This window comes from Diabrotica undecimpunctata, chromosome 6, assembly GCF_040954645.1.
Source record: "Diabrotica undecimpunctata isolate CICGRU chromosome 6, icDiaUnde3, whole genome shotgun sequence".
Classification (NCBI taxonomy): domain Eukaryota; kingdom Metazoa; phylum Arthropoda; class Insecta; order Coleoptera; family Chrysomelidae; genus Diabrotica; species Diabrotica undecimpunctata.
Window position 1 is genome coordinate 74944757 of NC_092808.1, and position 72089 is coordinate 75016845.

The 72089-nt window shown below is 33.2% G+C and overlaps 1 protein-coding gene and 1 long non-coding RNA gene across 2 annotated transcripts; one reads left to right on the plus strand and one right to left on the minus strand.

Annotated features, from left to right (window-relative positions):
• Positions 1–29535: 29535 nt before the first annotated feature.
• On the minus strand, positions 29536–33408 carry LOC140444445 (uncharacterized). The gene has a single exon (XM_072536201.1). It carries the CDS (start codon positions 33406–33408, stop codon positions 29536–29538), a length of 3873 nt encoding a protein of 1290 aa, XP_072392302.1.
• A 6273-nt stretch (positions 33409–39681) lies between these two features.
• Positions 39682–58389, plus strand: LOC140442688 (uncharacterized). Its single transcript, XR_011951111.1, has 3 exons — positions 39682–39767; positions 46659–46709; positions 57954–58389. It is a non-coding gene; the product is annotated as an uncharacterized lncRNA (long non-coding RNA).
• Positions 58390–72089: the final 13700 nt, after the last annotated feature.

Genomic DNA, 72089 nt, shown 5'->3' on the forward strand with positions numbered 1-72089 from the left:
ATCTCGTTTTGTTTCATTTCTATAGCGGTAATATGAGTTTTTAGAAGGTCTAGATCTGAGTCATCTGGGTTTCCTGTAATGTATTTTATAGCTGTACCTAGAAAGTTAAAAAGTCCTCTTTTTTGCGTTCTTTTACGTGTAATTTTGTGTAGGTCATCTTGTGCTTGTTGTTGTAAATGTTTGTATTGAGTGTATAATGTCGAAAGCGGTCCTCTTTTTAGGTTGTCTTTAAAATAGCCTAATGGGCTAATGTTTAGGATTTCTTCTAGTTTTTCTAAGTCAATGTGAAGAAAGTATCTGTGGTAGTGAGAAATTTCGTGAGATTTGCCAATATCTTCGGCGAAGTATCCATTATTGGGAACTTCCAGTATTTTGAGTGGATGTCCCAGGGACAGGGTTATCCTGAAAGGAGATTTTGTTTGAAATATTTTTGTCTACATGTTTCCTGGTTCGTTTTACAAATTTAAGGTGGGTGCTAGTTTTATTTTGTTTATCTGTCTTTCCGGTTATTTTAGTCTTTTCTTGTTTGTCGGGATGCATTGTGGAGTAAGGGGCTTGTAATTTGGGTTTGTGTTTTTTCTTAGATACATACAGAGGTTGTGAAAGATCGACTTCGGGTATTTCTTCGGCGTTTTCATTATGTTTGTCTAAAGCGTGTTGTCTTTTTTCTTTTTGTTTATTATAAAGTTCTTGGATGAATGGTTGTAATTCGTCTTTGTGGTTTTGGTTGTATGTTTCGTACACTGGAAGGTCGAAATCGAAATGTATTTCTTCGGCGTATGGACCGTAAAGGATTGAGAAAGGAGAATAGTTGGTAGCACTGTGAATAGATTGGTTGTAGATTAAAACGGCATGTGTGAATACGTCGTCTAGAGAATAGTTAGGGTTTTGTGCACGCAAGGTGCGAAGTTTTTCAATAAGTGTGGGTGGAAGCGTTCTACGGGTGAATTAGAAGATGAGTTGTTGGCAGTAGTAAAATGTATTTCTATTTTATGAAGGTTTAAGAATTCTTTAATGACTGCAGAATTGAATTCTGTGCCTGGGTCGCAAACAATTTTTTGGGGATAGTTATGATGAGAGAAGTCTTAGTTTACTCAGAATAGAGATCGAGGTTTTGTCAGGTAGTTTATAACATTGAGCGTACTTGAAGAATGAATCTACAATGGTCAGATAAAGATTTTTGTTACAATGAAATACGTCTACGTGTAATATGTGGAACGGTTTTTGTCCCAAAAGTGGTCCTAATTGTGGCGGTTTGTAAGGGTGTCTTTCGTACTTGTTTTGTAAGCATATTTCACACGAGTTGATAAAGTTTGAGATTGTAGTCTGCATAGAAGGCCAGTAAAATTTATGTCTCAGATGCTTGTAAGTTTCTACTATTCCATTATGGTTATGTGTGGTATTTTCTGATACATTCTAACTGTTGTATTTCGTCTTCGATGTCTTGTAATAGTTTGTTGCAAAATATTGTTTTGACTGTAGAATTTATGTTTTCTTTAAAATAGTTACATATGAATGGTCGGAATTCGTGTGGTATTTTTATAGCAAATTTTTGGTTGGGCCTAAGTAAATGTTGGAAGGTTTCTGGTAATTCGTTTTTCCAATCATCAGTGATAGTTACTGTATGACGGTGTTTGTTAAAAATTTTCTTATAAGTCATTTTGTATTCGTCAGAGTGAGGTTCAAATATAATTTGGTTGGATGACAAGTTGATTGGTTCTTCTGATATTTCTATTCCTGTTATGGGATTTTCGACAGAGGTGTGTTGCGTGTTTTCGTCCGCTAGGTTTTGGTTTTTGTCAAAGTCGTTTAAGAATTCATCGACGTCAAATTGGTCATTAATATCCGGTGGTTCAGCAGAGTTTGAACTAGTGCTTAAGGCGTTTATTTGAACTCGGCTGAGAGCGTCGGCTACTTGATTTTCTTTTCCTTTTTTATATCGGACTTCAAATTGAAATTCCTCAAGTTTAATCCTTTGGCGAGATAATCTTGAGCAAGGGTCTTTGATTTTATTAATCCAAACGAGTGGGTTATGATCGGTTTCAATGATAAAATGTTGGCCATAAAGATATGGGCGGAAGTGTTTACAAGAATCTACCATGGCAAGTAATTCTTTTTCGACTGTGGAGTAGTTCTGCTCTGCAGTATTTAGTGTGCGAGAGTAGTAGGCGATTGGCTGATTATTCTGAGATAACACTGATCCAATAGCGACATTAGATGCATCAGTGGTCAATACAAATGGTTTAGAAAAGTCGGGATATTGGAGAATCGGGGCGTTGGTTGGTAACTGTTTACATTTTTCAAAACATTCTAAAAATTCTGGATTAGTGGGGTCAATGATTGCATCTTTTCGTGAGCATCTTGTGAATGGAGAGGTGATCTTTGCAAAGTTTTTACAGAAACGCCTGTAGAAGCCAATGAGACCTAAAAAGGATTTTATTTCTTTGACAGTCTTGGGTAGAGGGTATTTTTGGATAGCTTCGATCTTACTGGGGTTTGGTTTTATACCTTCGGGAGTAACTATGTGACCTAGGAAGGCAACTTCTTTAGTCAGAAATTCAGATTTATCTAGTTGGACCTTGAGATTGTTTTTTCGAAATGTGTCAAAGATTGTGGAGATGTGGACCAAGTGATCTTGTAAAGATTTTGAGAAGACTATAACGTCATCCATATAAACAAAGCAAAATTTGTGTAGGAAGGGTCTTAAGATGTTGTCCATTAATCTTTCGAAAGTGGCAGGACTATTCTTTAGTCCAAAAGGCATTCGTAAAAATTCGAAGTGGCCGTGGGGTACTGAAAATGCTGTTTTGTGAATGGAGTTTGGGTGAACTTCTATTTGGTGGAAGCCTTAAGCGAGATCTAGGGTAGTGAAGTATGTAGCTTTTCCGAGATTGTCAAGGATTTCATCAATTTTTGGTAAAGGATACTTATCTCCAATAGTATTCTCATTGAGTTTTCTATAATCAATCACCATACGGAATTTCCGTTTTCCTGAGGCGTCAGGTTTCTTGGGAACAATCCATACAGGTGCTGAGTATGGCGAAATTGAATTTCGGATTATCTTGTTGTCCAAAAGTTTGTTTACTTGTCGAGTGATCTCTTCTTGCATAGATTTTGGATGTCTGTAGCCTCTAACATAAATGGGTGATTCGTCCTTGGTTTTTATTTCGTGTTTCACAGCAGATGTGAAAGTTAAATTCTTTGAATCATCGTAAAAAATATCTTTGTATTTTTTACAAAGTTTTATGATTTTACTTCTTTCTTCTTCGTTTAGGTGTTCTGTTCTTATTGCTGGTTCGTGAAATTCGGTCGGAGGAGGTGAAATTTCATAATTGTCTAGAGTTTCGACGTGTAAAGTGTCTAATTGCATAGGTTTTTGGAGTATAATGTTTTCTAAAAATCCGTCACTTACATTGTGGATTGAGTTAGGTATTTGTAAATTTGCAATTTCTGTGGCGTGAATAAACACTTGTCCTCGTTGTATGTCAACGGGTATTTTATTGTATAAAGTATAGAAATTAATTTCGACATTGTGAGTGGTTAAGTTTAGTATTTTAGTTTTATAATTAATTACGGCTTTAAAACGTTCAAGCTCAGAGTTTCCTAAAAGAATATCGAAATCTTCGCTCCAATCAGCGATTCGAGCATTTATGGGTTCGTAAATATTATAGACTTGTAGTAGAGGTGTTTTTATGTTTAGTAAATAATTTTGGGTTGTTTTCATGGATGTCAGTGTGAAGGGTTTTTCGTAAATATGTGAGGGATCAAAATATTTTAAAACTTTTGGTGAGACAACTGTGTGGGTGCCACCAGTGTCGATTAATACTTTAATATTTGAATCAGGTAAGAAGAAGAAGGGTAGTCGGGGGTTAGCTTGGAGATTACTTAGATCGATATTGGTGGAGGATCTTCGTCTGTTGGATCCTCGAGAAAATCCTGAGAAGTTTCTTCAATTAATTCTTGGGGATAGTCATTGTCATTAACTTCGAAATATTCAGGGGCGTATTCGAAATTTTCAGGGGTGTATTCGAAATTTTCATCTAAGTTGGCATTAATGTTAAAATGATGCGTACGTCTAATAGTGGACGCATCCAAATCCATGGGTTCATTTCTTGTGGCGATAGTCTGTACCTGACTCATTGGGGTAGCATGATATCTTTCAGGTTGGGGATTTCGGATTTGTCTATTGAAATTGTTATTATTTTGTGGATTATTTCTAAAAGAATTAAAATTAGAGTAAGGAGTTGCATTGGCGTTTGGCCTAGTAGCAAAATTTGTATTCTGATGGGCATTGTTTCTTGATGTTAAGTTAGAATTCGCTTGAGAAAAGTTTTGTCTCGGATTAGAGTTGAAGTTTGGTTGCCTCTGATAAGAGTTGGAGTTTGGTTGTCTCTGATAAGAGTTGAAGTTTGGTTGTCTCGGATAAAAGTTAGAGTTTGGTTGAAAAACATTTCTTGTGGGATTTGGGTTATTGTTAAAAAATGTCTGGTTTGTATTAGCAGGTTTTTGTTTTGGTAAAAATGGTTTGTTATTTTGTTGCGTCTTTAAATAATTCATATATTTCTGTTGAGATTTGTGATTGTCATAAACTATACATTTTTGGAGCGCTTGTTCAAGCGAAGTTATTGTAAAATGCGACAAATATTCGGCATATGGTTCATTAATACCTGTGCAAAATGTTTTTAAAGCTATATCTTTGAAATAGGGAGTCTTAAAATTAACAGTTTCAACGTTATCATTTAGAGTTGTATGCTGTAATAAATCGTTTAAATTTCTTGTAATTCTCTGGTGGTATTGATCATAAGATTCGTGATTTCTCTGGACAGTCGTAGAAAGTTGAGTAACTAGAATATCTTCGGAGCGTCTGTCTCCGTACTTAGCTAAAAGCGCTGGCCTTACTTCAGCCCAAGCTGTTTTGTTTGAATAATTAAGAAAATCCCGCGGTTCGCCTTTGATACGAGCAATAATGTTAGAGTTTAAGATAAATTCTTGCGAAGCTGTAAGCTGTTGGCCTACCAGGAATGTAATCAAGTTATCGACCGATTTTAAAAAGGTAGATAAATTATCTCCGGTGGAAAATTCCGGCAATGTAGCACATAGGCTAGTAATATCGGCATTTAGAAACGGCATTTCAACTTCTGTGATAATAATAGTAGGGATTTGTTGAGTAAAATCGGGATCGGCGTTAATACGGGTGTTAGAATCAATTTCAGTATTCAATGTGAGATTTTCAAGCAAAGTATTTAAATTATTAACAGAGTCTTGCGAAATATCAATGAAAGTGCTCATAAATCAAAAATAGGAATGAAAAGGAAAATGTACTTACAGTAGGATGATCTGTTGGGATGTCCTGCACATAATCTTTTCTTTTCCGGTTCGGATTTCTCGTCTAACAACTTCGTTGACCAAGGAAACTGCTTATGTTTCTTGTACGAGCTGTATCCTGTTCGCAGCGCCAGATAAATTTACGCACTTTCAAAATATCTTTTAAAAAAGATTTTATTTTTAAAATAGTACAACTAAGTTTTTACTTCAAAAATTAAACAATAAAAATTCTTAATTACAAAATGAAACGCATTGATCAGAGAATGATAATGGAATAATTAAAATATAAAATTGAAAAATCAAGTTTATTGTCCCTTGGTTTGCAATTGCTGAGCTTGCTATTTCTTGGAGTTCAACAAACAATAATGTTAATAGTCTGGGAGCTAATGGTTACATTTCTATATATATATATATATATATATATATATATATATATATATATATATATATATATATATATATATATATATATATATATATATATATATATAGATATATATTGAGATGATTGGTGTTTAAAGAAAATAATTTATAAATTATATACTAGATAATATTAGATATAAAAAGTATTTGGTTATTTTAAGAAGTTATATACTAGAGAATTTAATAAAAATTATTTATGTGAGGGCATTTTTAAGAAATTAGCATGTAATAAGTGTAAAAAAAGTTTTATTTTAGTAATTATAATGTTGTAGATATATTTAAGTGAGCCATGTGACTGGGCAACCAAAAATACTCTTTAAAGTGACGTTTAAGTAATGATTACGAATATAAAGTGGGGTTATAACAATATGTTGTTTAAAATGTGTAGTTTATTAAATTAGAGTGTTAGTTACTGATTTAAGTGTATATTCTGATCTGAAAAGCCTAAATGTCAACAAAATTATCAATAGAAAATTAAAGAATTCTCCAGAATACAGAATTTGACCTTTGTTTACGGTAGAACATTCTCGAATAATGGTTATGTCTGTGGATCGAACATATACTTTTTCCAGAACATCCATATAGAAGAAATAGAACAAAATCGAATAGGATTTCTTACCAGATGGTTCTGGAAGATTGAAAAGGTATAAATACTCGGTGATTTGGATTCAAGATGGCCAGTTTAGTATGAAAGTTAGTTAGAGTTCATTCAGTTAGTAAGAAGAATTCAGATCAGTTACAGTTTAGTCAGAATTAGGAAGAAAGTATAAAGTATGTAATAATCGGTGATTTAGTATTAAAATTTGATAATATCGGAAAGTATATTAGAAGAATATTGGTTGGATATTGGAAGAAATTAAAAATTATATTATGATTGGAGATTAGTATAAATCAACTTATGATAATTATATGGTGATTGGATATTGGTATATTAAAAAAAAGAATAAATATAAATGCTGTTTGCTGGTTTGCTTGGTGGTTTATAAATGCTTAAGAAGAAATATATTTTAAATTGGTGGAAGCTGATAATTGGAAAAAGTAATTTCACAAAAACAAGGATAACCGAAGCACGAAGACATTGAGTGGTGATTAGAATCTATATAGTGGAAAACAGTTCATTTAGGCATTCAGTGACAGAAAGGTACAAAATTTTGTTAATATAATTTAGTTAGTGTCATAACAATTTCAATTTTGAAGATAGTTTGTTTAAATTTTACATTGTCTATAGAATTTAATTAGTTTCATAAGAATTTCAATTTAAAGATAGTTTATTTTAAATTTAAATTGGCTATATATATATATATATATATATATATATATATATATATATATATATATATATATATTGTTATGATGTGTTTTTTGTTTTGAATGATGAGCAATGAGTATTTTTAATAATATAGGGTTTTTATCGCGGTTCTCAAAGAATTAGCTTGTAAGTACTTTTTTAAATTATCTTTATTATAACTATTATGAAACACACATATATATCTAACCTAGCCAATGTAAATTTAAAATAAACTATCTTTAAATTGATGTTCTTATAAAACTAATTAAATTCTATAGACAATGTTAAATTTAAACAAACTATCTTCAAAATTGAAATTGTTATGACATTAACTAAATTATATTAACAAAATTTTGTACCTTTCTTTCACTGAATGCCTAAATGAACTGTTTTCCACTATATATATTCTAATCACCACTGAAAGTCTTCGTACTTCGGTTATCCTTGTTTTTGTGAAATTTCTTTTTTCAATTATCAGCTTCTACCAATTTAAGATATAGTTTTCTTCACCAGCATTTATACACCACCAACCAAACCAGCAAACAGCATTTATATTTATTCTTCTTTTCAATATACCAATATCCAATTATTATAAGTTAATTTATACTAATCTCCAACCATAATATAATTTAATTTCTTCCAATATACTTTTATAATCTTCAATAATTATTTGTGTATAATTATAAATGTGCATTAAATTATATGCATAATTTTTAATCTTCATTTAACTCACTATATTAAACAATTGGACTATCTGTACTTGATTCACTGACTCCAACTAACTTTCATAATAAACTGGCCTGACTTCTGAGTAAAAACTTAAAAACTTCCAAAAACTCTTCTGACTGCACTATCTAAAACTTTTCTGACTAAAAACTTTCAAAAACTTCTGAACAATTGACTTCACTAAGTAAATGTATCTATCTTCTAACTAACTTTCATGATAAAACTGCTAAAAACTGCCATCTTGAATCCAAATCACGGGTATTTATATCTTTTGGACATTCTAGAACCATCTCGTAAGAGATCATGTTCCAATTTGTTCTATTTCATACTTGTATGAATTTTCTGGAACAAACCACCTCGCAAACATGGCCATCTCCGGAGATCCAGAGAATTCCATTCTTTTCTATTAATAATTTTGTTTACATTTAGGCTTTTCAGATCAGAATATATAATTAAATTAGTAACTTAACATTCTAATTTAATAAAATACACATTTCAAACAATATATTATTATAACCCACTTATATTCGTAAATATTCTTAAACGTCACTTCAGAGTATAAATATCTGTCAATCTCCGAGAGTATTTTTGGTTGCCTAAGCACATGGCTCACTTATATATATTTACAATATTAAAATACAACTTTTTACAATTATTATATGCTAATTTATTAAAAATGCCCTCACATAAATATATTTTATTAAATTCTCTAGTATATAACTTATTTAAAACAACCAAATATCTAATATTATGTAGTATATAACTTATAAATTATTTTCTATAAACCCCAATCGTTACAATACCCCAAAAATAATATTTAAAATAAATAATTTACTTATTATTTTTTTAAATATTAATTTTCTCATACCTTATTAAATTTAATAAATCAAAATTTTTTTTATTTAAAATGTGTTAAATACATCCCTGTTCGCTGTCTATGTCAAAACAGAGAACAACGCTGCACAGTTCGGCTATTCTATGGTCAAACTGTCATGTCAAATAGAGAGAATAAAATATAACCTTAATTAAAATATAATGGATATTGTGTTCTGTTTATTTATAAACAAAATCTAGGAATTATTTCCATTCAACAGGCTTTTATCCATATGAATTGGTAAGTTTTACACTTTTTATAAAGACATTTACACAATCAATTCTGTATCTAACCCCAAATTATGATTTTTAGGGTACCAAACAATTTCCATATGTACAAAATTCAACAAGTATGATGTCAAATTGATTCAAAATAATGAAATCTACCATCTATTTAACAAATCAAGTCTATTGAATAAAATGGATATATCAGTAAGTTATTAGTGTTAAGTTTATAACCTAAATATATCACTACTTTTTGAAAAATTGTACATTTTTCTTGATTTATTTTTAGTCCAACTTTGTCTAATCTATTTATTATAATTTTTAGGTGTTTCTCATGATCTTCAGCAGTTTTAGAAAAATTAATATATCATCAATGTAGTGAATTACAAAATGTTCATATTGATCCAAAATATCATGAAGACATCTACATAGAACACTGCAAGATGATTGAAGTCCAAATGGTACTAGTTTGAATTGATATACTACTCCATCTATCTGAAATCCTGTATACTGTCTACTTTTTCTTTCTAGAGGTATTAACCAGAAACTATGCTGTAAATCGATTTTAGTGAAAAATGACATTCCTGTAATTCTTCCTAATATTCCATCTATACTCATTGGTGCTTCAAATTGCTTTTCAGTAATCTTGTTAATATTCCTTGCATCCAAACATAACCTGATTTCACCTGATCTTTTTCGTACTACTACTATGGGGTTAATAAAACGTGTGTCTGCCTTCTCAATGATCCCATCTTCTAACATATTATTAATTGTTTTGTTTACTTCTTCTCTGTATTTATATGGTATTGGGTATGATTTTGTTTTAAAATCTTTTTCTTCTTTAACTTTTATACTATGGATATAATTTTGTGCAATTCTATTTTCTTTATTGACAAGTCCCTTGTGTTGCTGCAATATGGAAATGACTATTGATTTATATTCTTCAGGGCAATTTAAAACTTTCATCATATCTTCTTCTTTACAAATAAAATTATTCTTCATTATGTACTCATTATTCCTTGCTTCCAATTTTACGCACTCCGCCTCGTAGGCATCCATCTGCTTAAAATTTCCATTCCTTAAATATTCACTACAATAATTATTCTTTACATTCTTTTGGGACATTTCCCTATCATCAAAATACATTTCTTCTTCATAAACATCATTATTTTCTTTTAATAATATCCTATCAACTCTTATTCCTTCTTCTACCTCATCTTTCTGCATAAATTTAATTATTTGCCCTTCCAAAGTTACCATTTTCTCTTCAAAATCTATCTTTACTTTCTTCTTTTCCAATTCATCATTTCCCATTAATATATCAACACATAAATCCTTGACAATAAATCCTTGCATATTAATTTCTTTATTAAGAATATTAATTTTAAAATTGGCTAGTTTATCAATTTCACCCAACTTCTTATTATTTGCACCAATAATTTTAATTTTTGGAATCTTTATTATATCTGATAGTTTTAATGTATTAAAAATAAAATTCTCCGAGACTAAAGTACTTTCTGAACCAGTATCTATCATAATTTTAATCATTTTATTTTTGGCCAAAGCATTTATATAAATTAAATTAATAGAGTCAATAATTTTATCCTCATCTAAAGAAATAAATTCAGAAGGTTTTTCATAATAGCAATGGCCTAACTTGTAATTCAGAAAGTTTACTGCACAAAATTTTGATTATTAGAATTGTCAGATTGTATCTGACCACTTGGATCTGATGTCCTATGTCTTTCCCTACTATGACTTCTACTCACATTTTCTTGCCTTGTACTATTTCGTTCTCTGTCTTCGCAGCTTCTATTCCTTCGAACACAATTTACCTGTCTGTTATAGTTAGGTCGCTCTGTATTTCTTCTATTGTTAAAATCTTGTTTATTATTATTAGTACTGTTATTAAAATGTTGTCTATTATAACTAGTATTGTTATTAAAATTCTGTCTATTTTGATTACTATTATTATTATTAAAATTTTGTAAACTATCAACATATCTATAATTATTATATGATTGTCTATATTGTTGATTATCATTTCTATTATATTGAAAGTTACTATTGTTTTTTCTGTTATTATTATTACTTGTCATATTGCCTCTTTGTATTCTTTGAATAAAATTAATAAAACTATCTATTGTTTGAATATTTTGTACAGTTACGGTTTGCACAACATCAGCATCAAAATGTCTAGATACATTTAAGACTGTTTCATCCTCTCTAAGTGGTGGTTCTAAATATTTTGCAACTGTTATCAATTTCAATGCATAATCTACCATATTTGATTTTAAATTTTGATTATACTTTCCAAAATATAGAATTTCTCTAAACTTGGCTTGCTCTAATTCACCCCAATAATAATTTAAAAATTTATTTTCAAATGTTTGAAAATTATCTAAATCATTCTCAATACTAGCAAACCAAGTTGCTGCATTGTCATTTAATGTCATTCTAATATAATCTTTAATATCATTAATATTATTCACAAATCTTAATTTATGTTTTAAACTATTTATGTATACTCTAGGATGCAAATTTTTTATATTACCAGAGAATTTAATCCCAGTCTCATTTGTTAAATTTAAGTAAGGTCTCCCTATGTCTCTCATTTGTGAAATATCATCTATTCTCTGTTCCACATTTCTTATTTGATTACTATTTATTTGGATATTTTGTTGTATATCGTCTAATTTTTCTTCTGTGTTTCTCCTGTCTTCGTTAATTTTTACTTCTAAGTTACATTTCTGTAACTCTATTTTCTGTTCTATATCTATTTTATTATCTTGAATAATCCTCTTTACTTCTGTCCTCTCATTGTCTATCCTTTTCTTGTAGTCATTCCGTATACTTTTTATTTCATTTGCTACTTTTTTCTCTGCAGCTTCAAGTTTTTTATCCATTTGTTTTTCCATTTGTTTTACAATTTTATTATTATTATCTTCTATTTTCTTTTCTAATTTTCTATAATTCTCTTCCAATTTCTGTTCCATTTTTTTCATGTCTTCTTTGACTTCTTGTGAATTCTGTTCCATTTTTTGTTCTATTTTTTTCATGTCTTCTTTGACTTCTTTTGAATTCTCTTCCAATTTTTTTATGTCTTCTTTGACTTCTTTTGAATTCTCTTCCAATTTTTTTATGTCTTCTTTGATTTCTTTTGAATTCTCTTCTATTGTCTTGTTCATCTGCATCATTAATGACATCAAAGCTGCCATATTGACATTTTCCTCTCTTTCTGGATTCATTTCTGCAGTATCTTGTGGAACTTGAACTAAACTCTCCTCTTGTATAGGTTGTGTTTCTACTTCCACATCTTCTTCATTCTTTTTGCTTCTTGTACCTTTCTTTCCTTGAGACATTTTGAGACTTTACTTGTTCAAATATAATTAATAATAAAATCTATTATTTTTTTCTTTCTACTGATAATTAATTTAATTATATGAGAGCACTTATCTTCCCAAACTAATTCTTTTAAATAGAGAGCCACCGCGTTGGGCGCCAAATTGTTATGATGTGTTTTTTTGTTTTGAATGATGAGCAATGAGTATTTTTAATAATATAGGGTTTTTATCGCGGTTCTCAAAGAATTAGCTTGTAAGTACTTTTTTAAATTATCTTTATTATAACTATTATGAAACACACATATATATCTAACCTAGCCAATGTAAATTTAAAATAAACTATCTTTAAATTGATGTTCTTATAAAACTAATTAAATTCTATAGACAATGTTAAATTTAAACAAACTATCTTCAAAATTGAAATTGTTATGACATTAACTAAATTATATTAACAAAATTTTGTACCTTTCTTTCACTGAATGCCTAAATGAACTGTTTTCCACTATATATATTCTAATCACCACTGAAAGTCTTCGTACTTCGGTTATCCTTGTTTTTGTGAAATTTCTTTTTTCAATTATCAGCTTCTACCAATTTAAGATATAGTTTTCTTCACCAGCATTTATACACCACCAACCAAACCAGCAAACAGCATTTATATTTATTCTTCTTTTCAATATACCAATATCCAATTATTATAAGTTAATTTATACTAATCTCCAACCATAATATAATTTAATTTCTTCCAATATACTTTTATAATCTTCAATAATTATTTGTGTATAATTATAAATGTGCATTAAATTATATGCATAATTTTTAATCTTCATTTAACTCACTATATTAAACAATTGGACTATCTGTACTTGATTCACTGACTCCAACTAACTTTCATAATAAACTGGCCTGACTTCTGAGTAAAAACTTAAAAACTTCCAAAAACTCTTCTGACTGCACTATCTAAAACTTTTCTGACTAAAAACTTTCAAAAACTTCTGAACAATTGACTTCACTAAGTAAATGTATCTATCTTCTAACTAACTTTCATGATAAAACTGCTAAAAACTGCCATCTTGAATCCAAATCACGGGTATTTATATCTTTTGGACATTCTAGAACCATCTCGTAAGAGATCATGTTCCAATTTGTTCTATTTCATACTTGTATGAATTTTCTGGAACAAACCACCTCGCAAACATGGCCATCTCCGGAGATCCAGAGAATTCCATTCTTTTCTATTAATAATTTTGTTTACATTTAGGCTTTTCAGATCAGAATATATAATTAAATTAGTAACTTAACATTCTAATTTAATAAAATACACATTTCAAACAATATATTATTATAACCCACTTATATTCGTAAATATTCTTAAACGTCACTTCAGAGTATAAATATCTGTCAATCTCCGAGAGTATTTTTGGTTGCCTAAGCACATGGCTCACTTATATATATTTACAATATTAAAATACAACTTTTTACAATTATTATATGCTAATTTATTAAAAATGCCCTCACATAAATATATTTTATTAAATTCTCTAGTATATAACTTATTTAAAACAACCAAATATCTAATATTATGTAGTATATAACTTATAAATTATTTTCTATAAACCCCAATCGTTACAATATATATATATATATATATATATATATATATATATATATATATATATATATATATATATATGTGTTTCATAATAGATATAATAAAGATAATTTAAAAAAGTACTTACAAACTAATTCTTTGAGAACCGCGATAAAAACCCTATATTATTAAAAATACTCATTGCTCATCATTCACAAATAATACATCATAATAATACTACTGTTTGCAGACAGTGTAATGTCATACGCATTACACTGTGTAACAGAGGATATCGTATTACCTGGTATAACTACGTACTAAAAGGTAACTGGTTCTTTAAAAAACAGGTATATAGATACAAAAGGATTTGGGCTTATTATTTAATGGAATGTTCGCTTGCATAGAAAATTTTATTTTTTCTGCATTTTTAAAAATAATGTTGTTTTTTTATTTAATATAATTTTATTAGTTCAATGCTGAACTCGATGTTTTTTTTAATTACAGAAATTTCGTAATATATTTTGTTTACGTGAGTATGTCTTTGTACGTTTTATGTAAGCATCCGATTAATAGAAACTACTTTTATTTTATCCAATCTTCTGCATTATCTTGTATAAAGCTTTTTTATTATTTTAGTTCTGCTCTTATTTGTGTACTAAATATGATATCTCGATAGAAGGTTATCTCAAAATAAATATGTTATACAGTGTAGGTGCCTTTATGCTACCCCAAGCGAGACTGTTCTTCAACTGCTATTCTTACCATTATGTGATACAAAAAATTTTCTCTTGTGTAGGTATAAGGAGACAATATAAGTGAATTTGTTATGTAAGGGGATATTATATAGTTTTTGGAGAAATATTCTGTAATTTAAGGTGTCATAAGCGGCATTTAGAGTGAAAAATACCACCCCTGATACCCGATATTTTTCGTACTGGTCTTTGATTTAGTATTTGTGATGTACATAATCTTCCCTATCTATAGCCACTTTTGCCTTTTAGTTTAAGTTTTTCTTCTAATATCGGTGATATCATATTAACGATCTTGTGCAAAAGTATTTTGAATAGCTGACAAAATAAAGATATTGGCCGATAGTTTTTGTACTCGTTGGAGTTTTTGCCAGGTTTAAGCAACTTAACAACTTTGGCTTGTCTCTAGACTTTGGGTATCTGCATAATTTGAATACAGTTGTTCATCATCCGGACCAGCCATTGTAGTGTTTTTGGTCAGCCAATGTAGTGTAGATTTCGTAATAAGCTTTGTGCTCAGATCCTCAATGTCGGTAGTTGTATTATTTTTCATTAAATATGTAGATGGTGGATTCAAGCTCAACATTGTTAAAAGGTTCTATCAGCTGACTGGTTTTGTCCTTTCTTACTCTACAATATAAGAATAACTCTCTTCTTAGAGTTATTCTTTGCTTCTATTTTGACAGAAATAGCATGTCCATATCTATAATGTGGTTTTAACGATCAGCTGTATACCAAATACCCTAGGTTAGGCCCTATATGTGTTTCCTGCACTAGAAATAAGTCAGATTCGTGTTTAGCTCATATGTCTGATAAGTTTAAGTAAAGTAAAGTTTCTTGATTTTTAGAAATACCCTTAACAGTTATAGACATATGTTATTAGAATAGTTGGTCCTAAAAAGGACCAATTTGATTAAATCATATTAAAGAGGTGACTGAAGAATTAGCCGATTAATTAATTAATATTGTTCTGAAGCTATTTTCTTGTGGCATTTTAAATTAATTACTATTTAACTGGGAATAAGCCACAATTAAAGGTTAAAATACGTTTATTGACGTTTCAATTTCCACTTCGGAAATCGTTCTCAAAATACAAACATTAGTATACAAACTAATGTTTGTATTTTGAGAACGATTTCCGAAGTGGAAATTGAAACATCAATAAACGTATTTTAACCTTTAATTGTGGCTTATTCCCAGTTAAATAGTAATTAATTAATTAATTAATCATTACCCGGGGTATGCCCGATTGCGGTGGCCTTATTAGTACTTCAATCTTCGTAAAGGCTCGTTCTTTGAACCACAGAAGTAATGCCTAATCTTTTACTTTTTATTAAAAATTTTAATTTTACATGCCGTGTATTACTTTTTGACGATATTTCGAATCAGATTTGTATAGTAATAATTTTAGGTCTTAAAGTACCTCTTTGTGGAAAATAAATAAGTTTGTGATATCGGTCGCAACTCATATATAGATAATAAAAAAATAAACAGTTAAAATAAGTGTAAACAATTTCAACTACATACATCGGCGCCACTGTTTAGGTCATAGGTTTATCATAGATATCAAAGGTATTATTTTAATTCAATGTTCTATTTACGTATTTTCAATATTAAAAAAGTAGGAAAAGACATGTTTATGCTTTTATTTTTTTTAAATCTATTCTATTTTCTTTCTAGAGTTCCGTCTTTTTTTAACGACCTGTGTTATTTTTTCAATTGGGCACTTGTCCAAAGCTATGGCAAATCCTCTGTCCTCTGCTATTCTATATTAATATGACTGATTCATTATTTTCTCTAAACACTCTGTCCTCTGCTATTCTACATTCATATGATTGATTTATTTTATCTTTCTTGCAGCTATTTTAATGATTATCCTGTGTATCTTCTTCTTCTTCTTTTTATATAGACATGACTCTGTCTGTTTTTCAATGTGCCTCCAGTAAGTTGCCGTTCCATCGTTTTCGTGGTCTTCCTACTGATCATTTTCCTATGGGTTAACCGTCTCTTGCCGCCTTTACTACTCTATTTGTTGTCATTCGGCTTATATGATTATTCCATTCTACTCTTCTATTTCTTAACCAGTTCTTGATGTTCTTTACCTTGCATCTACGTCGTATATCTGTACTTCTAGCTCTCTAGCACTCTCCCATAGTGTCTTACCATCAATTTTTCTAAGTGTTTTCATCTCTGCTGTTTCTAACACCCTTTTTGTCCTCTCTGTGTCAGGTCTTGTTTCTGCCGCGTATGTCATTATTGGTCTGATGACTGTTTTGTAAATTCTGCCTTTCGTTTCTTTCCCGATATTTTTATTTCTTCGTATTGTTTCATTTAGGCAGCCTGGGGCTCTGTTTGCTCTATTCACTGGATCTTCTACTTCAGTTTCGAGCTTTCCGTAGCTAGATAATGTGATGCCTAGATATTTAAATTCCATCACTTGTTCTATTATCTGACCTTCCAGCTCCAATTAACATCTTAGTAAATTTGCTGTTGTAACCATGCATTTTGTCTCTTTTGGGGAAATTAACATGTTACATTTTATATGAAATTGGTGCAGGATACGTTGTAAATCATCTTCACTTTGAAAGAGTAGTATTGCAGATTATTTTAATTTGTTTTTCTTCCATTTCTTATCCTTTTTAAGTTCTTACTTTTTTATTATTTCATCTATAATCAGGTTGAACAATAAAGGACTCAGGGAATGTCCCTGCCTTATCCCGTTGTCAGTTTCAATAGGGTCGGTTAGTTCTTCGTCTACTTTTACTTTTATTGTGTTGTTTTGGTATATATTTTCGATCGTTTTGAGTTTTTCTAGAGGTATCTCTCTTGCGTACAATAAGTGGATAACGTTTTTTAATTTATATATCTTCTGTATATCATTATTTCTTCTGTGTATTAAAAGTTAAATTTTGGTTATTATTAAGATTCTCTTAACGTGTTTATTGTCTTGTTTCTGCGGTACGAATATATGTGTATCATAATAGATTGTAATGCATATTTCATTTAATATAATTAAAGTGCTCTTTGCGTTTGCCAATTACTTTCTCACTTCCTCAGCGATAGGTCTTTTTTTTTCTCATCAATAACCTTATCCTCGCTCGATACAGCTATTCTAAGATATTTATATTTCACTATATGCTCTATAATTTGGTTTTTATCTCAAATTTGTACCTATGAAATTTATAATATCTAATATCTGGTGCTTTCATATGAAACTGGAATAAAACACTTGGTAGATAATGTTTATTCATTTTGAGTACACTTTTTTTAGAACCTAGTACATTAAAGAATAAATATTTTTCTGTTCAGTGTTTTCCAAGTCTGTAAAACTTAAACAGGCTTAAATATTAGATTATACATTTATTAAGAATGTTCAATATCTAAATTGAAGATCTTATATCTCAAAATATAAATAGGTTTTTACATTTTGTTTGACGTGTTAATCTTCGAATCGGAGTTCATTTTTCGAAAAACTATAAAATTGTGAGAACAAATTGCTATATAAAAGTACGAGCCAATATTCTCATGCTGTGAGCTTTGCTGCTCTGGTACTTTTATAACGCTTAAGATGTTTTTAATTTATTGTCAACATTTTTGAGGTGTGTTTCCTTAAATGACCATGTCTAAGGTTTGTACGTTTGATTAAATGAAATTGACATTAATTTGATAGTTTCTATTTTATTAGTACTGATGGTATAATATGACTAGCATCTGTTGGTACTATATATCAATTTCAACATGTGGAAGTGAGAGCACTCTCTTGTTAGTAATTTCAGTGTAAATTATGACGAAACCAGAAATAACCCATAATATTCTCCCCGAGTGATCTTAGTATTTTCGTTGATTGAATAGTATAGGCTAGGGTATCCAACATTTCAATCAGCGGTATGTCAGAGTGGTTTTTATATTTGCAAAATGAAGAAGAAAGTTCAGTACAGGCAGTTAAACGGCTGATCCGTCAATTTAGAAGTAAGAGCAAGTACCAACTTGCTGAAAAGCATACCCATACACAAAAGCAATATGTAATAATTATTAGTATCTACAGTATTTTTTCTAATACACCTAGAACGATTGAGTAAATAGCTGAACTATAAAATAGGTGGATATTAGTGTGGAATTAGAAAAACTTAATAAATCGTTGATCAATTATTCACTATTAGGCAGTTAATGAGAAATGTTGGGAATACAAAAAAAAAAAACATTAAACTAGTTATTTATAAATTTTAAACAAACACTGATATAATCATAAGAATAAAACTATGAAATACCATGGAAGAACTAGGCTTACCTAATAAACTAATTAATTTAACAAGGAATAATCTACAAGTAAAGTCAGACTTCAAGGAAAACTGTCGACTTATTTTCAAATGTACATTGATTTCAAACAGGAAGATTCCATTCCAAACTCTATTTAATAAGTAAAATCTAATAGTCATAACCCACAGTGCTTTAAAAAAGGTGAACGAAATAGCGAACAGCTGTTTTGAAAACTAAATATTATGAAACGAATTGGGGATATTATATTACACAAACTAAACCGCTTGTCTACAAAAATAAAATCAAGAAAATATGATACGACAGAAAAGACTAATGACTTTACAGCTAATTGTCACATAAATATCAATGTATAACGCAAATATTAGGACGATTGTATACATATAAGACAAATAACGATAAATGTTACAAATAAAGGTTAAACATGCTTTTCAATTCGCGGGGTAAAAGATTTAATAGAGTTCAGCATACAACATAAATTCGTAACAAAATTCATATACCAGTAAACGGTACTCGAGACAGCAGCAAAGTAATTTTGGCAACAAATATGTACGTTGTACTTTACACCATTGGAATCATAGCACCCGCTATGGAAAATGGTGTCTTCTTTGACATCCAGCAACCACAAATGTGAAATCAGGAAAGATTAATGTGAAATTAGAAAAATTCAATGAACCGTTGATCAAATATTCACTATTATATACTTAATTAAAAATGTTGGGAATAAGAAAAACATTAAGCTAGTTTGCAATGCTTGAGAGCATTGCCCGGAAAGCAAAATATACAGAAAATCTCACAGTTTAATAATTAAGGTCCTCATATTATAGGGACTTTTGACGATGAGTTTAACATAGTAGTGAGTATAACTATTAGTGAGAAAAAAACATTAATACATTCAATAGAAAAAATCGCAAAAAAGGGTTCTCCAAATCAACGATAATAAAAAAATATATGGCTATCATAAGAAGACTATCATAAGAAACAGAATAGGACATAATATTTCAATAGACCAGTATAACTTTGAAATGTTTCATCGGTCTAAATATTTGGGATTTAAGAGCACTTTTAACAAAAACACTACAAAAGAGAATAACAACAGAATACAAGCTGGCAATTGCTACGTTTTAAGCAAAAAATTAAATCCAAAAATACATACCGCAGTAAGAAAAATAATATTCTACGTATGTAAGTAAAACACGAACAATGAAAAAATAAGATAAGAGCCGATTGAGCATCGCAGAAAGAAGAATTCTTAGAGAAATATATAATTCTATTATGAATCAGATCACAAATCAATACGAAGTGCAAAACAATAACTTTATCGTTGAGATTTAGTTTCTTGTACGACGGTGCAATTTTTATATACCTGTTTGACCTTAGCATTAGTTCCCGGTCGTAAAACACTTCTGACTGAGGGCAATGTTTCTAGCAATCCTGATGTAATTAATACCTGAGTTTTACTTACATTGTCTTATATATGTATATATCCTGATTTTAGTAGTATGTATTACACTTCTGGATTTAAAAGTGTTATGAGCTTATACATATATCAGTTTGCTACCTGAATTTTTCCTTTTGTCTCTTATGTAACAACGTTATCTGCGATATCTAAAACGCTCAAATTTTTTAAAATTATATGGGTCTATTGTTACGTTATATGCCCTATTTTACATCGCCTCTTTTGTCTGTTAATGAACATTTATTTGGTTTTCTCGTTACTATTATACCGTTTTTTTTGCTGGTAATAGCATTATTCTATAGTATTCTAATATGTAATCTATGGAATAAATCAGGATAGCGGATAGATATTCTTTACTTTCTCGGAGAAATTATATTGTAACACACAAAAACCCTAATAAATTGCCAAAAACTTCCTTGCATATTCTACTTACTTATGAGGGGCAGCAGCAATATCAGTACCATAATAATGCATATATTCCTGGACTGGCTAATCGTTGGATAATAGGAAGTATGAATGTAGCAGTTTTAATGGTTTGGTGACTGCTTGCTAAAATCGGGGAGCAGAGATATCAGTACCAAGTTAATGTCTATAGGAGTTGCGGATACATTTTCTAATAACTTTTCTGAGTTCCTCCCTTTTTTTAACATATACTATAGAAGTCTCAAGTACAGTTCCCATGTATTTTGTGAAAGATGCATAAGGTATTTAGACATCGTTTTTTGTAAAATTAATGTTTTAGATTTTCAGATGTATAAACTTGACGTTAATTAATTTGGACTCATTTAGTTTAGGTTTCCAATTTTAAGTACATATGAATTTTATTTAATAACTGTTATAATTTTTTTGCTGCTACTTTGCTGTTGTCAAATACTGTGAGTATGACAGTGTCATTTCCAACTATGACCATGTAGGTATATTATTTGCAGGTTAAACTCCCATGCTATACTTTAGCAAAGGCCTAAGCTATGTCAAAAAAGACTAGCACAATTTTTTTTTTCTAAAACGTGTTTCTCAACAAGTTTCTCACTTAGTTACCTATATCGATAATTCTGTATATTCAATTAATCATAGGACATTTTTTATCTCTGAATAAAAATGATCGGTTTGGAATCAGCTCTTTTCTTTTATTATTGGTTTCATTAACTTAAGGTGGTTCTTAACTAGCTGTTTCTCAAACAGTTTTAACATTACTGATTTAACAAATATGAACAATTTGTTATATAATATTTTGAATAAATCGAGTAGCGAATAATTAATAAAAATAAGCGATTCATTTATGGAACTACTACTTTCTGGGACCTGGAAGACCAGAATCCTATGTATTGCATGACTCTCGTGTCGACGATCAACATGCCCTAATTATCATAACCTATGCTTCTTCATTTTTGCATAGATGAGGTGCTGCGCCTAGACTTCTACTAATATTTTAATTTTTAATTTAATATTTTCTTTTTAAGCCACCCATCCGTCTAAGCATTGTCATTTCGTTCAAATGCATTCATTGTTATTATTTTTTTAACTGTCCAATTACGGTTTTATATCCGTTTTATGGAATTTACCTTTCAGTTTCGTAAGAACCTTTCTATCACACAAGACATCACTTGCTTCTTTCCATTTTATCCATCCTTATTTGAGTCTACTATATCTTCATCTATTTCCCCATTGCTTTGTAACATCAAATCTAGATTCCTACCTAAAACGATTTTTTTTTCAATAATTTCACCAGTCAACATTACAACTTGATTTAAAGTGAAGTTGAAGTTAATTTTTAAATGCACACTTTAGCTACTCTGTTATTGTCTTCCTTAGTACCTTTTTGCTCAAGCGCCCATCTTCATTGTCTCAATCATTAATTGAATTCTCTCTCCTTATCTCTTACTAACACCACATCGTTAGCATACATCAGGCACCATAGAATATCTCCTTGACATGTTTTCGTTAATTTTTCCAACACTAATTAGAAGAGATAAGGGATTAGCACTGACCCCTGATGCAATACTATTCTTAAATGAAATTTATCAGTCTTACCCTCACCTGTTCTAACATTAGTTTTCCATTACTTGCCTTATGATAAAAATTGCATCCGTTGTTGATTTGCCTTCCGTGAATTTAAACTGATTTTCTAATATTTCTATTGGTTGGTAAGTTGGCTTTCTCTCTTCTAAAAGCATTTACTAACAGTGGCCATACCTAGTGCTACTGCTAATTCCAGTATATTATCTTCTGCGTTATTTCTAGTTCCAATGCCGTATCCTCCATCTATATGTTCATTTCCTCTGTCTAATTAGCCTATATTAGCGTTGAAGTTACCTTCTATTATGAGTCATTTCTTAGTTGGAATATTTCTAAGTCTACCACCTAACTGATCATAGAAAGCTTTTCTTTTATCGTCACCTATTTACACATAGCGACATGGATTATGTCTGGAGGAACAACCGCTAACCAAATTGATCATGTCTTAATAGACAAACGGGCCGCAACAAGCATAAAGATGTGAAAAGCCGAAGAGGAGCATGCTGCGGATCTGACCATCTTCTAGTACAGATAAAATACAAATGCAGAATTCAGAGAAACAGGAAAGAAAGACAGGAACAAAGAACAGAACAGCTAAATATACAAAAATTTAAACAACAAGATGTCACACAGAACTATGAAAGAGAAATAACACAAACACTGACAGCACTAGGTACCGAAGAACATTGGGAAGCAATCAAAACAAAAGTTATTGACGCAGCAAGAAAAAAAAATGTTCAGAGCAACAATATAAGACAGGCGTACAGATATCTACGCAATTTAAGAGAAGGATATAAACCTTGAACAAATCTATGCAGAAATCAAGAAGGGCAAATAACCAGTGGTCCAAAAGAAATAAAATCAGTCTGGAAAACCTATTTCCAAACTCTTTTATGGGCACAAGAAAATGAAGATCATATTGACATGCATCAAAATGAGGGAGACACCGAAAATATAGAACCCCCAACGATGGAAGAGGAAAAACAGGCAATACGAGCACGAAAGATTAATAAGGCTCCAGGTATTGACAACGTCCCACCTGAGCTATATAAATTAGGTGGCGATCACCTAGTAGGACAAATGCATGTGCTCATGAACAAGATTTGGAATGATGAAAAGATCCCTAATGATTGGAAAACCGGGATTATATGCCCAATTTATAAAAAAGGGAATAAACTAAAATGCGAAAATTATCGCGGCATAACCCTCTTGTGCACGGCGTACAAAATTTTCACTTACATACTAAACAAACGACCGGTTTCTGAGAAGGAAGATCTACAACTGACCAACTATTCACAGTGAAACAAATCTTAAACAAATCGTGGGAATACGACATTGACGTCCACAACATATTCATAGATTTCAAACAAGCCTACTACCTAATTAATAGGAACAAGTTATATCAAATATTGCAGAGCTTTAACATCCCCCAAAAATACATCCGACTGGTAAAAACAACAATGGATTCGCCAATAGCAACTGTCAGAGTCCAAAATTAGCTCACTGAAAATTTTACGATAGCCCAAGGATTAAAGCAAGGAGACGGGCTTGCACCGACACTATTCAACCTGACCTTGGAATATGTGATAAGACAGCTGATTATTGGAAAAGGTAATCTCCTAACAAATAAATCAATACAGATTGCCCTATGCCGATAATATCAGCATCATGTCTTGCAGAACAGAAGAGGCGGCAGAAATATATTCACAATTAAAATCAAAGGCAAAAGAGACCGGACTAGAAATAAATATTCAAAAGACAAAAAAGTTAACACAGGCAAAAGCTAGGGGAAACAGACGCACAGTTGAATTAGAGGACGATATTGAAACTGTAGAAAGTTTCATATATTTAGGAGTTACATTAAACACGGATGGAACAGAAGAGCCAGAAATCCAAAGAAGAATAGTAAAGGGAAACAAAGCTTATTTTTCACTCGATCATGTGTTTCGCTCCAACAACACACACTGGAGATCGAAAATCAGGGTCTACAAAACTATTATCAGACCAATAGTATGTTATGGTTGCGAGACATGGGTGATGATAGAAGAGACAAAAAGAAAACTGGAAGTCTTCGCAAGAAAAGTCCTAAGAAAGATATTTGGACCTATTAACGAAAACGGAATATGAAGATCCAGGTATAACCATGAACTCTACCAACTGTTCACAGAGACACCGATCTCAGAATTCGTTAAACTTCAGAGACTTCCCTGGGCTGGTCATGTAGTAAGAATGGAGACAGAAAGATTGCCGAAAAGAGCCCTTGATAGTAAAATGCAGGGCGCAAGACCAAAAGGAAGGCCACGGAGAAGATGGGAGGATGAAGTGGCAGCGGACGCGCAAAATTTGCTGGACGTGAGAACCTGGAGAAGATCGGCGCGAGACCGACAAGGTTGGAGGCATAGTTTGGAGGAGACCAAGGCCCGATTTGGGCTGTAGCGCTATTGGGGAGAGAGAGAGATGTAGATGTTGGATCCAAGCTCAACATCGTTGAAAAGTTCTCTCAGCTGACTGGTTTTTTCCTCTCTCACTTTCAGTTTTTCTTTGCTTCTTTGCCGGCAAAGATAACACTTTTCTATTTATCACATGGTTTTATCTGCACTAGAAATACGTCACATTTGTGTTAGACACATGTCTTACCTATGAGTTTTAGTGAAGTAAAGTTTCTTTATCTCTAGATATGCCCTCAATTTTTATAAACATAATTAGAATAGGTTGTCCTAAAAGGTTCGATTTGACAAAATCATATTGCACGGGTGATTGAATAATTAGCCAATTAATTAGGTAATCATTCTCCAGGGTACGTCCGATTGCAATGGTCTCATTAGTACTTTAATCTTCGTGAAGCCTCCTTCTTTTGACCCCTTAAGTAATGGCTTATCATTTACTTTTTATGAAAAATTTAATTTTTATATACAGACTATTACTATTCGACGATATTTCGAATCATATTTGTGTATTAATAACTGTAGGTAATAAAGAATCTCTTTATGCAGAGTAAATAAGTTTGTAATTTCAGTCACAAGTCGTTTATATGGATAATAAACAGTTAAAATAAGTGTTCAAAATTTTAACTACCTATATCGGCGCTATTGATCTTGACAATGGCTACTTAGACATAGTATTTTTTAGTATGTAATATATTCTGGATCATATTACATACGTGCGAATATGCTGTACTAATACTGTTGAGCAATATTGATATATTTAATGTATGGAGGATATATTGTTCCCATTCCTATTTACTATGCACGTGTTTAAAAATAATATTTGAAAAAAATATATTGAAGGGAAGTACTTTTACCTATGGTAGCGACAATCAAATTTATTTCTTACACTTTAACCTTTCGTGGTAAAAATGATTTTGTGTGAAAATAATGGTAATTAAATAGGTGCTTTGGAATATTTATTGAGTTCAATCTAACTGCAAGATTGGTATAATAAATTATTTATCCCTACAATATGTGATGAATTTATTTCTATTGTATTGAAATATCTGCAACTCATAAGAGTGAACAAATTACAGAAAGCGAAATTTTACTCTCTAATTATTGATTCAACACCTGATATAGATCAGCGTACCGTCATTCTTCACTATGTTATTTTAAGTGGTATAAAAGAGGGATTTTTGAGATTTGGGACTCATCAAACTGATGGTTCGGTAGTCACTACATCTTTTTGCATTTGCTTTTTTAGGTATCGTCACAAAAATCGACAGCCCCCAATCCGTTGGTATATAGCCAGTTTCATAAATTTTATTAAACAGATGAAGGAGAGATAATTTACCTGAACTTTGGAAGCACTTTATTATTTCACTCGGTATTTCATCTGGCCCCGTCGCTTTTCGGGTCTTTGCTAATCGTATTGCTTGTTCAATTTCGTCCATAGTTATGTCAGGTCCTGTAACTACTTCGTTAATTTTAAGCTCGGGCCTTTCATCACTAAACAGTTCCTCAATATACTCTTTCCATCTGTCTATTTTATGCGAATTAGTGATAGTCAGTTTTCCGTCTCTATCAACGTTGTTATTTGCCTGTTTTTTGTTCTGACGTGTCAGTTGTTTTATTTTTTTATACATATTAAATTAGTCATGTTTTCCCTGTAATTCTTCAATTTCTGAACATTTGTTTTCGAAGTATGTTTGTTTTGCAGATTTTATTTTAGTCCTTATCTCTTTATTAATTACTTTATACATTTCTACGCTTTGGTTCTTAAAATTGCGTCTTTTTTCGATCAAATTCAAAATCTCATCGTTCATCCACCGTTGCTTTTTTTGACTGCTCTCTTTTAAGTTTGGAGTTGACTTGCTTATAATCGTTTTGATTTGGTTCCAATGATCCTCGATGGATTCTTGTTGTTCATAATTATCAAAATTGCTCTCTAAATTGTTTGCAATCATCTGGCTATTGTTTCTAATAAAATCCATATACAGTTTGTTATAGGATCGTTGTTGCTTTATCCGTTTAAGTTTTAATTTTGTTTCTGCTAACAACAGATTGTGATCAGATGGAACATCGGCACCAGGAAGAGTTTTTACAGACTTTACTGCATTTCTGTAACGCTCACTGATAGTTATGTAGTCAATTTGATTTCTGACGATATTACGGGGAGTGTTTGCTGGAGATTTCCATGTAAATAATCTCCGTTTAGGTAGTTTGAAAAAGGTGTTCTTTATACATAGGTTATGTTCTTTGCGGAGCACAGAGCCACCTTCTCTGTCGCTCACGTGGGTAAGTCCAATCTGGCGCGTCCATGTCGCGGGGATTGGCATCTATCATTTCAGTAGGCCGGAGTGAATACATGGCCAAGTCCAGATCGGGACCCAGTTCTGTGGGGTATAACACTGACCCCTACCTAGGGATACAGGTGAAGACCACAACGGTAGGCACGGCGGAGAAGAAGATCTTCGGTGCGACGTGGATGGCGGAAGTGGCATCCCTGGATTTTAGGGATGGTATAAAATCAAACCGATAGCGTCTGACCCATATTGGGCGGTTGTCAATAGCGTCTGTACCCATAATGGGCGGCTGAACTAAAAACTTGTCAACACGCAAAGCAAGCGTGACGTTTTTTATGTCAGATACAAATACAAAAACGGATTTACCCCAGGTAAGTAGAAAGAAAAATTCAGAATCTCACACTGATAGACTATCAGTAGAATGCTCAGAAGTCAAGGAAATGTTGACTCACAAGATATAAACAGCGTCAATAAAGAAATCTCTAAAGAGTAAAATAGCTAGGACAGTTCGAGCACAAAAACGACGATTTGGCGGAGGCGCCCCATGTTATTCTTATGGAGCGTAACCACCAAAATCTAAGGTCCATTCTGGGCATTTTTGACGCTTTTCGAAGTGGAGGCGCGACCACTAGTCGGATCGTGACGTATGAGGTGTCAAACGAACGGGAAGGGGACGGGGAACACGTAGAGGGAAAAAACAAAGATGGCGGCATAGTCAAAACGGCACTATAACGTATCTCCGGATCTATTGGTCCGATTGCAACGTATGAGGTGTCAAACGAACGGGAAGAAAACGGGTAATACGTAGAGAGAAAAAACAAAGATGGCGGTATAGTCAAAATGGCACTATAACGTATCTCAGGGTCTATTGGTCCGATTGCAACGTATAAAGCGTCAAATGAAAGAGGAGGGGGTAACGAATACATTGAGATGAACAACAAGCAACAAAATCAATACCAAAATGGCACTATAACGTATCTCAGGGTCTATTGGTCCGATTGCAACGTATAAGGCGTCAAATGAAAGGGGAGGGGGTAACGAATACATTGAGATGAAAAACAAGCAACAAAATCAACGCCAAAATGGCACTATAACGTATCTCGTGATAACGATGTAATCTCGTGTAAGGTGAGAGAATAATGTATACATCAAGATGAAAACATGAAACAAAATCAATGCCAAAACGGCACTATAACGTATCTCAGGGTCTATTGGTCCGATTGCAACGTATAAAGCGTCAAATGAAATAGGAGGGGGTAACGAATACATTGAGATGAAAAAACAAGCAACAAAATCAATTTCAAAATGGCACTATAACGTATCTTAAGGTCTATTAACCTGATTACTACGTATGAGGTATCAAATGAATATAACGTACAGCAGCGGCTTTCGCTGGAAATAAAATGAATAGGAACGTTTACCATTCTTACACTATGACCAAACCAACATTCATCCACTCTATAATCTCCACAGTAACACATGAAAAGTAACGAGCTGCATACTATATTTTATACATACTACATAAAAATGTTAGCAAGGACAGTCAAGCAATAAGTAATGCATAAATGTAATAAGTAATGGGTAATGTAATAAGTAATAAACTGCTGTTAGTATCTAAGCAAAGGAATGATAGTAAGTTAACGAATATAGAGCCATGTATAAAAATGATTAAAAGCATGCCATGAAAGGAACGTAGTCAATTCGGTTCAAACAAACATTTGTTGAAAAACAAAAATTTATTCTTAACGGCAGTCACCAACGTGAAGGTACGACTACACGACCGCCGGGAGAGGTAATGTTAGTATGGGACAAACAGTTAGTATGAATGAAGTCATTTACATAATATGATAATTTATTTAATAATTATACTTAACTTATTAAGATCAGCACATAATTTAACATGGTTTAGAAGACATCTTTTATTGATGGACATCTTTTATGTTAAGACATCGACACTTTGGTGTAAATTCATTAGTTACTATGTTGTATAGCGTTCAAATGAATTATTGGGGGCTAATAACTCTAGGTTATCTTTAAAAATAGGAAATTCTCCGACTCCTGTTTTGGGACAGGCTATCGAAGAATTGACTTAAATCTAAATCGAGGAAGACCAATAAGTTATCGATTGTCTTAGGAGGCTGCACGAACACATAGCTCTGGAGTTAACCAGAACGGATTATTAATTTGCCAGTGGTCCATGATATCTTTTTAGTGGTCATATCTAAACATTTTTTTTTTTTAAATGTGCTAATCTTAAGTATCGTGATTTAGAAATAATATTTAGAAAATTAAGATATATTATAATTATCATATAATATAAACAACGAAAAGCGAAATGAAATGGTAAAATAATGACTAATAAATTCTGAATCAGATATATTTTAAGTTGTAATAAATAAACCACGTTATAAAAACGACAATATACAATTTGCATCCATCTTAAAGTCAATCATCAAGGATAAATGTTAAAATATGACTATTGATATATTAGATATATTACTTTGCGTTAATCAACATCCATCTTAGAATCAATTAAATAATGCCCCCACGGAAGTGTATCATATGACTCCGGAAGGTGATGTCTTTTATCATCATTGGCGCTTAGCGCAATCTTGCTTTGTGTTATGGTATAAACATGGTGCTTATCTGAGCGTATTAGATTCTGTGAAGCATACACCTTTTTTAAGTTATCCAAACACTCTACATAGTCCTCAAACGTAATTTTCGTGTTCACCACAGATTTCTTTACCCCCTTCGCCTTCTTTGTTAACCTAAAATTTTTAATAATTACTTCAATTTCTTCATCCTCATATTCTTCATCGTTCAACTTTTTACGTTTTTCTTTTAGCTCATCTTCAGTGGCAGCTACTTTTGTTGTATACAATTTAGATCGGAGCCCTATGTAGTCAGTCATAATGCGACCTTTATTCTCATCTTTCATCATGCCCAACACCTTCTTGTTAACCTGAGGGATACCATAAATATTGTCTTTACGATAGTCTGAGGTATCAAAATATTTGTAGCAATCTTCTTTCATAGCCTCATATGGGTCTTGTTCACGTATTTCCACGATTACACTATCGGTATCAGTATAGCAAGTTGTAAAGTTTTCTCCGAACCTGCCAGCTAAGTATCCATACTGAAAATCATAGATTGTTGTTTTAGCCAAGTCTAAAATACTCATTCCGATATAGATTGGTTTATCTAACCATATTTCAGCTCTACGCATCTCAACAGCTACCAAGTTTTCACTAAAAATCGTTGCATTCTTAAACAATGGGCTACTTATTCTAGCTTCAGCTCCGTAACGACCCTCCCACAAAGTAAGCAACTTTATATCAACGCGCTTGCGCACTGATTCCATAGTCTTCCCAAACACTGCATTATTCATAAGCTTAAAAAGATCCTTTTCAAACTCATTGTTCGCTGCCTTCCGGAGATTTGTATTAAGATCGATGTATGACTTTAACCATGGAGCCTGTTTGAATTTCAATACTCTATGTATCTTTTTCAGGATCAATCCATTTGCAAGCGCCTGTTTTAGTGCTCTATAATGTATTGCATATCTTTCTTTATCCTGTAGGGTAGCCATTAATTTAGTCTGCTCTCGCGGACGTGTAGGAGGAAGCATAGTCTTAGAATTTAAAGACTCAGGACAAAACGGGATATCTTTATGACGATCATGAAGATGTTGAGGGTACGCCAGATCAACCTCGAGAATGTACCCTTCAGAAGCATCGTCAGCAATGGAAAGGACATCAATATTGGCATCGACCCACTCGAAACCGCCATATGGAAGATATTGAGACATGGCCCAACCATACTGATTATTAACATCAAAATACATAAGGAACGTTTTTGGTTTAGATGGGTCATAGTTGTTGATGTATGGATTGTTAGCTTTCACACGTCTTTTAGAGCAAACTTGACTAAGACCACCACGAATACCACGTTCAACAAACAAATGCATGTCAGGATCGGTTAAAAGCTCCAGTTCTTGACCTGTATATTTAAGCATTGCATCCCACGTAAAACCAGGTAAAGTATAATAGTGAGCAGGGTCAAGATTATAAGTTCGAAGAGAGCTGGATCGGAATCGCTCAAAGATATCTGCAAGAAGAAGAATGTCAGTTTTCATATATAAATCGACATAATCCCCGAGAGTTGTACAATTGAATGACGACCAGACTTCTTGAGCGCGACGATAATGTCGACGAGGACATGGCTTATCTTCAAGTTTATTGTAAAAAGACTCAATAGGAGGCAAAGAAGTCTCACAGAATTTTTTAAATGAATCTATATAATCATATGGCATGATACCTTTTTTAGTTAGAAGATGGAAATTCTCCTCAGGAAGCGAAGTATATTGGGACTTGAGATTAGGAAACTCGGGGAGGTACGAAGCTAATTTATCAAGAGAATAAGACATAAATCGATAACTATCAATAAAACGGAATTTAATTCGAGCATCATCAATATGTTTTGTAAAAGAAATGTATTTTTCCTTAGTAATAGGAAGAAGATCTACGGGACCTTTGATGTGTGTAGCAATATCGTTAATAATAAAATGTGCGTCATATCCGGAGAGATTATGAAATATTATTGGAATTGTATGAACATCTTTGTAATTAATGTTACACCCTTCGTGAGCTGCACCTCTATAATTATTGTCAGGAATAAAGTGATCATGGTCTCGCACTTTCTTATCATTGGGGGAAAAGCGCTGCTCACAGATATGGCAATGAGTGGCTGCATGGAAATCGCTTTCTTGCTGAGTTGTCATATTTATATCATATGGGCACATAAACACCGTAGAAACATCCTCAGCAAGCTGATTAAGTTTATCTGCGAACCATTTCATGCAATCCTTTCCTCGATATGAGTCATAAAACGACAAAGTGTCATCATACGAGCATTTAAAGAAATAACCAACTGCTACAGGAATATGCTCTTGAGGTTTTTTAGGATCTCCTGTACGTTTCAAAGCACTCTCGAGATCCGCGTACACGGCGAAGGGGGCTTTAATCTTATTACGAAAATTCTTAAATTTCAACATTTTATGACTTTCGTCGGGCATTTTAATGGCTGTTTCATTAATTCTTATACAATCTACCATATGAGCTTCAACCTGTTTTGACGATGAAAACGGTTGTAGGCATCTATCACATATAAGATCTGATCGACCGCTGCAGCATGCCTTATGAATATTTAACTTTTCTTGTGATCGAAAGTAATGGAGGCAGGCATCGCAGAAATATTTGGCTCCATCACGTTTGCTAAGCTGCTTGGAGAGGAGGCGGGACAGGCTTTTTATCCAAACGTAATGGTATCTAATAGGACCTTCGGTATCATCATATTTATCTTGAATTAAAAGCAAATTCACATGTTTATCCTTCTTGTTTTTAGTTAGAAATGTAGGGAGGGTCGTAAAATCTCCTTTATCTTTTTTCAAAACGTATACATTAATTGAAATGTCATTCTGTTTTTCAAAATTAGGAATCTGCCTCATCGTCATTGGCCACTGTATTCCCTTCAACTTCAACACTTGCGAGTAGTGCGGATATTTAGACACTCTTTGAGGATTTTTATCAATAGGATTCAACGCTGATATGACAGACCACGCAAAGCATGCCTCATCATCATTTTTGACGTTAACGCAGGCTTCCTTTCTCTTTATTTGAGGAGGAAGTTCAATATAAGAGGAACCAAGTTGTGGTGTGTATTTGTTAATGTTTACCCCCAGGTTAACAACAGCCTTTAGTGCCCAGCCACTATCTCTCTCTTGGAATTCCTCTAGCTTTTTGCTGAGGGGTTCAGACACATGGTTTTCAAACCATTCGTCAAGATTTGTGTCTTTGTATATTGGAGAGTTTGATGTGGTAAAATATTTAGTGTCTTTTAGGATTTTCTCTCCGCTAGCTATCTCGAATTCTCCCCCAAAAGCAGTATTAACTTTAACTACCTCATCCTTCTTTAGCGCGTTTTGAATCCTACGTTTGAATAGCGCCTTGCAATCTACTAGGAAACTGCTGGGGTCTTTGTGTTTGAGGTTTGAGATGACTCCAGTTCGAATTCTTGAGTTGAACGCTGATAAGGAATCATCCCATTGTACTCTATGCTTAGCAGTCTCCTTCATAGGTGTAAGTCCAGCCCCCTTCTTTTGTTCGGCCTTCAGATGGTTTCTCAACGTTTTCACATGCCTCATCTGAGCTTCTAAATGCTGCTTCTCACCCATCGTCTTGGCATATCTCATCGAATCGCGTATCTTTTTACACGCTTTCCTACACTCAGTCAGCCCTTTCTTAACATTATCTTCCTGATAATCATTTCTAATCAACCCCAAGATGGACGCAATTAGCTGAATAAGTTTAGCTATCATGTTTAAACAAAACAAGCAAATATTCAAAAATAGATTAAGAAATAAAATTTTTTCCAAAAAAACGTTATATCAAAAAAGTCAAAATATTCAAAGAAATCAAAATTTTTAAAATTTATTACTCACCAGAGCACAGATTTAAACTCACCAAAGCACACGTCTGTACGCTAGGAATATCTGAAACAGAATGAAGAAAATACCATAATGCATGTCATCAAGTGCCACCAATCACGCACTTCGATGTTCATCGCCCTTCCTTCTGGAACATATAATTAAATTTAATTGGTTGAGAAATGAAAAGGTTTCATATAAAAGTTAATTTATCTTTAAATATGGGACATTTTCGGATCTCGAGTCAGTTAGTGTCAGTCTGTGTCAACACATGGTTTTACCCGTGTAGGGTAGCTCCCTAGAGCACTTTGCTCGAAGGGCTCTGTTTCTTTCTAAGACTCTGAAGCTGAGTTTTTTTCTTCTTAGAAAGAATGTGTTTTATTTCCACCACCTAATAAAACCACATTGGCATTGTCTCTTCAAGATAATGCCACAATAAGAGCGTACCGGCCAACTACGCAATATAACACCATATTGCGCAATAGTTGGATAAATTAATAAACATGGAAACTTGCACCAAGTTGCAATCAGTTTTTCATACGTTTATTAATTACACCGGAGACGACATGGCGCCCAACCTTCAACGAACTCTACCACGACTCCGAGATGTCAGAGTTCTCATGATCCGCGATCGAAAATCGCAAACAGTTCCAACACGATGCCTGCATCAAAACCACTCAAGAAAACAGCGGGGAGAAGCATCGGATGTTAGTACACCAAACTAACATGCCGATATCCACCTTCTGCAGCCCTGAAACCGTCGATGTGCCACATCTCCGACGAGCCAGCCTACTTGATGCTAAGTACCTGATGCAATGGATGTCTCCGCAGTAGCCAGTCACTGCCTGCCCTACCATTATGTGGTCCAGAGCACCACGGAGGCCCAGGCAAACTCGCCTACGACACACCGGCGACATGCAGATGGGAAATGTACAGCTAGAGAGGACGAAGCCGCCGTAGAGGAGCACGTCGTCGAGGATGGACCTGCAGATGCTGTCCACAACACCGATCACCGCCTGTGAGTGTTTTTGTGCAGTGTAAGTGCGCGCTACGCGAGTGTACGCGAGTGTAGTGTGTGTTAGAGGACTTGTAAGTAATTTGACAATATAGACATATTCATTTTGATATATTTCATGTTATATTTGATATATTTTATGCATTTTTTTTCTTTTCTATATGTGATTTGTAAAAAAAATTGTTTTCTTTAAGTTTTTTAATAAAATCATCTTTTTTTATCAGCCTCAGAGTCTCCAAAGCAGGGGGATGTCATCAAGTGCCACCAATCACGCACTTCGATGTTCATCGCCCTTCCTTCTGGAACATATAATTAAATTTAATTGGTTGAGAAATGAAAAGGTTTCATATAAAAGTTAATTTATCTTTAAATATGGGACATTTTCGGATCTCGAGTCAGTTAGTGTCAGTCTGTGTCAACACATGGTTTTACCCGTGTAGGGTAGCTCCCTAGAGCACTTTGCTCGAAGGGCTCTGTTTCTTTCTAAGACTCTGAAGCTGAGTTTTTTTCTTCTTAGAAAGAATGTGTTTTATTTCCACCACCTAATAAAACCACATTGGCATTGTCTCTTCAAGATAATGCCACAATAAGAGCGTACCGGCCAACTACGCAATATAACACCATATTGCGCAATAGTTGGATAAATTAATAAACATGGAAACTTGCACCAAGTTGCAATCAGTTTTTCATACGTTTATTAATTACACCGGAGACGACATGCAGGGTATAAGGTAAACTTTAGTCGGACGGAAAACTGAATGGTATTATAAAAGGCTCCTCAAATGCACAATGCCAATACAAGTACAATAAATACCTACACAATAGGCATAATATACAGGCTTTCCATTTTAAGTTTGTTTAAAAGAGAAGGGCATAGCATAACATATTAATCAGGTAGTTGTCAACAATAGCCGTAGATATCGTCACCAAAGAAAATTTAGATATGAACATCTGAAAATCATGATTACCTCACGTGTTCTGCACTAAGAATCTCGATAACTTTGAATAATACCATCAAGTTCCCACTCCCCGGATAACAGTCAAAAATCTTGACTACCCCACCACTTTTAGCACAAACATACTTGATAACTGCTATAATACCATCAAGTTCTCACGTTTTATCAGTAAATCATGGCCCGATTCTAAAGAAAATGTCAGTATCAGTATGCTAGAAGACCAGTACAGTGTGAAAATTTATGTTAAAACACAAAAGACGCTCAATACTGAGTGTTTACAGAGGATAATATAGAAAAAATAACAAAAACAGAGCTCGTCGGAAATAAGCAGAATTACAATAAAAAAGTATTCATAACTAAAATAGTTATGATTGTTAGAAACGTATATAGTATAAATGTCACCTAAATTACTGGTTAATAGTATAAAATATAAAATTAGATTCAACAGACTTATTCTTACGTGATAAGCCCTAATACTATCTCCAAACTATATAAATTTAAACAAAAGACGCAAGAATAGTAGAAAAATATTTCTATTCGCAACTAAACACATATTTTTAAAGGAAATCTGAACACACAACTACTAAAACAGCAATAATTGTAACTAAAAAAGATCTAATTAAAAAATAATAAAGGCCAGATTCTAAAGAATTTTAAAAATGACAGTATCAGTATGCTAGTAGACCAGTACAGAGGATAATATAGAAAAAAAAAATAACAAAAACAGAGCTCGTCGGAAATAACCAGAATCATAATAAAAAAAGTATTCAAAACTAAAATAGTTATGATTATAAGAAACGTATAAAGTATAAATGTCACCTAAATTACTGGATAACCGTGGTAAGCCCTATTACTAACTCTAAGCTTTATAAATTTAAACAAAAGAAGCAAGAATAGTAGAAAAATAATTCTATTCTCAACTAAACGCATGCTTTTAAAGGAAATCCGAACACACAACTACTAAAAATTCAATAATTATAATTAAAAAAAGATCTAATTAATAAATAAAAAACAATAAAACAAATAATATTCTCTAAAATAAATATAAACTCACCAAGGTTTAATAAAAACTCACACACTGAATACACAAAAATTTAAACGTTGTTTATCCATCCGCAGTAAAACTAAAACTGATTTTAAAATATATTTTACTAGCGTGTGCAGGCTCGATTAACCTTGTATCTATTTATAAAATTGCATATGTTTCCTGCGACAGGGAAACGCCACCGTGAGAAATGATTAAAGGATGCAGATGCATCCGGTGACGTCAGAGTTCTCGTTACCATATTTTATGATATAGTTAGATTTCCAAGTTTTATTATATACGAGGTTAGTCACAAATTACTCATAAAATATAATTGCAAAAATTTAGAAGTTAAAGCATGAGATTGATCAAAAATTATTCTCTTTGCTAGTCATTCGTCTTCTTATCTTTCCAAGTTTAATTATCTACGAGGGTAGTCACATATTACTCATTAAATATAATTGATAAAGTTCACGTCACGTATCACACGTCACGTTATGTGGGACACGTGTTCACGTCACGTTTCACGTGCGTCACGTCTTCACGTCACGTTACGTGCGCCACGGGTTCACGTCCGTAAATGACAAGCTGAGACTTAAAAGTCCATTTACAGGAAAACATAACCAATTTTATAGCTTTAGCAATCTCCACAGGAAAATGGACCAGCTATTTGTTAAATGAATATGTAGAATGATAATTGTAATTTGGTGAAAATCAACATTTGTAATTATTATAAGTAGAAAATAAAAACTCTAAAAAAATATACATTGTTTGCATCTATACCATTGTCTATGATTATTTAACCATGACATAGGTCTTTTGGTACACATTTGCCTTAGCTATCAGTGTTCTCATTGTCAGCCTGAACATCATCTGAGACTATCAGAGTACTATCCGAACACCATCAGAGGCTATCTGACCACTATCTGAACACTATCAGATACTATCTGACAACTATCAGAACACCATCAGAGACGTTAGGTTAGCTCGAATGTCAGATCAAACATCACGTTTTATATCGTTAGGTCTACGTCAGATCACGTTAGGTTAGGTTAGGAGTTCGTTAGGTCACGTTTTACGACCCTTGGATCGATTTTGACGTTGAGATGTCATACAATCACGTATGTCATTGTGGTAACGTCCACTGATAGACATGAGCCTGTTACGTTCGCCGCTAGACATAGGCCTCCAGCAAAAATAAACTAATTCCACATCTTCGCAGTTATTGGAACGATTTCATGCATCACGTTTTACGTCACATGCGTCACGTTTCACGTCAAATTTCACGCTTTCGGCGACATTTTTGTCACATGTCACGTTTTGCAATAATACACTAGGTTAGACCAGAACGCGACGTTCACAATAGGTTAAGTTAGATCCAGAAATGCCACGTATGTTAGGTTAGAGCCATAAATGTTACGTAAAATACTTTTAGAAATTAAAGTATAAACGGTACATTTTTACGTGAAGACATCACGCGTCACATCAAAACGTCACGAATCACACCAAAAACGTCACGTTTTAAAGTCAACACGTCACACCTTACATATGGATAACATGGGAGTAAAGCGTCTTTTTCGTCTCTTGAGTAAAGTTAGCGATGGTTGAGCGATAGTTAATTTATTAGGTTAGGTGGGTCGCTTCGCGGCACAACCTAACCTAATAAATTAACTATCGCTCAACCATCGCTAACTTTACTCAAGAGACGAAAAAGACGCTTTACTCCCATGTTATCCATATGTAAGGTGTGACGTGTTGACTTTAAAACGTGACGTTTTTGGTGTGATTCGTGACGTTTTGATGTGACGCGTGATGTCTTCACGTAAAAATGTACCGTTTATACTTTAATTTCTAAAAGTATTTTACGTAACATTTATGGCTCTAACCTAACATACGTGGCATTTCTGGATCTAACTTAACCTATTGTGAACGTCGCGTTCTGGTCTAACCTAGTGTATTATTGCAAAACGTGACATGTGACAAAAATGTCGCCGAAAGCGTGAAATTTGACGTGAAACGTGACGCATGTGACGTAAAACGTGATGCATGAAATCGTTTCAATAACTGCGAAGATGTGGAATTAGTTTATTTTTGCTGGAGGCCTATGTCTAGCGGCGAACGTAACAGGCTCATGTCTATCAGTGGACGTTACCACAATGACATACGTGATTGTATGACATCTCAACGTCAAAATCGATCCAAGGGTCGTAAAACGTGACCTAACGAACTCCTAACCTAACCTAACGTGATCTGACGTAGACCTAACGATATAAAACGTGATGTTTGATCTGACATTCGAGCTAACCTAACGTCTCTGATGGTGTTCTGATAGTTGTCAGATAGTATCTGATAGTGTTCAGATAGTGGTCAGATAGCCTCTGATGGTGTTCGGATAGTACTCTGATAGTCTCAGATGATGTTCAGGCTGACAATGAGAACACTGATAGCTAAGGCAAATGTGTACCAAAAGACCTATGTCATGGTTAAATAATCATAGACAATGGTATAGATGCAAACAATGTATATTTTTTTAGAGTTTTTATTTTCTACTTATAATAATTACAAATGTTGATTTTCACCAAATTACAATTATAATTCTACATATTCATTTAACAAATAGCTGGTCCATTTTCCTGTGGAGATTGCTAAAGCTATAAAATTGGTTATGTTTTCCTGTAAATGGACTTTTAAGTCTCAGCTTGTCATTTACGGACGTGAACCCGTGGCGCACGTAACGTGACGTGAAGACGTGACGCACGTGAAACGTGACGTGAACACGTGTCCCACATAACGTGACGTGTGATACGTGACGTGAACTTTATCAATTATATTTAATGAGTAATTTGTGACTACCCTCGTAGATAATTAAACTTGGAAAGATAAGAAGACGAATGACTAGCAAAGAGAATAATTTTTGATCAATCTCATGCTTTAACTTCTAAATTTTTGCAATTATATTTTATGAGTAATTTGTGACTAACCTCGTATATAATAAAACTTGGAAATCTAACTATATCATAAAATATGGTAACGAGAACTCTGACGTCACCGGATGCATCTGCATCCTTTAATCATTTCTCACGGTGGCGTTTCCCTGTCGCAGGAAACATATGCAATTTTATAAATAGATACAAGGTTAATCGAGCCTGCACACGCTAGTAAAATATATTTTAAAATCAGTTTTAGTTTTACTGCGGATGGATAAACAACGTTTAAATTTTTGTGTATTCAGTGTGTGAGTTTTTATTAAACCTTGGTGAGTTTATATTTATTTTAGAGAATATTATTTGTTTTATTGTTTTTTATTTATTAATTAGATCTTTTTTTAATTATAATTATTGAATTTTTAGTAGTTGTGTGTTCGGATTTCCTTTAAAAGCATGCGTTTAGTTGAGAATAGAATTATTTTTCTACTATTCTTGCTTCTTTTGTTTAAATTTATAAAGCTTAGAGTTAGTAATAGGGCTTACCACGGTTATCCAGTAATTTAGGTGACATTTATACTTTATACGTTTCTTATAATCATAACTATTTTAGTTTTGAATACTTTTTTTATTATGATTCTGGTTATTTCCGACGAGCTCTGTTTTTGTTATTTTTTTTTTCTATATTATCCTCTGTACTGGTCTACTAGCATACTGATACTGTCATTTTTAAAATTCTTTAGAATCTGGCCTTTATTATTTTTTAATTAGATCTTTTTTAGTTACAATTATTGCTGTTTTAGTAGTTGTGTGTTCAGATTTCCTTTAAAAATATGTGTTTAGTTGCGAATAGAAATATTTTTCTACTATTCTTGCGTCTTTTGTTTAAATTTATATAGTTTAGAGATAGTATTAGGGCTTATCACGTAAGAATAAGTCTGTTGAATCTAATTTTATATTTTATACTATTAGCCAGTAATTTAGGTGACATTTATACTATATACGTTTCTAACAATCATAACTATTTTAGTTATGAATACTTTTTTATTGTGATTCTGCTTATTTCCGACGAGCTCTGTTTTTGTTATTTTTTCTATATTATCCTCTGTAAACACTCAGTATTGAGCGTCTTTTGTGTTTTAACATAAATTTTCACACTGTACTGGTCTTCTAGCATACTGATACTGACATTTTCTTTAGAATCGGGCCATGATTTACTGATAAAACGTGAGAACTTGATGGTATTATAGCAGTTATCAAGTATGTTTGTGCTAAAAGTGGTGGGGTAGTCAAGATTTTTGACTGTTATCCGGGGAGTGGGAACTTGATGGTATTATTCAAAGTTATCGAGATTCTTAGTGCAGAACACGTGAGGTAATCATGATTTTCAGATAATCATATCTAAATTTTCTTTGGTGACGATATCTACGGCTATTGTTGACAACTACCTGATTAATATGTTATGCTATGCCCTTCTCTTTTAAACAAACTTAAAATGGAAAGCCTGTATATTATGCCTATTGTGTAGGTATTTATTGTACTTGTATTGGCATTGTGCATTTGAGGAGCCTTTTATAATACCATTCAGTTTTCCGTCCGACTAAAGTTTACCTTATACCCTGCATGTCGGTAACTAGAGTAACTCCCATCTCTTTCTAGAGAGGGAGAAGGCAAGTTATCCGCTCTATCCGTCGCTTGGTGGAGTGACCTCAGAGAGTAAGGCTCTCTGTCGGAGGCCATTGTGACCTAGCTAGGGATTAATGCCTTTTTAAAAGAATAAAACAGTAATAATAAAGTTTATTAAACAAGTACACAGTATATATAGAACAAAAAGAAAATGATATAATATATAACTTATATTAAGAACCTGAAAGAGACGTATAATTATCTCCAGATCCGGAAATCGGGAGAATAATTATACCAATTAGTTCTAAACTAAGAATCTGAAAAGTAATGAACGTTGTTTATTAACAATAAATCAAATATAAACAAATTTGAAATTAATAACTAGGGAGAATGTCACCTGTCAAAATATTTTGAGTGGGAAGGAGTTGAGCTAGGGACTTGGGATAAGGACTGGGATGTCGGTCGTTATGCCAATCGGAATAATCAGCAATAAAAAGGGGAAGAAGTACACTGTAAAAATAACTACAGGCAAAAATTCAAATTATTTTTCAACAGAATTTTATAAGTCAATCGGACCTGTAGGAAATAAACAAATAGTGGCAAATAGGCATAAATAATATAAATAATATATATCAATTCGAAAATGAAATAAACGACAAATATTATGGTCATAAAATAACAAAATAAGAATTGAAATTTTTAACAGTGTAGCATAAAAAAAAAATAAAATGTAAATTCAAAGATAGGAAAAAGTATAAGTGTTTTAATAGTGTACCTGGAAAGAGAAACAAATAAAGAAATGGTATACAAGTTATATATATAGATATATCAAAGAGTTATATTCAAATATATAAGTAGCAATTACATATATCAAAGTCAAAGAAAATACAAGTAATTTTAATAGTGTACCTGGGGAAAGAAACAAATAAAAGAAATAGCATACAAGTATATATATACAGATATATCAAAGTTATATTTAGAGTTTAAATATACAAGTAGCAAAATACATATATCAGAGTCAAAGTACAAGTACTTACGTTTGCAGTGTACCTGAAATAAAAGGGGAAATAAAACACAGTTTAAATCGTTTATTTTCACAAGTAAATATATAGCAATATATATATATATATCCCTGAAAGAGAAAAATAAAACACAAAAGGTAGTCTTTATTTAATCTCAAAAACTTTGTAAAAGGATATATGCACGTTCGGTGACTAAGTCCCGTTAAGTAGGGACTTAGCAAATCTGTAAGAGAATATTTTCTTACATGACTTGTAAGAATGCCGAAATAATCAGAATTTTGACTAAGTCGAAAAACACAGATTAATTCGGCGAAAAATGGCGACGCTCTTAAAGGAATTTATTAGCAAATTTGACTAAGTCAAAAAGCATAGATAAATCCTTCAAAAATGGCCGCCGTGGTTTGTAGACAAACCGTAGTTAAAGATGTGGAACGTTAGGTTCCGGGTTTTAGAGGTGAGCTGAAAGAAAAACAAGAACTCTCTAGGAACTGAATCAACCAGAGGATCTTACTTGCCTAGAAGGCTGGACCAGCGGACATATCCTGACCCGGTCTGATTTCCTGGCCGTCGTGCACTTCTTTTATGCAGAAAAAAGTAGGTCAATCGTAACGGTCGTTTTGGACCTTTTTACGATTGACCAGGCACGGCGACCAATGCCCAATTTTCAGAATTATCATTGGCTGCAGCTCGGATGCATTTCGACCAACGATAATTCAGAAAATGAGCAACAGACTTCTGAATTATGATTGGCTGCAATTACTGTTGCCATTTGACCAATCACAATTCAGCAGGCTGGGCGACATCCCCCCCGCTTCGAAGATCCTTCTGGTGATTGCTACTTTATTGATACACAAAGACATTTGGTATATACAATAAAAATAACAAAAAGTGCAAAACAAAAGAACATTATAAAAGAAACTAATAAATGATTGTTTATAATCCGTTCCATTATTGTCTTTTGGTGCACTGTTTCACCCGAGGTCTTCTGTGACGGTGTGGCTGCGGGTCCTTGGCTTGTGGTGCTGCGGACTTCCCAGCGTTTCTGGTGGGTGATGTGCCGTGGTGAGCAGTATTGACTTTTGTCGTTTCCGTAGACTTGAGGGCTGGTTGCCTTGGCTCGTCGGGTCCGGGGTCGGTTAGCTCGACGGCCGTCTGGGAAGCTTCGTCGGCGGGCTGGTGGACCTCGTCGTTGTGGACGTTCCTGTAGTCCATTAAGTTGCACTCGTGGCTGAGTGGTTGGTCGTTGCTAGGCGTCCCCCAGGATAGGATTTGGCGGCTGGTAATCCCTACGTGAAGGCGTCTCGTGCTGAAGTCCATGAGAGCGTCTTGTGATTCCAACCATGGCATGCCAAGAATCATATCGTGGTTCAGCTTCTGTACGGGGTAGCATCGGACCTTGCTCGTCAGTTTGTTGTCGAGCACGACGTCGACGTCGATAGGCTTCGAGCGCTTGAGGGATTGTCCTTGAAGGGCTAGTTGGACCTCGGCGGGCTCGTCTGTCACCATCTCTTTTACTAAGTCCATGTTAATAAAATTTGTGGTGGCCCCGGAGTCTATCAGGGCCTTGATTTGGGTGGACTCAATTTCGGCTGAAATCTGCGGGAGTGGTGAGGGTGGAGCTTCCGTCTTTTTGGAGGTCTCAGGTGTGGGAGCAACAGTTGTCTCGGGTTGGCTCAGCTGAGACGGTGGTGGAGAGGTAGCTTCCATCTCCAGGTGGTTCAGCTGGTCTGGTGGTGGAGTGGTGTCCTCTATTTCCATGCAGTTCAAGAGTGGGGGAGCTGGGCTAGCTTCCCGTCTGTTTGCGGCCTGATTGCCGCTTTTATCGCCTCTACGCCGCCAATCCTGGATTGTCTCGGACTTCCGAGGTGGTCTCTGGTCGTGCCGTGGCTGGTTTTGGGATGGACGGTCCTGCAGGGGCTGCTGCGGACGGTCTGGCCTGGGCGCTGGCCTCTCTTGTCTTTGGCTGGTTGAGAGGGGCGTCGTGCTGGCTCGGTCATCCATTTCCAGCTCGTCTACGATACGACGGAGCTCGTCCTCGGTCCTTGGAGGTCTAGCTCGCAAATGTTTGCGGATCTCTGGGCGTAGCTGGTTAATAATTATCTCGCAACGGTCCTCGTCCAGAGTATGTGGTGCGACTCTGTCGAAGAGGATCATCTTGGATGTGATGAAGTCAGCTGAGGACTCTGTCTTCTGTTTCTGGCCGTACAGCCTGGCTAGCATCTTGCTGAACCTGGAGGAGTGGTTGAAATGGTGAACCAGTCTTCCGAAGAACAGATGGTGGTTCAGTTGTGGAGTGGCGTTGGTCTTGGCCCATATCGCTGCTTCTCCGTCCAGTCCTTTCTCCAGGATATATGCTGTCCAGTACCGTTCCTCGATGCCCATATCTTGAAGGTGTTCCGTGGCTAAGGCGACGAAATCCTCCGGGCTCTCTTGTTCCAGTCCACAGAATCGCTGCAAGGCTGGCTTCCATCTTGGTACGGGCGTCGGCTGCGCTGGTGGCTGCGCCGGTGGCTGCTCCGTCTTCGTTTGCGCTAGGGTTAGCGCCGTCACTACTTGCGTCAGGGCTGCCAGGATCTGGGTTAGGTCTGCATTGCCTGACGTCGTAGGCTGTGGCGGAAGTTGAGCTGTCGTCTCCGTTGTGGAAGGGCCTGGCGTCGCAGGCGGTGAGCACTCTGTTGTCTCAGGGTGTGGTGATGTTCGATCATTGAGTTGGGCGCCATGTCGGTAACTAGAGTAACTCCCATCTCTTTCTAGAGAGGGAGAAGGCAAGTTATCCGCTCTATCCGTCGCTTGGTGGAGTGACCTCAGAGAGTAAGGCTCTCTGTCGGAGGCCATTGTGACCTAGCTAGGGATTAATGCCTTTTTAAAAGAATAAAACAGTAATAATAAAGTTTATTAAACAAGTACACAGTATATATAGAACAAAAAGAAAATGATATAATATATAACTTATATTAAGAACCTGAAAGAGACGTATAATTATCTCCAGATCCGGAAATCGGGAGAATAATTATACCAATTAGTTCTAAACTAAGAATCTGAAAAGTAATGAACGTTGTTTATTAACAATAAATCAAATATAAACAAATTTGAAATTAATAACTAGGGAGAATGTCACCTGTCAAAATATTTTGAGTGGGAAGGAGTTGAGCTAGGGACTTGGGATAAGGACTGGGATGTCGGTCGTTATGCCAATCGGAATAATCAGCAATAAAAAGGGGAAGAAGTACACTGTAAAAATAACTACAGGCAAAAATTCAAATTATTTTTCAACAGAATTTTATAAGTCAATCGGACCTGTAGGAAATAAACAAATAGTGGCAAATAGGCATAAATAATATAAATAATATATATCAATTCGAAAATGAAATAAACGACAAATATTATGGTCATAAAATAACAAAATAAGAATTGAAATTTTTAACAGTGTAGCATAAAAAAAAAATAAAATGTAAATTCAAAGATAGGAAAAAGTATAAGTGTTTTAATAGTGTACCTGGAAAGAGAAACAAATAAAGAAATGGTATACAAGTTATATATATAGATATATCAAAGAGTTATATTCAAATATATAAGTAGCAATTACATATATCAAAGTCAAAGAAAATACAAGTAATTTTAATAGTGTACCTGGGGAAAGAAACAAATAAAAGAAATAGCATACAAGTATATATATACAGATATATCAAAGTTATATTTAGAGTTTAAATATACAAGTAGCAAAATACATATATCAGAGTCAAAGTACAAGTACTTACGTTTGCAGTGTACCTGAAATAAAAGGGGAAATAAAACACAGTTTAAATCGTTTATTTTCACAAGTAAATATATAGCAATATATATATATATCCCTGAAAGAGAAAAATAAAACACAAAAGGTAGTCTTTATTTAATCTCAAAAACTTTGTAAAAGGATATATGCACGTTCGGTGACTAAGTCCCGTTAAGTAGGGACTTAGCAAATCTGTAAGAGAATATTTTCTTACATGACTTGTAAGAATGCCGAAATAATCAGAATTTTGACTAAGTCGAAAAACACAGATTAATTCGGCGAAAAATGGCGACGCTCTTAAAGGAATTTATTAGCAAATTTGACTAAGTCAAAAAGCATAGATAAATCCTTCAAAAATGGCCGCCGTGGTTTGTAGACAAACCGTAGTTAAAGATGTGGAACGTTAGGTTCCGGGTTTTAGAGGTGAGCTGAAAGAAAAACAAGAACTCTCTAGGAACTGAATCAACCAGAGGATCTTACTTGCCTAGAAGGCTGGACCAGCGGACATATCCTGACCCGGTCTGATTTCCTGGCCGTCGTGCACTTCTTTTATGCAGAAAAAAGTAGGTCAATCGTAACGGTCGTTTTGGACCTTTTTACGATTGACCAGGCACGGCGACCAATGCCCAATTTTCAGAATTATCATTGGCTGCAGCTCGGATGCATTTCGACCAACGATAATTCAGAAAATGAGCAACAGACTTCTGAATTATGATTGGCTGCAATTACTGTTGCCATTTGACCAATCACAATTCAGCAGGCTGGGCGACATGCATTATGGTATTTTCTTCATTCTGTTTCAGATATTCCTAGCGTACAGACGTGTGCTTTGGTGAGTTTAAATCTGTGCTCTGGTGAGTAATAAATTTTGAAAATTTTGATTTCTTTGAATATTTTGACTTTTTTGATATAACGTTTTTTTGGAAAAAATTTTATTTCTTAATCTATTTTTGAATATTTGCTTGTTTTGTTTAAACATGATAGCTAAACTTATTCAGCTAATTGCGTCCATCTTGGGGTTGATTAGAAATGATTATCAGGAAGATAATGTTAAGAAAGGGCTGACTGAGTGTAGGAAAGCGTGTAAAAAGATACGCGATTCGATGAGATATGCCAAGACGATGGGTGAGAAGCAGCATTTAGAAGCTCAGATGAGGCATGTGAAAACGTTGAGAAACCATCTGAAGGCCGAACAAAAGAAGGGGGCTGGACTTACACCTATGAAGGAGACTGCTAAGCATAGAGTACAATGGGATGATTCCTTATCAGCGTTCAACTCAAGAATTCGAACTGGAGTCATCTCAAACCTCAAACACAAAGACCCCAGCAGTTTCCTAGTAGATTGCAAGGCGCTATTCAAACGTAGGATTCAAAACGCGCTAAAGAAGGATGAGGTAGTTAAAGTTAATACTGCTTTTGGGGGAGAATTCGAGATAGCTAGCGGAGAGAAAATCCTAAAAGACACTAAATATTTTACCACATCAAACTCTCCAATATACAAAGACACAAATCTTGACGAATGGTTTGAAAACCATGTGTCTGAACCCCTCAGCAAAAAGCTAGAGGAATTCCAAGAGAGAGATAGTGGCTGGGCACTAAAGGCTGTTGTTAACCTGGGGGTAAACATTAACAAATACACACCACAACTTGGTTCCTCTTATATTGAACTTCCTCCTCAAATAAAGAGAAAGGAAGCCTGCGTTAACGTCAAAAATGATGATGAGGCATGCTTTGCGTGGTCTGTCATATCAGCGTTGAATCCTATTGATAAAAATCCTCAAAGAGTGTCTAAATATCCGCACTACTCGCAAGTGTTGAAGTTGAAGGGAATACAGTGGCCAATGACGATGAGGCAGATTCCTAATTTTGAAAAACAGAATGACATTTCAATTAATGTATACGTTTTGAAAAAAGATAAAGGAGATTTTACGACCCTCCCTACATTTCTAACTAAAAACAAGAAGGATAAACATGTGAATTTGCTTTTAATTCAAGATAAATATGATGATACCGAAGGTCCTATTAGATACCATTACGTTTGGATAAAAAGCCTGTCCCGCCTCCTCTCCAAGCAGCTTAGCAAACGTGATGGAGCCAAATATTTCTGCGATGCCTGCCTCCATTACTTTCGATCACAAGAAAAGTTAAATATTCATAAGGCATGCTGCAGCGGTCGATCAGATCTTATATGTGATAGATGCCTACAACCGTTTTCATCGTCAAAACAGGTTGAAGCTCATATGGTAGATTGTATAAGAATTAATGAAACAGCCATTAAAATGCCCGACGAAAGTCATAAAATGTTGAAATTTAAGAATTTTCGTAATAAGATTAAAGCCCCCTTCGCCGTGTACGCGGATCTCGAGAGTGCTTTGAAACGTACAGGAGATCCTAAAAAACCTCAAGAGCATATTCCTGTAGCAGTTGGTTATTTCTTTAAATGCTCGTATGATGACACTTTGTCGTTTTATGACTCATATCGAGGAAAGGATTGCATGAAATGGTTCGCAGATAAACTTAATCAGCTTGCTGAGGATGTTTCTACGGTGTTTATGTGCCCATATGATATAAATATGACAACTCAGCAAGAGAGCGATTTCCATGCAGCCACTCATTGCCATATCTGTGAGTAGCGCTTTTCCCCCAATGATAAGAAAGTGCGAGACCATGATCACTTTATTCCTGACAATAATTATAGAGGTGCAGCTCACGAAGGGTGTAACATTAATTACAAAGATGTTCATACAATTCCAATAATATTTCATAATCTCTCCGGATATGACGCACATTTTATTATTAACGATATTGCTACACACATCAAAGGTCCCGTAGATCTTCTTCCTATTACTAAGGAAAAATACATTTCTTTTACAAAACATATTGATGATGCTCGAATTAAATTCCGTTTTATTGATAGTTATCGATTTATGTCTTATTCTCTTGATAAATTAGCTTCGTACCTCCCCGAGTTTCCTAATCTCAAGTCCCAATATACTTCGCTTCCTGAGGAGAATTTCCATCTTCTAACTAAAAAAGGTATCATGCCATATGATTATATAGATTCATTTAAAAAATTCTGTGAGACTTCTTTGCCTCCTATTGAGTCTTTTTACAATAAACTTGAAGATAAGCCATGTCCTCGTCGACATTATCGTCGCGCTCAAGAAGTCTGGTCGTCATTCAATTGTACAACTCTCGGGGATTATGTCGATTTATATATGAAAACTGACATTCTTCTTCTTGCAGATATCTTTGAGCGATTCCGATCCAGCTCTCTTCGAACTTATAATCTTGACCCTGCTCACTATTATACTTTACCTGGTTTTACGTGGGATGCAATGCTTAAATATACAGGTCAAGAACTGGAGCTTTTAACCGATCCTGACATGCATTTGTTTGTTGAACGTGGTATTCGTGGTGGTCTTAGTCAAGTTTGCTCTAAAAGACGTGTGAAAGCTAACAATCCATACATCAACAACTATGACCCATCTAAACCAAAAACGTTCCTTATGTATTTTGATGTTAATAATCAGTATGGTTGGGCCATGTCTCAATATCTTCCATATGGCGGTTTCGAGTGGGTCGATGCCAATATTGATGTCCTTTCCATTGCTGACGATGCTTCTGAAGGGTACATTCTCGAGGTTGATCTGGCGTACCCTCAACATCTTCATGATCGTCATAAAGATATCCCGTTTTGTCCTGAGTCTTTAAATTCTAAGACTATGCTTCCTCCTACACGTCCGCGAGAGCAGACTAAATTAATGGCTACCCTACAGGATAAAGAAAGATATGTAATACATTATAGAGCACTAAAACAGGCGCTTGCAAATGGATTGATCCTGAAAAAGATACATAGAGTATTGAAATTCAAACAGGCTCCATGGTTAAAGTCATACATCGATCTTAATACAAATCTCCGGAAGGCAGCGAACAATGAGTTTGAAAAGGATCTTTTTAAGCTTATGAATAATGCAGTGTTCGGGAAGACTATGGAATCAGTGCGCAAGCGCGTTGATATAAAGTTGCTTACTTTGTGGGAGGGTCGTTACGGAGCTGAAGCTAGAATAAGTAGCCCATTGTTTAAGAATGCAACGATTTTTAGTGAAAACTTGGTAGCTGTTGAGATGCGTAGAGCTGAAATATGGTTAGATAAACCAATCTATATCGGAATGAGTATTTTAGACTTGGCTAAAACAACAATCTATGATTTTCAGTATGGATACTTAGCTGGCAGGTTCGGAGAAAACTTTACAACTTGCTATACTGATACCGATAGTGTAATCGTGGAAATACGTGAACAAGACCCATATGAGGCTATGAAAGAAGATTGCTACAAATATTTTGATACCTCAGACTATCGTAAAGACAATATTTATGGTATCCCTCAGGTTAACAAGAAGGTGTTGGGCATGATAAAAGATGAGAATAAAGGTCGCATTATGACTGACTACATAGGGCTCCGATCTAAATTGTATACAACAAAAGTAGCTGCCACTGAAGATGAGCTAAAAGAAAAACGTAAAAAGTTGAACGATGAAGAATATGAGGATGAAGAAATTGAAGTAATTATTAAAAATTTTAGGTTAACAAAGAAGGCGAAGGGGGTAAAGACATCTGTGGTGAACACGAAAATTACGTTTGAGGACTATGTAGAGTGTTTGGATAACTTAAAAAAGGTGTATGCTTCACAGAATCTAATACGCTCAGATAAGCACCATGTTTATACCATAACACAAAGCAAGATTGCGCTAAGCGCCAATGATGATAAAAGACATCACCTTCCGGAGTCATATGATACACTTCCGTGGGGGCATTATTTAATTGATTCTAAGATGGATGTTGATTAACGCAAAGTAATATATCTAATATATCAATAGTCATATTTTAACATTTATCCTTGATGATTGACTTTAAGATGGATGCAAATTGTATATTGTCGTTTTTATAACGTGGTTTATTTATTACAACTTAAAATATATCTGATTCAGAATTTATTAGTCATTATTTCACCATTTCATTTCGCTTTTCGTTGTTTATATTATATGATAATTATAATATATCTTAATTTTCTAAATATTATTTCTAAATCACGATACTTAAGATTAGCACATTTAAAAAAAAAATGTTTAGATATGACCACTAAAAAGATATCATGGACCACTGGCAAATTAATGAACCGTTCTGGTTAACTCCAGAGCTATGTGTTCGTGCAGCCTCCTAAGACAATCGATAACTTATTGGTCTTCCTCGATTTAGATTTAAGTCAATTCTTCGATAGCCTGTCCCAAAACAGGAGTCGGAGAATTTCCTATTTTTAAAGATAACCTAGAGTTATTAGCCCCCAATAATTCATTTGAACGCTATACAACATAGTAACTAATGAATTTACACCAAAGTGTCGATGTCTTAACATAAAAGATGTCCATCAATAAAAGATGTCTTCTAAACCATGTTAAATTATGTGCTGATCTTAATAAGTTAAGTATAATTATTAAATAAATTATCATATTATGTAAATGACTTCATTCATACTAACTGTTTGTCCCATACTAACATTACCTCTCCCGGCGGTCGTGTAGTCGTACCTTCACGTTGGTGACTGCCGTTAAGAATAAATTTTTGTTTTTCAACAAATGTTTGTTTGAACCGAATTGACTACGTTCCTTTCATGGCATGCTTTTAATCATTTTTATACATGGCTCTATATTCGTTAACTTACTATCATTCCTTTGCTTAGATACTAACAGCAGTTTATTACTTATTACATTACCCATTACTTATTACATTTATGCATTACTTATTGCTTGACTGTCCTTGCTAACATTTTTATGTAGTATGTATAAAATATAGTATGCAGCTCGTTACTTTTCATGTGTTACTGTGGAGATTATAGAGTGGATGAATGTTGGTTTGGTCATAGTGTAAGAATGGTAAACGTTCCTATTCATTTTATTTCCAGCGAAAGCCGCTGCTGTACGTTATATTCATTTGATACCTCATACGTAGTAATCAGGTTAATAGACCTTAAGATACGTTATAGTGCCATTTTGAAATTGATTTTGTTGCTTGTTTTTTCATCTCAATGTATTCGTTACCCCCTCCTATTTCATTTGACGCTTTATACGTTGCAATCGGACCAATAGACCCTGAGATACGTTATAGTGCCGTTTTGGCATTGATTTTGTTTCATGTTTTCATCTTGATGTATACATTATTCTCTCACCTTTCGTTTAACGCTTCATACGTTGCAATCGGACCAATAGACCCCGAGATACGTTATAGTGCCATTTTGGCGTTGATTTTGTTGCTTGTTTTTCATCTCAATGTATTCGTTACCCCCTCCCCTTTCATTTGACGAATTTTACGTTGCAATCGGACCAATAGACCCTGAGATACGTTATAGTGCCATTTTGACTATACCGCCATCTTTGTTTTTTCTCTCTACGTATTAGCCGTTTTCTTCCCGTTCGTTTGACACCTCATACGTTGCAATCGGACCAATAGATCCGGAGATACGTTATAGTGCCGTTTTGACTATGCCGCCATCTTTGTTTTTTCCCTCTACGTGTTCCCCGTCCCCTTCCCGTTCGTTTGACACCTCATACGTCACGATCCGACTAGTGGTCGCGCCTCCACTTCGAAAAGCGTCAAAAATGCCCAGAATGGACCTTAGATTTTGGTGGTTAGGCTCCATAAGAATAACATGGGGCGCCTCCGCCAAATCGTCGTTTTTGTGCTCGAACTGTCCTAGCTATTTTACTCTAAAGCCATCAGACGGAATATTAGAAAATACAACAACAAGAAAATTATAAAAACTATAGAAGACAACAAAAGCATGAAAGCATTGAGGAGAAAAATGGAAAATGGAAAAAAGAAATCTTCCAACTTAAAGCCAAAAACTGAAATATTATCTCAGATAGACCAAGCATATTACATATAGTAGAAAGTTTCTATAAAACATTATATAAAAGTCAAGTTATTCCAGAGCTCATCGAACAACCAATACAAAAGGTACATAATGTAGGATCGGAGGATATACCAGATATATCACGAGAGGCAATTCAACATGCCCTCAAAAATATGAAAAATAATAGAGCTCCGCTGGAAGATGGTGTAGTCATTGAGATAATTAAACTAGGAGGTCCACTTTTGATATCCCGAATCCAATCACTTTTTAATCTATGTCTGCATAGTGAAAACATTCCAAGTACATGGAAGAATTTGGTTACAATCCTCCTCCACAAAAAAGGGGATAAATCAGATCTCAAAAACTATAGGCCAATTAGTTTGCTTAACCACCTATACAAGCTCTTTACTCGAACACTGACAAACAGATTAGAAGCAGGGGCGGCTGGTCCTATGAGGCAGGTGAGGCAGTGCCTCACCAGTATCAATCGACTATTTACGTTCTTTAACTACAATTTAACTTTTTGGAATTTTCTAAATAACTTTATTTTCATTATGATAAAAAATTAAAATATGTACACCCCTGATGTCTTATCTTTGTATATTTCTTCATAATCTACGGGCCGGACAAGGGACAAGCTTAAACCACAAAATATTAAATAAACAACGGCTCCATTTTCCGCGCCAGCTTCTAATATATCATCTGTGCATCTCATTCTCTCTTTAAAAATTATAGCCGCCGAGGCAAGCCTCACGGCATTGCTCTGTCTGACATATTAGACATCACATTATCTAGCGAAATTCAACATGATTTATTTATTTTCTGCCCACGATTTCACCGAACAAGAGAGGCATGCCGCTCTGGTTTGGTGTAGTTCTTTTAATTAGCAGCGTTGCCGTTTGGGTACAAAGGTACCCAATTCGCTACATTTTTTCCCTCGGGGTATAAAAGTACATTTTAAATAAAACATAGATTTTTATTTGAAAATTGTAACAACATTGTTATGTTGTAGTAGAGTATTTTCCTTTAGTAGATGGTACTATACATATTGTTCTATTGTTTTCCGATTTAACAAAAAATATTTTTTTTCTATGCATTTACCAGATTGGCAACATTGGTACATTTTGGAACATTTCTGCAAAATTGTTGTAGTAAGAGTAAGTAGTAGTTAAATTACTTCCTGTTGACCTCTTTGTGCGGCAGGATCACGTTTGACGTATCTCGTGTTGTTTTTCATTAAAAAAACAGTAAGATTACATGTTATATAATAAGTGCAGTGCAATTCTAATTAAGTTTTTTTAATAATTTTGGTGGGTTTGTTTTTGTCTGCAGGATTTTCGGTTTTAGTGAAAAATGGATTTAGCACCGAGCACTTCGTCACAACTTTCCCAGGTAAATGTAAATATTCGTAATACTTGTGATCTCGTAAATTTTTTAGTCAATCAGCAGAATTTTTCAAGTCATTCATATGAAGATAAATTATATATAGTTAAAGTCGTAAAACGACCTATTCCAGATTTAAGTAAACATCTTGTTTCTATCGGTGGCGTCGGAAAACCAAATCGGGGATTTCAAAATGCATGGTACGAAAAGTTTGACTGGCTTACGGGTAGTATAACATTAAATAAATTGTTTTGTTGGCCATGCATTTTATTTGCCAGAGCTAATACTAGCGACAAAGTTTGGTTCAAAAGTGGTTATACTGATTTGAAAAATTTGTCTCGGAGTCTATTGTTACACAATAAAAGTTCTCAACATATTACATCGAATTGCAAGCTTACTCTTATGAGAAAACAAAAGCAAAATATCGCCACAGCACTAGACAATTCGCGTACAATAGATATTGAAAATTTCAATGCTAGGGTTAAAGAAAATCGGCAAATTTTAAAAAGCCTTATAGATATTACGTTACACCTCTGTATGCAAGAGTTACCGTTTAGGGGGCATGATGAATCTAATGAATCTTTAAATCGCGGGAATTTCAAAGAGGTAGTTGTTCTTGTTAGTAAATTTGACACTAATTTAAAAACATTTTTAGAACATGATAATGACTCTAGATCAGTTTTTTCTGGGACATCTAAAACCATACAAAATGAATTAATCGATTCAATTGCTTTTGTTATAAATAAAAAAATTGAGGAAGAAATTTCAAAATCATTATTCTTTTCCTGGCAGGTGGATGAGACTACTGATATAAGCTGCCATTCACAACTATCCGTTATTTTTCGATACGTAATAAACGATAAACCAGTCGAACGATTCATGGGATTTTACGATGTAAGTTCCGGGCGTTCTGCTCAAAATTTATTTGAATTTTTATCTACCAAATTTCGAAAGTTCAACTTGCATAGTAAATTAGTGGCTCAGACATACGATGGAGCTTCTGTAATGTCGGGAGAAGTGAATGGTCTACAGGCAAAAATTAAATCTATAGCGCCTCAAGCCATGTTCATTCATTGCTATGCACATGTATTTAATTTAGTTTTAAGTAACGCATGCAGTTCAATTCAACAAGTTAAAGTTTCTTTCTCAACCTTATCCGGTTTTTCTTCATATTTTTCTAAATCTACAAAGCGTACCCAAGTGTTAGAACACATTGGAGGAAATCGTATACCTTCTAATGTAGCAACTCGCTGGAATTTTACTTCACGCGCAGTTCTCACAGTTAATAATAATAAGGATAAATTACTTGAGACCTTTGATTTTATTATTAATAGTCGCGATTTTGATGACAAAACAATAAGAGAAGCAGTAGGTTTAAAAGCTTTTTTAGAAGATCCTCAGAACATATTTTTTTTAGAAATATTTTCGTTGATTTTTCATCAAACTGATACTGTTTTTTCCATTCTACAAAATAGAAATACAGACATTGTTAAGGCCAGAAATTTACTTCAAAATACCCTAAGTAAAATACGTGAATTTAGGAGTAACAGTACTTATTTTGATACAATTTATGAAAAACTGGATACCGCTGCGTTACACTCGAAACGTCGTCGTAAGGGAGTTGAAATGACTGATAAAACTCAACAATTAAGGCAAATTTTTTTTGAAATTCTTGACATTATAGCAACCCAAATAGAGGTTAGGTTTTGCGACGTTGAAAAATTACATTTCTTTGATCTGTTGAATATATCAAAATTTCCCATTTTTGCTAAAGAATTTCCTCATGATCTATTAAAAAACTTGACAACGCAGTATAATATTTTTGATATAAATCAACTAAAAAGTGAGTTATCCGCTATATACGGGAATGATATAATAGAAAATTGCGCAAGCCCTTATGAAATGTTAACTTTTTTTCACGATTATGATTTAAAACTTTGTATGCCAGAAGTTTTTAAATTATTATGCATTTGTGTTGTTTTGCCAGTGACAAGTGCTTCTGCAGAAAGAAGTTTCTCCGCGCTAAAAAGGATTAAAAATTACATCAGAAATACAACTGGACAGACACGATTGAGTAATATGGCAAAAATCTCAATTGAAAAATCATTTATAAAATCACAGGATGAGAATGTTTTTATAGACGATGTAATAGATCATTTTGCAGAACAGAAGTCTCGCAGAATTCCTTTAATTTATAAAAAACTTTAAATTTTAGAACTCAGTTTTCCTTTTAGAATTTATATTTTTTGAAGTTTTTCTAAAATAATTATAATTTTTAAAAATCGTGAAATAAAAAACCAAAAAACAAAATTTAACCCTTTGTTTAAGTTTATTTAACGTAAACGGCCTCACGTTATGATGTCACAAAATCGACCTTCCGACTAACATCTTACGACGAGAACGATCAATGGAGATATGCTAGACCGAAGCTTCAACTGAAGGGATATGTGAGAGCGTGAAGAAGATGGCACTAGATTAGCAGTCGCCATTTATAACACTTACTAACAAATCTCCCAGATAAAAAATACCTACTAACCCCCAAAAAAATATAAAAATCCCAAAAAAATTAATAAAAAATATAAAGATTCAAAAAAAATATAAAATAATAAAAAATTCACAAAAAAATTATAAAAATAAAAAAAGGCCACGGGAGAGGCCACCTAGATCCTTGAGGCTACAACTTGGCCGCTAACCAAGGTGCAGGCTCGAGGATTAGAGCTCCCTCGTTTTTCGTTCGCTTTTATCTCACGATACGAGATTTCATGATAAACCGGAGTAAGTCGCTTAACGACACCTTGGGTATCATTTAAGTTACATTTATGAGCACCCTATTACACATGATGCTCATAAATACAGCTCAATCGCGGACTTTTTCAAAAAGCAGTCAGCCCTTATGTTGCACCTTCAGTGCACATAAGGGAGGGTGGAGGAGGGCTTAGGAGAGCTTTGAGGTGAGGATGACTTTTGTTGATCCGCGCGCGTATCGTCAGAAGTCCTTCTCACGCCAAGTCATTGTTTGCTGGCGCGAGCAATGCCTCCTTAGCCGGGTATGACTGGAGCAAAGAGAAGCTAACCATAATAATAATAATTTTCCTTAAGTGTAGTGTGCCTCACCATCTTGTACTATCACGAGCCGCCCTATACTTCAGAGGGACATGTCCTCTAATTTTGTTTTGAATATGAGCCACACCCAAAGTTTCTCTTATATCATTCCTAACTTTCTAGTTACTGAACACATTCAATCACGCAATCTCATTTTAGCAGCATGTAATTTCTGTTTATTTCTCTTTTCTACTGCCCAACATTCAGTACCATACATCATTGTGTCTCACTATCCTAGAACTTACCTTTTAGTTTTTTTTTGTACCTTTGCGACACAGCACTTCACTCACCTTAATTCATTTCATACTCTCCCTCTCCTCCAGTTTTCCCGTGCTGACTTCTCCCCATAGGTCCACTAAGTGTTCCACTAGGTGTTCTCTCATTGTCCAATCTTATAAGGTGACCTCTCACGAATCTACCTACCTACCTACCTCTGTAATAAAAATCCTAAATATACAAAACTGCCACTTTTTGCAAGTTCTTCTCCATCCAAGCTAAGCTATTCAAAATTGAAATACCATCTTTAAAAGAACTTACAAATACTCTGCTTTTGTACTCCGTTTTAATCAATGTTCTTCAAGGGCTGGTTTCGACTACTTTAGTCTTTCTTCCACCCTTCTTTCCCACCCACACATCATTTGTATACATTAAACACCAAAAGAAAACATTTCATTTTATGATGAAATAATATATTTTGTTGTAGGAAGAAAAAATACCTGACAAAGTAAGTAAGAAGCCCAAAACAGAGGAAAAAACAAATTGGAGTACATATGTTCCAAACAGTTTACAAACACCCAGAAACAAAAAATTACTGTCAAAAATTACAAATCCAGTTTTTTCTGCAAAAGAACAATATTACAAGAGAAAATATAGACTTTTCCTGAGAACATTTAAAGCAGAAGAAGATAAAGAAGAAAAAGGATGGAAAGGGAAGAGAAGAATGATAAAGCAGCAGAGGAAGGAAGAAAGGGAAAAAAATCTATATAAAAAAAATGTAAAATTAAAAGATTTAGACACAAAATTAAAACAAAAACAATTGGGAGAAAATTAATAAATAAAAAAATTTATTACGTATTGTTTTTATTAATAAATATATTTACAATCTACCAAAGTGTTCATTTATTAGCAAAGTTCTTATGTTTTCTGACATATTTTCATTATTTTGTATGGGTTCTAATTCATCATTTGCATCATCTTCAGGCCCATTCTCAGGAAAATTGTCATCCATATCAATGGTAATATTATGAAGCACTCCTGTGGCAATAATCACAGCCATGATATTTTCTAATTTTAGTCTCATTCCTAAACAGAGTATAGGAAATCTTCTTTTCCACAAACCATATTTCTGTTCTACTACATTTCTTGTTCTTATGATTTATTCATTAAACAAATCCTCAGCAGATTTTGATGTTTGCTGCAATTTAGTCATTAGATATGGTTTTAAACTGTATCCACTGTCATCAACCAACATGTAATGGCCAAACATACCACTTTCAAAATTATGCTTCAGCCTACTATTATTAAAAATTGGCTAACGTACAACAATGTCCCTAATTTTGCATCACTCACTGTCTGGATGTTCAATCCAAAAAATTATATTCTGGACCTAAAAATTTCAGCATCCTGACCACCTGGAGAATCTATTTTTATTAGAGTACAATCAATTGTTCTAGGGAATGATGCGATCTTCAACAGCTCTTTCCATCTCTTGATGATTCATTTTTTGTGCATATATATATATATATATATATATATATATATATATATATATATATATATATATATATGTATGTATTGTGGCCTTAACAATGCAATTGCAAATGATACTCTTTTTATAATTCTACATGCTCAAGCTCTGGACACTCCCATAAAATCAGCTACATCTAACTGCTGCATGCTTCCTGATGCATAAAATCTTAAAGCCAACAGAATTTATTGTGTGGGAGTAATGCCAAAGAAGATAGACGTTCTTTGGTAATGCGTCCACCTCTGAAATAAATAGCATTGTAATTATTTTAATATCAACAAATTTTTAGTATCTTACCTGTTTGTAGGTAAAGATATTTAGTTTTCTATTTTGTGTAGAAGGAATAAAACTCTTTTCTTAACCTAAATCTTTGATAAAAATCCAGATCATCACAGTGTTCAAAATAGTTTATTCTTAATCTATAAACTTTTGGTTTCCTAACCGCAATAAATTTCCGATCAGTTGAACTAGATGTTTCAAAATTATGCAAATTGCACTTTTAAAGTATAATAGTTTAAAGAATTTTATTACAAAAGTAATATGTTGTTGGAATGTAGGATGGCAGTTACGTTAACCTCAGTGTTGTTAAAATTTAAAATATTCAAAAAATAGGTTATGTTCTCTTTAAAGGAAGCTTTAACAACTTAAAGGTCCGAAATCCTCACTTTAAAGTTAAAGTGGGCTTTTGATAAAAAGGATCCTTTAAATTGATTATGAAATGAAAATCTAAAGTTAAGGGCAACGTTAAATTTAAAGTCTCCTTTAACTTGATTATGAAATCGGCTGTAAAATGTTTTCGAATACATTAAAGTTTAATTTGTAGGTATATTGCACATATTTAAAAATGTTTATTTTTATATGTATCAATAAATAATATTTAATAAATAGTCTGAAGATAATATGTGTACGATTATTGTAATTACTAAACCTCTTAAGTTATTTTAGTCTAGATTCTTCTTATAGTTTTTTAAATATTACCTATATTATTGTTATCTTTTGTACACAAATAACACAAAAAAGTCATTTATTATTATTTTGCTAATTGAATAATTTCATCACAGAATGCAAATGTATAAAAATCCCATTTAACTTTAACAAGAATTCAAATTCTGGTCTCCAATGACGTCATGCGCGAACACGACCGATTTTGTGCTACGGGAAGATCCTATCTTGTTAAATAGTCATAGTATCATGCTGTTTCCAGAAAATTCAGACATGTGTTTAATGGAATAAATCGAACATGATTTCTTACCAGATGGTTCTGGAAGATTGAAAAGATATAAATACCCGTGATTTGGATTCAAGATGGCAGTTTTAGTAAGAAAGGCATTCAGTTAGTCAATCAGTTATGAGTTAAATCAAGATTAAGAAACAGTATAAAGAAAATATTATTGAAGATTAAGAATTATGTTATGTATAAATGGTGATGGATAATGCAAGAAGTATTAATTGAAAATTAAATTTATATAATATATTTGGTAATTGGATATTAGTATACTGAAAAGAAGAAGAAATATAAATGCTGTTTGCTGGTTTGTTTGGTGGTTTATAAATGCTGGTGAAGAAAAATATCTTAAATTGGTGGAAGCTGATAATTGGAAAAAGTAATTTCACAAAAACAAGGATAACCGAAGCTGCGAAGAAGACATTGAGTGGTGATTATAATCTATACAGTGAAAAACAGTTCATTTAGGCATTCAGTGACCGAAAGGTACAAAAATTTGTTAATATAATTTAGTTAGTGTCATAACAATTTTAATTTTGAAGATAGTTTGTTTAAATTTTACATTGTCTATAGAATTTAATTAGTTTCATAAGAATTTCAATGTAAAGATAGTTTATTTTAAATTTACATTGGCTAGGTTAGATATATATGTGTGTTTCATAATAGATATAATAAAGATAATTTAAAAAAGTACTTACAAACTAATTCTTTGAGAACCGCGATAAAAACCCTATATATTATTATTAAAAATACTCATTGCTCATCATTCACAAACAATACATCATAACAATATATATATATATATATATATATATATATATATATATATATAAGAAAAAGTAGTCCAAAATTTTTTGACTAGTTTGGAAAAAATATATGTAAATACTTTTTTCTTTTTGGGTGTGGCAGTCAATAAAAACAGAGCTTTGCTAAGGCGTACTATTTATTCTGAATCCAAGCTTTCGGTGGTTTTTTGCCACCTTTATCAAGGTCTACAAAGAAAATTACTATGTTGTAACAGTTTGAATGGTGCCAAAAAAAAGCTATAAAAAACTTACCCGAGTGTAAGATTCGTGGCAGAAACAACAACGTTAAATAACATGATATACTGAAGTTGCAATTACACTTTAAAAAGTACTGTTAAAAAAACACTTTAAAATTACTAAATACGTTGAAAGTTAAAAACAAAATGAAGGACGACATGTTAAAACAGTCGTCGCTGCAGGCTTGATTTCAGTCACATTTCACGAGCAGAAAGAGAACGTGGGTGGAACAATTATTGTTTAAATAGTTAGGAGAAAATACAAAAAACAACTTTGAAATTAACGTCTCACAAAATACTGTTTATGAATTTTGAGTACTACCAACTGTATCACCAACTTAAAAATAAGCGGAAAGTTAAAAATGTTATTTATGACATAAGCAATCGAAAGAAAATAGTATTTAGTAAATAGGTTTAGAAAAATAATAACTCAAACAAAACAAAACTAAATTAGTAACTGAAGTTTGATCACAAGTATTCAATTAATACTGAAATTTTTAACAAAAGAAAAGAACAAAGAAAACTCTGAGATGCAAAATAGCTCAGTCAAAAGTCAATATAAAATTGTTATCTTAGCAAAATTTACAATTTTATCTTCTATCTTCTATCAAGCGTCTATCTTCTTTGGCATTACTCCCACACAACAAATTCTGTTGGCTTTAAGATTTTATGCATCAGGAAGCATGCAGCAGTTAGATGTAGCTGATTTTATGGGAGTGTCGAGAGCTTGAGCATGTAGAATTATAAAAAGAGTATCATTTGCAATTGCATTGTTAAGGCCACAATACATACATATATATATGCACAAAAAATGAATCATCAAGAGATGGAAAGAGCTGTTGAAGATCGCATCATTCCCTAGAACAATTGATTGTACTCTAATAAAAATAGATTCTCCAGGTGGTCAGGATGCTGAAATTTTTAGGTCCAGAATATAATTTTTTGGATTGAACATCCAGACAGTGAGTGATGCAAAATTAGGGATATTGTTGTACGTTAGCCAATTTTTAATAATAGTAGGCTGAAGCATAATTTTGAAAGTGGTATGTTTGGCCATTACATGTTGGTTGATGACAGTGGATACAGTTTAAAACCATATCTAATGACTAAATTGCAGCAAACATCAAAATCTGCTGAGAATTTGTTTAATGAATAAATCATAAGAACAAGAAATGTAGTAGAACAGAAATATGGTTTGTGGAAAAGAAGATTTCCTATACTCTGTTTAGGAATGAGACTAAAATTAGAAAATATCATGGCTGTGATTATTGCCACAGGAGTGCTTCATAATATTACCATTGATATGGATGACAATTTTCCTGAGAATGGGCCTGAAGATGATGCAAATGATGAATTAGAACCCATACAAAATAATGAAAATATGTCAGAAAACATAAGAACTTTGCTAATAAATGAACACTTTGGTAGATTGTAAATATATTTATTAATAAAAACAATACGTAATAAATTTTTTTATTTATTAATTTTCTCCCAATTGTTTTTGTTTTAATTTTGTGTCTAAATCTTTTAATTTTACATTTTTTTTATATAGATTTTTTTCCCTTTCTTCCTTCCTCTGCTGCTTTATCATTCTTCTCTTCCCTTTCCATCCTTTTTCTTCTTTATCTTCTTCTGCTTTAAATGTTCTCAGGAAAAGTCTATATTTTCTCTTGTAATATTGTTCTTTTGCAGAAAAAACTGGATTTGTAATTTTTGACAGTAATTTTTTGTTTCTGGGTGTTTGTAAACTGTTTGGAACATATGTACTCCAATTTGTTTTTTCCTCTGTTTTGGGCTTCTTACTTACTTTGTCAGGTATTTTTTCTTCCTACAACAAAATATATTATTTCATCATAAAATGAAATGTTTTCTTTTGGTGTTTAATGTATACAAATGATGTGTGGGTGGGAAAGAAGGGTGGAAGAAAGACTAAAGTAGTCGAAACCAGCCCTTGAAGAACATTGATTAAAACGGAGTACAAAAGCAGAGTATTTGTAAGTTCTTTTAAAGATGGTATTTCAATTTTGAATAGCTTAGCTTGGATGGAGAAGAACTTGCAAAAAGTGGCAGTTTTGTATATTTAGGATTTTTATTACAGAGGTAGGTAGGTAGGTAGATTCGTGAGAGGTCACCTTATAAGATTGGACAATGAGAGAACACCTAGTGGAACACTTAGTGGACCTATGGGGAGAAGTCAGCACGGGAAAACTGGAGGAGAGGGAGAGTATGAAATGAATTAAGGTGAGTGAAGTGCTGTGTCGCAAAGGTACAAAAAAAAACTAAAAGGTAAGTTCTAGGATAGTGAGACACAATGATGTATGGTACTGAATGTTGGGCAGTAGAAAAGAGAAATAAACAGAAATTACATGCTGCTAAAATGAGATTGCGTGATTGAATGTGTTCAGTAACTAGAAAGTTAGGAATGATATAAGAGAAACTTTGGGTGTGGCTCATATTCAAAACAAAATTAGAGGACATGTCCCTCTGAAGTATATGCAGTGTAGATATAAGAACCATATTATACAAAAAGCTGCGAGGTGTTTAGTCCTGGGAAGAAATAGAAGAGAAAGGCTAAAAGAGATGTAGTGGGTGACAGCCACTTTAAAGTCCACTCTAGGGAATCATTATGAAATCGGCCCTTAGTGTTAAAATAAATTTGTTTTATTACAGATAATTAATCACTATAAAATAATATAATAGGTAATTGCAATACATGTTACCAGTGTCTCTGTCTTCGGGCATTGTAAAAAGGTCGAGGTTTCTGAAAAAAATATATTTCTCTTTCCATGGCCGACCCCAGAGGCAATACCTTTATGACATTGGACATAAAAATATTGGAGGAAATAAGGCCTCGTTAAGGTTCCCGGTTAAAAATTATAATATACAAAGGCATATTAAAGTATTTAACCGGCCTACTTTATAAAAAGGACATTTGGAAACAATTTACAAATGTTTTTTGCACTATTTGCCATTTAAGATTGTATTTTTTTAAATGTTAGAATGTTTGCATTATCTCTTAAACAACTCTAATGAAGAATTAATTCTTGATCACGTCCAATCGGGGATGAAACTAAAGAGAAACAACGATTAAAATTACTGTAATCCAAATACAAAATAACGGCCACTGGTGTTTTTTAAAATCATTGAATTATTTTATTTAATTTTCGTTTGCGTGTCCTGGCAGTCTCTTTCAAGTCAATATTTAGTTTTCTAATTCTAAAATACAAACGACTTCTAAAAAAAAGTTGTTTAACATTTTCATCCAAATTGACATTTTCAGCACGTTCGTGTAATTTTTTTAAATAAAATTTAGATAGTTTCAACGAATTTTCATTTACTGCCAAAAATATATTTTCTAATTCATTTAATTTTGTCATCATCTCGCCTGATGGCTTCGATAATCCCCCTTCTGATAGATGGTCTACCCATGTAAAACCATCTTCTGACGATTCTAAATTTTTAATTTTTAATTTATGGCATATATATCCGCCCAAATTTTCCAAGCCATCATAATTAAATTCTTCCAATTCCTGACTTAGTTTGTCGTCTAAATCATGATTTTGAACTTCCGTTTTTTTTAAATTTATTAAAACATGAATCGCTTAGGTTGATATCAACTGTTGGCAAATCAGGAGTTGCATCTTCTTCGGTATTTCCAGCCGTTGACAAACTGCCTTCATTTCTGCCTATAACGTAGTTTTTTAAACGATATTTAAATTCTTACGCATCTGGAACATCATAAAGTCCACCTTTGGCACGTATTAATCCAAAAAAGTTTTCCAAAATGTCTTGATTCAACCTATATGTCAAAATATATTTAAATCCAAATCTATGTTGTATGTCTGTAAAAAGCATTTTCAACGCATTATTCGACATGATAATACCTAAAATAACACAAAATTAGTATTTTATTCAAACTAGGTAATTTAAATATATTCGCTAACCATTTTGGAACGGCATTAGTGATTTCCTTTTTCCAACTCTACACTTCGACATCACGTCATTCATTCTATCTAAAATGGCAATGTGTTCATCTAATGCTAACCCAAAAGCCTGCATTCTGGGCCTACTGTCTTGTGCTGGTACCTTCTGATTAAACAAATCAAACCAATCATTGACCTAAAATAATTGCATTATTATAATGTTAAAATTTTAATACAAAATATTGAAGTAGGTACTTACCAATTTAAAAAATTGTGAACATTCTATCCAATTTATGTTGTCAATATAACCGAGACTTCCACATCTCGAAATGGCTTTAGAAATGGTGTGCGAAAATAGCTTTGCTGCATATTTAACCTTTTGTCGTTGAATTCCCTGAACATTCATCAAATTTTTCGTCATTTTATGTGTTATCGACAAATCAGAACTCTTTGTTCGTTTTAAAACCTCTTCAACGATATATTCTGTGATCTCTTTTCCATTAATATTAAATCCAAAGTCCACAAAATTGTTTCGGATTAATTTTAATAAATGAGGTATATCGGCAAAAACATATACTTTTTGTCCGTTCGAAGGGTTTTCAAACCATGGTTTTTCTAAAGAGGCATTTAGTTCTGTATGCAAGCGTTTATTTCCCGGTCCCAGATCACTAACTATACCAACAATTGGAAATCCGGATAATTCAGCGAATTGAATAATCTCAAAAAGAATTTTTTTGGTCATGCGGCAATCGTAATTATAAAAAATTGGTTGTTTCCACTGTCCAGATAAACCACGTATCATCGCTACCTGTACATAATTGAAGGCTTCCAATGTTTCATCATTACGTCTATCATAGGAAAAACCTTTTCTCAATTTCATTTCGTCAAACGAAAGAATTGAAACTTTTTCCAAACATGGCATATCAATTTTTTTTATAACGTTCAAGACATTTTTTAAAATTCCTGGATTTAAGTCAATTTTTTTAACCCAGTTCTTTAACGTTGATACTGCCGGAAAGGGATATCCTTTCTTCAATAATAATCTGTACGCTCTTGGTCCAGCTGAATGAATTACAATCCCCTTTGAAATTTCTTCTACAGACCAAGTAATTCTTTTTTTTGGCTCCATTAGTTTAGCAATTTGTTTGTTACTAAAAATATTTTTCATTGCTTGATTTTGCCGTTCAAGTAAAATGTTCTTTTTTTCAACTTCATGAAGCCTTTTCTTGAGACTGTCCAATTCCCCACTAAAATTTCTGAAAAATATAAAAAAAAATACAAAAGAATTATGTATGATACATATTGGTGCTAACATAGTATGCGGTCTACACCGAGGATGCGGTCTATCTGAGCATGTCTATTTTAGTGTGCAGAATAAGCCAATTTCGTTGCTTATTCCCAACTAAAATAGTAAATTGATATGAAAAAGTGTTAATTTGTAAAATTAAAATAATAATTCTTCTAATTTATGCGTTTTATTCAGTTTGTTATGATTTTATTACCGGCACTGTAACACAGGTTATACACCGCATACCTCGATAGGCAGCAAGCTATAGCAGAAACGTGACGGTAGACCACATACTATAGAAGCAATTACATATTTCATTTAGGGCCGATTTCTCATAACTAAGTTAATCCATAGTATTCCATAGTTCAACTGACTAAGGTTCAGAACGAGTAAACGTTGAACTTCAGTTATTTCGGGAAATACATTTCTCATCGACACTTCAGGTGTAGTTCACGTTCAACGCCTTAATGATCGTTGGCAATGCAAAAATCCCTAGTTTCTAGTAAGGTTTAAGTTGGTGCATATGATTCAGCTATTGGTATTGTTAAGGTATGACGTGATATTTGGAAGTTAGAAGTGGTAGTGTTTGTACATGTTTGTAATAATAAAATGGCGAAAAGAGTTTAAAATTTTTCAAAAACTGAGGAAAAAGTTTTATTAGATTTAGATTTTAAATATAAGGACTATTTAGAATGTAAGAAAACGGACATGACTAAAAATAAAATAAAGTGGGATGCATGGATGAAACTAGCAAAAGAATTTAATTCTGTTATCGGGGAAACTGTGCGAGATGTTAAAGTTTTAAAAAACAAGTATGGAAATTTAAAAAAGCGCACAAAGCAAAAATTTGCGGAATTAAAAAGGTATTCTAATGGAACTGGGGGGCGGTCCCGCGAAGACGCCTATTTTCACAGACTGGGAAGAAGCTCTCCAGGATATCATAGGCCCGCAAATTGCTGGATTGCAGTCTTCCTATGATTATGACTCAAGTGGTATGTATATATTTTCTTTATTTCATTTATGTTTCAGATAGTTTTTTTAAATACTACATGTTCAGTTGCCATTACTACAACATTAGCATCTATAATAAGTATTAATATTGATATTTTACAATACTTTTTTATGCTCCAATACTCCAAAATTTTAAAAATAGTTTTTATTTTAGAAAGGAAATGCAAGAAGCATCCACCTCAAAAGCTCTGGACATCGATATAGACTTGCTTCCTTCGACAAGTAGTATGTATATTCATTTCACTTATGTTTAAAATAAAGGTTTTTTAATTAGCACATGTATTCATTTGCCATTATCACATTTAATATGCTATATCCAAATTAGCCAATAAGTAATAATATTGATATTTTGGAATACTTACCCAATTTTAAAAGATATTTATTGTAGAAAGAGAAATGCAAGAATCCTCCACATCCAAAGCACAGGACAGGCAAGCAGACTTGCTTCATTGGACTAGTGGTATGTACTATATTTTATTAATTTCACTTATGTTTAAGATAAATGTTGTTTAATTTGTATATGTTTAGTTGCCAATACTGCATGTAATATGTTAAATGAAAATTTGCCAATAAGTATTAATATTTTGGAATACTTATTCAACTTCAAAAATATTTTTTATTTCAGAAGAATCCAGAACTGGCACTAAGGAAGATCAACCAGAAGTGTTGGAAATATTAATTCTAAACAAAGGTAAAATATTAAATTATTTTATTATTTATTTACTATAATTTGGTTTATTTTTTAGAAGTATCTTTTGTGGGTCCACAATGCAGTACACCAAAACCTCAAGATAATAAGCAGTGTGACCCTGGTAATTTATATTTTGTTATATTGTGAACAAGTTTGTTTAAAATGTTTCATTTACAGATTCGATTATTGGTCCAGCTGATTGGTCTGCCTATACCCCCAATTTGCTAAAGAAGACTGAATTTAAGATCATTTTTAATACTACTTAATCAAGATATTTAATATTAAGCAATGATGCTGCAGTAAATGGCATGCATTGTAATAATTTTGTATATTTTATTTTTTTGTTATAAATAATATATTCAAAATTTTTGTTACAAATTGATTTCAGTTTATTTCTTTGTGGGGTAACAATTGTAAATATAAACTAAAATAAGCTGAGCTAAAAAAATCTTTTATTTATTAACTAAAATACACATACTCAGCATCATCTGTCAAGTAGACCAAAACCCACAAAGGGCTGTAACACCATTAGATAAAGAAAAAGAACTAGATTATTATATTAAGATTATATATCAAGATTATTATTATATTAAGATTATTATTATATTGAAGCCTTTAATTTTAAATCCTTTAATCAAAAAAATATAGAGATCAAGCCTAAATATTTTACCTTTTAGACAATTTCAAAACTAGCCCCCATTAAATTATACTGACATCCTGATTCACAACTATTTTCTGTTATGATTTCAATATTATCTGTTTAACAAAGACGAGATCATTTAAATCAAAATAATTCAGCAAATTAAAATTCCCAAGACTAAATTACATTTCCTACTTTTTCAAGGCATTATTTTGTAAATAATTTGAGAAAGTATCACATTCAAGATATGATTCAATATGAATTTGTTAGATGCAGCCAAGTGTGGATGGATAATAATTAGATAAACTATTTATAAGTCTAAATTCCCAAGACTAAACTAAACATGCTACTTTTTCAATAGGTAATATTTTGTAAACAATTTGGAAAAGTGTGCAAATATCAGATAGAAATGTAAAATTAAATTAAGATCAATTAGCAACATCAGAATCTGCTAACACAAATTTTACTTATTTATAAAATTAATTGTCAATTAAACTATGAAAATAGTTAATTAATGATAACCTCACTGTATTATCAACATTATTATTAAAAATGTTTATTTTGTTTTCTACTAATGTTTCAGCTACAAACTGCTGAAAAAATGGTACTTCATCAGGCATATTATCATTATTTGCCATTGCAATATTAGGCAATACAGCACATGTGATAACAATAACTTCAACTTTTGTATACTTAAAACGAATACTATATGCTAACACAGGGAATCTTCTCTTCCTCCACACTCCAATGCAACGTTCAACTGGATTTCTTGTGTATATTTGAGATTCATTAAATAAACCTTCAGCTGGACTTTGAGGACTTGCTAATGGAGTAATAAGATAACGTTTTACACCATAACCACTATCTCCTACAATTACTGCATTTCCAAAAGCACCATTTTCAAATTCTTTTTTGATCCTTGAGGATTTGAAAATGTGAGAATCATGTTCACTTCCAGGCCATTGACAAACAATATTTTCAATATTCAACTAACTGTCACAAATCAGCTGAAATTAAATATATATATATATATATATATATATATATATATATATATATATATATAGAACTTGCAGTCACCATTTATATTATAATTATATACCTGAATGTTGGAAGAAAAAAAATGTTTCCTGTTTCTGTACAATTCTGCTGTGTCACCTTCAGGGGATTGTATTTTTACATGGGTGCAGTCAACAGCTCCAATGCATTTTGGAAATTTAGCAATTGAATAAAAACCGTTTTTTATTATTGTCATTTGTTCCTGTGTTCTAGGCAGTTTGATAAAATCATTGACACGGATCACAATTGCATGGCTAACTTTATGCACTGCCCTGCAAACAATGCTTTCACTAATCCCATGTAGATCACCAGATACTTTTAAAAAACAACCTGTAGCTAAAAACCTTAATGTGACCAGAACCATTTCCCTTGAAGTTAGTGCCTCATTCCTAAAAACAATAGTATATTGTAACTGTTTCTACACTAATTAATATTTGCAAAGAAATATATAAAATAATTATATATTTTACAATTTACCTGTTTGTACTGGAACAAATATCATCGGATGTTATATCCACAATTTGTTCAACACATATGGTTTTCCCATTCTATAACGATTTCTAAATTCGTTGTCGTCCCATTTTTCAAATAGATTTTCACGAGTTCCATACACACGTTGTTTGTTTGGTTTGAATAAATCTTCACCAACTACTTCTAAAAATTCTTCGTCGTCACTTGTGAAGTTCATTATAATATTATGTATCACTATTATTAAACAAAATAAAAGAAACAACAAAACAAATATCTTGGTTATGTTTATGTTAACCAAAGATATTATTTTTGATTGTCAAATTGCAATAACACTACGCATGCGTAATCTTTGAATTAATCTCTCTTACATACATGGAATTAATTCAGAACTGGGTCCTGAACATAGATAAAGAATATATATTACCCAATATAATATGGGTTTATTATTTTCAGCATTTAATTAACTTTGTATCGTGACCTGAAGATGCTTTGCATATTGTAGAAAGCGAAACCGGTCGTCTGATTAGTTAAATTAAATTGATTGTGAGTAAGTCTAATTTATTATTTCTTCTACCTTTTGAACCTTTCAATTTTATTGCGACCGTACCTTTTGGTGGAGGTTCAATTATGGTGTGGGTCGGTATATGTTTAGGGGCACATGTTTAGGGTCCTGAACGCTCGAATTCTAGCGTTCAGATTGAACGGAGTTTAAATCATCAAAATTGGTTGAACGGGAATTGAGAAAGACGATTTTGACTTTTAACTATCGTTCACTGAAAGTACAGGTTAAACTTGAGTTGAACTCCATATGAGAAAGCGGCTCTTTTAATGATGTAAAAGCTAATACGGGCTTTACACCAACAATAAATTCATGAAGAAATTCATGAAGTCGCTTCAAGGTCAAATTTGACGTGTGTAAAGCACAATTTGACATCCAATTTTGCCGTGAATAACTTCATGAATAAATTCGTGAAGAAATTGACGAAATAGAACATGTTCTATTTTTAGGATCGGCTATCGAGAGCTCTCCGTGCCGTAATAGTTACGACGAAGACAGACTGAGGGCGCTGGCACGCATTGTCATTGGCATGGGCGCGAAGAAAAATCATAACATAACCATTTAAATTATTGCTATTTAAATAAAGCTGTTGTAATCAGGGAACTGCGATTTTCTTTTTTTAATATGGCTCTTATGTGTAAAATTTGTAAAAAAATTCTCTCCAGTCAATCATGCTTGAATAGACATAATAAAAAAGTTCACAACCAGAAAAAGACTGAAATAATAAGTTACGAGTTAAATGTGTTTAATTCGAAGTGTTTTGAATGTGCAATTTCTTTTAAATTTATTAAGGATTTACGCACACACCTACAGGACAAACACAACGTAGCAATAGAAATGATAGAGATTACCTTTAATGATTCTAAAGGTAAGTATTTGTACAACAAATAGTGTTATTAAAATAATAAAATATATTTTTAGAGTTTGACGATTGGTTGGAGGATATAAATAAAAAAGAAAAAACAGAATATGTTTTGACAAGAGGATGCAAATTGAGGAAAACTGATGATGGCACTGTTAAAATGTATTATTACCACTGTAATAGAAGCTATAAGAAATGTAATGCATAAAACGTTTTGAATAATAAAGGTTTTACTAAATACTTTCAATATTACAGGTAACATTATTCAGGACGAGGTCAGAAAAAGGTTGCCAAAGATGCAAGGTTCAGAAAAACTATTGT

Excerpts from the sequence above, each read along its gene's own strand:
- LOC140444445 (XM_072536201.1), bottom strand. The coding sequence starts at position 33,408 with ATGATAGCTAAACTTATTCAGCTAATTGCGTCCATCTTGGGGTTGATT.